At 39.5% G+C, this 60,948-nt stretch overlaps 1 protein-coding gene across 1 annotated transcript; it reads right to left on the bottom strand.

The window, feature by feature from the left end:
- Positions 1 to 8,041: 8,041 nt before the first annotated feature.
- CRB1 (crumbs cell polarity complex component 1) lies at positions 8,042 to 58,511 on the bottom strand. The gene is given in 18 exon segments (XM_074316680.1): positions 8,042 to 8,233; positions 8,235 to 8,298; positions 11,053 to 11,178; positions 13,590 to 13,949; positions 13,951 to 14,096; positions 14,098 to 14,155; positions 14,157 to 14,496; positions 15,627 to 15,654; positions 15,656 to 15,794; positions 17,279 to 17,836; positions 22,581 to 23,211; positions 23,214 to 23,289; positions 23,291 to 23,529; positions 48,252 to 48,434; positions 52,354 to 52,475; positions 53,451 to 53,646; positions 58,054 to 58,193; positions 58,195 to 58,511. Coding segments are annotated over 18 exon segments (3,900 nt in total). The 5' UTR covers positions 58,497 to 58,511.
- Positions 58,512 to 60,948: the final 2,437 nt, after the last annotated feature.

Below are 60,948 nucleotides of genomic sequence, written 5' to 3'. Positions count from 1 at the left end.
TTCATTCCTTCCTTCATGAAATTCTGCGCATCTGCTCTGCTGGGCACGGTCACCAGCCGTGGCTCACAGGAGGAAGCCCTAAGACTAAGGCTTGTGTAGGGTCACCTGTGGGCCAAGGTGCACGCACCCCACAGCCTGGAGGCTTGTACAGCAGCCTCTGAGCCGATACCCTTGGAGAAGGCCCGCGACCTCTCTCTGACTGTGTGCTTGTCAGTAAGTCGGGACAATGATATTACCTAAATGTGGGGGCTTTTGTGAACTGTACATAAGACATCATGTGTGACGACCTCAGCCTGGCTGAGCGTGAGCTCTCCACAGACACTAACCGTCATTAGCGTGCTTGTCAGCACATGTATGACGGAGGCGTGTTGAGGGCGGTGTGGGCACCTGCAGAGGCCTCATACTGACTGGGTGAGGGAGAAGGGCACGGGAGGCTTCATGGGCAAGTTTTCAGAACATGTGTTTGACCAGCAACGAAGAATAAAATGACGATTTAAGGCCCAAATAGCAACGAGCAATGTAGCCTTTAAAATGTCTTGTTTTTTCTTTTTTCTTTTTTTTTTTTTAATACTTACAACAGTGGTCGGCTCTTACTGACTTTAGAGGCGATAGATTGAAAGGACATGGGTTTTAACAATTCAACCATCCTTGAGAGTAAGTTACACTCTGCTCCCAGTCACTAATATTTTGAGGGGCCCAGCTCACTCTGATAGAATGTAATGCTTTTCTAAAAGTAAAGAGGGGTTTGATGTACCCTGGAGGGCTGCTCCCCGAGTGTCCTGTGCGTCCATAGGATCATGTACAGGTGACAGGCAGCTTGTTTTCGTATGGATCGAAGCGTCCTCCGGGATTGGTTCAGGAAAGAGCCAATTTCTACCAAATTCCACTGCAACGTGAATGATAGAGTTTCTGTGCATTGGGGTCTTGGATGGCAATGGTCCCCAAACACAGTGTGGGGCTCACTTCTCCTTAGACACTATCGTCACCAAAGTCCTTACGAATGACCAATCCTTGCCTTTTCAATCTGCGAATTTGGTCAGGAAAACACGTTAACTTTCTGTACTGAATATAGTGGTACCTCAGTTTCCCTTTATAATATAGTTTTACTGACACCCACAGGCAAGGCACTGAGCCAAGCTTGGTGAGCAATGGTGAGAAATGGATAAATCAAAGAAATATTAGGGAAAGTGGGTGGAAGTAATAAATGTTCAAAGCTATGTGTAGAACTAAATTAAACCCAGCTAGACAATGAACTAATCCCAAATGTACTTTCCAAATGACCAAGTACAATTCACTGTAAATGGCCTATTTATTTTTGGATGAGCTACATTTAACTTATGTGATTATATGCTTTAACTTATTTGCTTCCTTCTTGTATACAATTAGTCTCCAATAGATTTCTGTAGTTTACATGAATAATCCGTGATTCAGTAATTTCAATTGTGAGAAACAGATAATAGCCATGGTTTATGTCTTTTAGAAAGAATTCTTTTTATTTTTTATGAAGGTTCAGATATTAAGTTCCCTACAGTGTACTTTGTTTTCTACATGTCATTCCATTTGCTCCCACAAAAATGATCCACAATGGATTCAATGAGTTGTAGCCTCATTTCCTAAAAGTATCAGTCACTCAGGAAGAAAATCCATATTCTATAAAAATCTATACACTCCATTCTTCTCCAGAATTTCAAAAAATGGGAGAAATTAAATTCATGTCATGTTAAACTAGACAACAGCATGACATTCAATTGCATGCTAGCAGTTTTCAGTTTGGTTGACCACAACTCTATCTTTACTAGCAGGGACTGACGCCAAAAGTGCTTTTGAGTAAAAAAAACAAACAAAAAAAAGACACCAGGGAAATAACTCAAGGAAATTGTAATGAACAAAATGCAAGCAACTTCTTGGTTTGCTTTGAGTCATTTGGTCAACGCATTGGTTTGTTCCTAATTTCTGAAATGATCTGTGATAGACTTCAACTTCATTTGGAAGAGAAGGAAGTGTGTCAAGTGACACACAAAGAATTCTCCAGGGGGCGGGGCTGGTAACTAGGATTTATCTCAGTTTGCCCAGTTTAGGCTGTTGTCCCAGCATAACTACTTACAGTGCTCCCTTCACTCTCAAAATATTGCCATTGGACAATAAATAATATGGTCATTCTTCTCATAACCGACATACGTCATTATAGGCACATTTCAAATATCCTCCTGATTTACAAAATTGGAGAAGCTCTGTGGGTGGAGGCAAACATGGAAGTCACCCAGTTGTCTCACCCAAGTTCTTTATCCTCTGTGTATATCGTAGTCGCTCAACCATGCTCGGCTCAGAGCCTTGCCTAGAGCAGAACTTCAATAAATGGTCAGAGAAATGGATAAATAAATTAATTTAAATACCAGTTTCCACTAAATCCAATCTTGTAGCAAGGCAATGATCACTTCAGGGAGATTTTGAAAGATGATGAGATTAAGTTGACAGGTACCGTGTTTCCCCCAAAATAAGACCTACTCGGACAATCAGCTCTAATGTGTCTTTTGGAGCAAAACTTAATATAAGATCCGGTATTACATTACATTACATTATAAAAGACCCAGTCTTATATTATAGTAAAATAAGACCAGGTCTTATATTAATTTTTGCTCCAAAAGATGCATTAGAGCTGATTGTCTGGCTAGGTCTTATTTTTGGGGAAATAGGACAACTACAAAGCTGTTTGATTTGATTAACTAGTCAAGTCAGTGACAAACTCCGCCTTGGTTATTTCTCACAGTTGTCTGTGGGTCAGCCAAATTCAGAAACACCTGCAACCCAGGAGCCCCCCTCCCCCCCCATTGCTTGTTTCCCTTCTATTTTAGACACAAGAGGAAAAGGGTTCTGAAGGTGAAAGTCTACGTTACGTGATTTCTGTGAAGCCGGTGGCAATGACCTCACATTAAAAAAATGAAGAGCATTAATTATACTCGGTGAAGCAGAATTCTTAATAATATGTGAAACGATGAAAGGAAAACAGATTTGTGAACTGATTCAGACCTGATTTCAGGGACTGCATCACATTTGAAAACTGTTTCTTATGTCAGTGCTATATTTACTCCTCCCTGAATGCTAATTAGTGGAAACTCAGTGATAAGTGACAGCGCTTTTTAAAACTGTGATTTAAAGAGACTGTCATTCTGGGTGCCTCTTTCCTGAAGGGAAAATTGAGAGAAGACAGAGTTTGCCACGCGGAGGATGATTCCTGTGCCACTGGACAGTGCCCTGTCCTTCACAGGGGCCTGAAGATGTGGGCCGCTGGGTGTCAGCCCTGCCATCAGCCTCTGGAATTCAGAGCGACCCTCAGAAACAATTATGACTCTGTCATTCACAAATGACTCCACATCTTTGCTGCGTTTACTTTTATTTTATGCTTTACTCTCTCGGTTTAATGAACTCCATACGTTTATGAGTATGAAGGCGAGTTCCCCATCACCTGCTAGACTCACTATGTCTCAAAGAACGCTTCCCACCCTGGGATTCTGAAACTTTCTGAACAGACTAGTCAGGCCATCTGGTAATCAACACGTATGTTCAGACTCTTCATTTAGCCGAAGAGTAACTTTGTTAGTAGACGTGTCTGCCCGCTTCTCCAATCCCCTATGTTCTGTGACCCTCGTCACCTCCCTTGATGTCATCTCTGCAGTGTCACCTCCTTGTAGAGATGTGGCAACCAACCATAGGCATCAAAGTTTCAGGGCAGAATTGGAAGAGTTCCTGTTTGGTTTTCCAAACCATTCTTGATGATGGCTAGCATTTACATTTTACAATGCAATATATTTCTGACATCATTATTTGACCATAAAATTTAAGAAAGAAAAGCACCACTCATAGAAACTTTCTCAACTGCTCCATTCTTTTATGTATTTATTTTTTAATGGCAATTGCCTTGATTCAATTGCAGACCTTGCCTGGAACTGACTGGAGTGAGGCCGACCTGAAGATTTGCTCAGGAAAGCGTGGGTCTGCGTGTGAAGCAGTGACAAGCATCTAGGTCCAGCCCGTCCTTGCTCTGGGAGATGAAGACGCCTCTCAGAGGGTAAGTGGGCCAGAGGTGATGGTGTTCGGCTTTCAGTTTCGAAGGCAGCAGCATAATACATTATTGTATGTAAAAATACATTGTTAAGGAAATTACTCCTTCTCAAAAGCTTCTTCCCTATAACATGGCCCAATGTGTTACTAAAAACACCCAGAGGTGTCCTTTCCAATCCTCACTTTCTCCAACTATCAGGTGAGCTTGGTCAGTTATCCAGCCTTCCGGGTCACATTTTCCTCAGCTTACAAATGCAAATGTCATTTACAAACCTAGCCTACAATTCTGCTATCATGGTAGCAGAGGCAATGATCTCAAGAATTTCTATAGATACAGGGTACATTAGTGGTGCTTCTTCATTTAATCATAGATGCTTAAGGGCGTCACGTCCATGCATCTCTCAATCCGTGACAAACATTTTTTTCAATACTCATGACATATGATGACGTAGAGTCCATCTGAATGTTTTCATGGGCAGTTCACCTAGGTGCAAATTAGTGCATTACATTATTAAATAGTTCTAATGTTCACTTGTTTTCCTTTCTGCTGACTTGACATCTTTGTCTTATGTCTGCTCTCTGTATTAACATAGAACAAATCTACTTTTTCATTTTTGTGATAACCCTGCAAACATGGGAAGGCAGTTTCGTGCTTTCCTTAAGTCTTCTCTGTCTAGAGAAAACAATCATCCCCTTATCGTCGTATTGTCTCCACAACACCTTTCTCTAGGCCCCGGGAGCCATCGATGTTGTCCTTGGAATGTGGTGCCCAGAAGTAAAATCTGCTTGGCAGGTGCTTGGTTCCACCCTGGCACTGACCCAGGAACTGTCCTGTTCACTTACATCCTCTGTGAGACCCTCACCTCATGGTGAGTCAGCCCCATCTAATTTATCATTGTATTCCCAGTACCTAGTAAGGGGCAGGGCACATAGTAGGGATTCATTTAGCATTTGCAGAATAAATAAGAAAAAGTGAAGTACAAAAGTAAAATAGTCCATATTAGTAATAATTTTGGTAGTTGAAAAACAGGTTTCTTTCCTTCACTGGTTTCCTACCTAAATCACTAAACTCAAATTTTATGTATCACCATTTCCAGAAAAATCTCCATTTTAATTCTGCAAACTTAAAGTTGAATAACTTTTATTTAAAAACCTAGAAATGGCAAAAGAATCTTTAAACACAATTTAGTGGAGAATTTAGAAGGTGAGAGATTCAGGTGGCCCTCAGGTTGACAAAGTCATGTATTTAAAAAATGGTTTATCACAGCCCCTGGCCCAGAGTACGATCTCAGTAGTGTCAATGGAATTTGTCTCTATGCTGCCAAAGCACTCAATTCCCCAAATCTCTGTATTTTCTCTACTGTCCTAGTCTATAAAAACCACTCTCTAGGTATATTTGCACAGGGAAGAGACACAGCCAATAACAGAGACATAGTTTAGTTCACATGTTAAATCTTAAAAATAGACAAAATGATTTTTTAAATTCAACTAAATACGGGATATGTTTTAGAAGCTCGGTCTAGAGGCGTTTGTGTGAATTTCTGTCATTTAGGTAGATGGCCCTTCTTGGGGTCAGGTTGAAGTATGGCTAGCTTAGGCTGAGGCAATGTAAACCTCAGGAAGAACACGTAGGCACAGCGTCAATTCTAGAATGCCATCTAGAGGAATGTTTGCCAGAGAGGGAAAGGGCAGGGGGCTTGCACCTTGGTGGCCACAGGTGTTTACTTGTAGTGTCACATCTGGGGAGAGGGCACAATTCAGGAAGATGACCACTGGTGCTTCTGAGTTCATGATGTGATGTGTGTGTGTGTGTGTGTGTGTGTGTGTGTGTGTGAGAGAGAGAGAGAGAGAGAGAGAGAGAGAGAATGGCTGGCTTGCAGATGTCTTACCATGCAAGACAGTCAGGGCAAATGAAGACAGTTATCAGAGGATGAGAAGTCTACAGATACAGAAACAAAGTTTTTATTTTTCTGTGCAAATGTGTAAAAGCCATAGTCACACACAATGCAGTTGGAAATACAGAAGAATAAAGACAAAGGGACAGCATTTTTGTTTTGAGCCAGACATTTGGAAAACAGAAAAGCAATCGACCATGACAGTGACAACAGAGGCATCAGCACTTTACAGAGAAAGAGACTGTGAGTGACTCTTCTATGTCCTAGGAAGGGAACATACCACATGTGGAATGGCCTGTGAATGTATAATTACAGGTATGTCCAAAAGGGAGTCACTGTGGAAACTCTACATGTGCTCTTTGGCTAGAGTCCAGTTTGCGCCTACTTTAAATATTTGAGAATGCACATGTTGGTGGGAAGGTTTTCCCCACGTCTCTGTCACAAAATCTGACTGTGGAACAGCACATCTGAGATCGCAGTATGGCACATGCTGCCAGAGTGTGAGGCAAGTGGGGGAATGTAAAGGAAAGACGCCAAAATTAGTCGCTCCCAGTTGGAAATGACTGCCAGGATGCCACAGGATATGAATCCACTGCATAAAATCATCTAGTACTCTTGGAAAGTAAAATGGAATATATTTCCTTTGCTTTTATAGGACACTATTTTGTCCTTTGGGTTTGAATGTTATCTTTAGGTTTGCCTTGGTCATTTCCAAAGAAAAACAACTTTGTTAAAAACAGTTGGGACTAAATGAGGATTGGATATCACCCAATAAATAAATTACTCTCACATTTTCAAACCACGACAGATCCTAAGGATATAAACACATTTACAAAATGATATTTGGCAGGCTATTGTTATTGGAGTTGCTTTCTAAAATAATTTAGAGGAACAAATTATTTTCCCTTCAAATGAACAGAAATAATGTCTTCTTTAGAAGGCTATATCCATACAACGATATTTAGCATAAATGATAACATGCCCGTGGAAGCAATAGAAATATGAGCAAATAAAGTTACTTTCTAGTTATTATTTTATATATACTCCTAAAGCTATGCAAGAGTTTATTAATTTTTGCATTTTTTATTTGTAGATCCATCATTTCAGGTATTTATTTATTTAAAAATTTTATAATGCCAAATATATTTCGATTATAATAGAGTTGCTTTTTTTCAGAAAGATAGTTCAAGAGGATAAATTTACTTGCAAATTTTAGAAAAATATGCCTCCAAGAAATTCATGTTTTATAATGTATCTCTTGGTGTGTCCATATACAGTAGCACTTATTTGTATCAACTATGCATTGAGAAGCAATTGAATTTAGTCCATTTGATGGAAATGTCAATAAGCTCATAAATTTATAAGCAATTAACATAAGTTATTCTTTTTGTATGGAAAGTATTACAGGAAAAAAACGGAAAAAGGGTTTATCAGGCATTTTATGGGAGGAGAGAAGGTTTTATGAGATCACAAATTATACTGATGAGGCGTAATTTGAGTATTGATACCAATTATATCAGAAAATTATCTTTTGCACTTTTAGAGACTTCATTTCACGTCATTCCCTGCTTTCTCTTTATGTATTTTTTTAACTTACTAGAGAACTGGCAACATTTCCTATGAAAGGCTATGTATTAAAAAATGGGTGGATATATGAACAGTTTAATCTGTAATTTTCAAATTGTCATGAGATGAATAAATGGGAATCAAAGAACATGAATGACTTAGAATTAAGGTGAATAAGGGCAACTCACATTATAAACAACGCAGGGAAATGGAGTGGGGAGAAAATGGTTTCTTATTGCAATGGTCATTCTAACATGGAAGTGTGAAGTACGATAGTAACTTTCTACAAAATGCAGTCAGTAATGAGATGTTTCTGTTATAGTAAGAAAAACATTTAAAACTAGAATAGGTAAATATTGGATATACTTATAAAGTCTTTGTGATATGCTTAAAATCGTCCTTGAATTTATTATAGTTTTCAAGCTTTTGTTTTTTGTTCTTTTTTTTTTAGAGGTCTGAAATGAGTGAAGGCCTATCCTGAAATTCAATGGCTTTTAGGTTTGGGGATGTTCCAATGGAAGTTAAAAAGCTTCCTGCTGGCCCCACTCTACCACTGGCCCATCGTTCAGATGCAGAATGAGGTAAGAGAGAAGCCGGAAGAGGTTCTGGCAGAGGCTGAGAGAGACAGGGGAAGACAGGCCGCTTAGGTCTGCCTCACAGTACTCACTGATGCCGGGAATTTCACCAACGCACTGGAATCCATCGAGCAGGTAGGTCCTTGCACAGGCCGCTGTTGAAGGATGGATCCGAGACACACTCATCAATGTCCCTTTCACACGCTGAAAATAAACAGAAACAGTGGAAACCCCACTCCCTGTTGAATAGATTGGCTGTGAAATGGGGCAAGAAAAAAGTGGCCTCATTTACCCAGAATGATTTAAGTGTAACGTACCAATACCCATACAATTTATATATGCTTAATGGGGGAGATATTCCTTAAAATAACTTTAATGAATGTTGGTTTTAACGGAAATAATTTGCACGCACGCGTGCACACACATGGGAAAACAGGTGTAAATATGTAGAAGCCAAGAGAAAACTGAGCCATGAAGAAACCAGTTTCTCCCCCAACAGCTCAGTTTTTGGGGGGCACACAGGAGCCATGAGAGTGAGGCTGTGTTCTGCCACCCCGGAGTCTGGAGAGCTAACTTACCCTCAGGCTGTCAGGATTTGGATCCATTGGTGCCTTAAGCTAAGGGAAAACTCATTGAAAACAGAAAAGAAATATATATATATATATATATGGTCTATTCTGAGACAGATTGGTTTATTATTTTCCTTCAGACTCCCATTTTTTAACAGAAAACAAAAGTAGATAATTAGAAGGTTTCACTTGCTCACAAATCTGGTTTGTAGCTAAGCATCATTTGTAATGTTCAGGTAAAATGGCTTCCAAAGCTAAATTTTCAAAACAAGTGGTATAAATTCTAAGGCGATTTGAAAGTTTCCTCTTGCTTCTACAGAGCGGCTTACAATGTTGAAGTTTTATGTAAACATTTTTTTATGCCCCACCCCCCAAAAGGTAAGCCTTGCTTGCTGGGTCACTGCCTACTCACTAGGCCCAAAATGGCAGGGGCCGAGGTGGTGGGTGGGGCAGGGCTAACCCCAGGTATAAAAGAAGAAGAGATTTTTTCCCAGAAAAACAGTTGTTTAGCTTGTTGGATACTGAGTGTAGCGGAGACATTTTGTTTTCCTTTTCTGGCTTGGGCTTCTGGGCTGGAAGGAGATTTCTCTGATTAGATCTGAGCAAAATGTGACAACTGCAAGGGGCTTGAGAAGCACTCTCTGTGCTGGGGGCCCAGAGTGTTCAGACCATCCATCATTCACAACTTGCCAGGATGACACCATGAAGTTATAGGTTTAACAAGACAGAAGCGAAGGCAGTTTGTCAGAGGACAGCTTTTCAATATTTGTGGACCTTATGGAAGTCACATGGCTCTGGGTCTTGGGTGAGGACCCAGCATTCTCTAGTCTTCCTGTAGCTCCTCTTTCCCCATTTCTTATCCACATCTTTTTGAACTAAACAGTGCACACACATAGACACATTCATCAGAAACATTTTGGAGCTTTCATTAGAGGTTAATTAACAGATGAAAATTTGAAATAAATAAATCCATTAGCATGCAGTAAATTAACTAATGATGATGGTTAAGGACTTTGAAAGCAGAGTCTACTGACTGTGTATTCACTACTTTAGAGAAATTTATCCAGATGGAAAGACTCCTGGAGGAGCAAGGAAAACTCTGAGCTTCGTTTTTCTCCAGAGTTTCAAATCAATAATTTTTTAATGACAGATATATGTTTCTTTTAACAAATAAATGTTGGGGGAAAGGGAAGTGTTTATTGTAAATAGGGACAATGTGTGAGTGGCAGAGAGAAATAATACAAGGCTTTAGATGTGTTGTGTGCACTGTGCCATTAAGCAGAAATGGAGACCGAGGTAGGAAGTCACCAGCACGTAAATACGGAGGTGTCTGAAATTTAGGACAAGGAAATATTTGCAATATTTTGTTGATATATGGAACTGAAAGGACACTGAATGGTCCTGGGTTAATAATTGGCCGCGTGATGAAAACTGGTGCCGTGGAAAGAGCACATGACTACAGATACATCCTTCTGTGCATACACTTGATTGGACTGTCCAGGCCACTTCGAGACGACCACAGGAAGTAAGGACTAGACTCGACATTGAATGTTAAAGGGTAAAATGCAGGTGTATGGATATCCTAGATTTCCTGCTGTTCTGTAAAAATGGCCAAAGAGCTGCACCTCTGATACCGAAAGAATCTGGTAAAACAGAATATTCAAATTAATCCACACTGTCACACAGTACAAATACACCCATTATTTTATTAACTACCCTTTCAGGATAAATTAATTCAGGCCCAATCTCTCTGTGAAATGTGTTTGACTTTAATTTCTCTAATTTGTTCACTGTAGGAAGTTTGATCAGAGATCCGTATATCTGACTGTGATGGTATATGAGATGGAAGAGCACTTTCCCATTTTCTTTCCATTGTTCCAAGCAAAGATTGATTCATGCATGTAGCTAGCATGTCCAGTAGATGGTCAGAGTCTCTGAAGGCAGTGCCGCCTGACTGCAGCATACATCTGGACTCACATCGGACCTGTCACTTGACCTCTCAGCCTCAGGTTACACAAATGCAAAACGGAAATAATGACAAGTGAAGATAACAAGTGTAGCATGCATGGTATGCTGTTCAAAAAATGGTTAGGCATTGATCATCCATTTACATAGTATCTATGTCATATAGAGACCCGGTCTGTACTCATTTTGGGGACATTGCTCCCTAAAAGCTACGGAGTATGCAGCCTTTCGACCCTTGACCTCACCTTCAGCCTGATAAATGCATCTCAAATTTGCCTGCGTTTTTAGCAGGTCACAGATTGTCTGAAGGCACGGACAACTCCTTATCAACAATGACTGCATTTGGTGAAGAATTGTTGAAGGCTTTCTTTGGGAAACGTAGAATCACATGGAACTCTCTTGTAAAGCTCTAATGAGATTCACCATTCCCCAGTGAAGCCTGGCCGGCACATGCATTGGAGTTCACCCTGGAACTGGGCGCAGTCTCCTCTGTTGTAACAAGTGAGATTTGTCTTATTCCAACAAACTGTTGGGGGTAATCTGGTGTCTCTGAAAAGATAAAAATAACAGCCACAGCTGTTCATCTTGTTCCTCTCATTCAAGAACACTTTTTGAGAAAGTTCATAGATATGGTCAGTGCCAAACTAATTAAGCGCTCAGGCTGGCTGAACTACAGATGCTAATTGTGCTGCCTTATGCAAGAGTCACTTTCTCAGTAAAGCGCTAGAGGGCGCTGTGACAAAGCATGGCTGTATATCTTCCATCTCTGCATAGTTTTCATTGGTGAGATAAGATCTACACCATAGGTGACAGTAAAGTCAGGGTTGAAAGACGTGTACTGGAGCTAGATGGTTGCTTCTTTGCTGATAAACCAACACGGACTGCAGGAAGACTGCATATCTTTTAAAGGCCAGGAGGGCAAGGACAGAGCTCTGGCACCCAAACACTCATGTGATTTCTCTGTTGGCTTTGGATCTGAACTCCGGTTGCCTTGCCAACGCTTGCTAACAATTTATAGCTTTGTAGCATGCCAGCTAAATGCTGTCTAGGAGGCTTGTGTGCAGCACTCAGTGGTAACTACTTGTGAATTCAGACCATGGCTCTTTTGTATAACAACAAAGCTGTATATGTTAAAGGATCCTTAAAAACTGCAAGGCAGAGCACATTGTTAGAAGCTAAGCAGAACTTTATTGCAAGAGAAACCCAGTGGTCTGAAGGGACTGATTAAAAAGGTTTGAAGGGTGGTGCCCAGGTCCTTTGATCCACTGTGCATGTGCATGGTATCTGATGCCTAATTAATATTCAGGAAATAGAAGATGAATTGAATTTTGTCCTGTTGTGTGTGCTACAGCTAATATGGAGAAATTAGCCTACATGATGGTGAGTGTGTCTTTTCTCATAAGAGCTAATCAATTCCACTTTAAAAAGAAAATATGAGGACTTTTCAAAAGAGCCAAAAAAAAGTTAACTATTTTGAAAGAGGTCAATTACCAATACAAATATGAAGCTTTGTATACATCTTATGTTTAAGAGGCAAATTTTGAATCTCGTTAGAAGATATTTTTGAGAGCTTTAATCTTTGAGAACTTGACTTTGATGAATTAGTCAGAAAAAAATACTGGAGAAGTAGTGACTGGGGTGTATATGTTTATTTTACTTATCCAAAGTCACAGTGGCAATACTATTAATTTTGATCCTGAATGTCTTTTGCTTTTAGACAGGTAGTTTACCAGTTGGCAAATGAGTTGGTTAACTCGTGAGCAGTGACATCTTGCTGGAATGTCAACACTTAGACCCTAACACGTACCTTGTCTTCACATGCTCTGAACAGCAATAAATGTTATGGAGATAATACATCTTCTCATAGCTATGGCTGCATGTTACGTCTGCCAGGAGATTCATCAAATCAAGGTACAACCTCTGAATCAGTGTAATGTCTACAAGTTGCCAACGACTCCAGGTGTTCTGTCCAAAATATGAGTATATTATTACTTGTTAATAATACCCTCTCACCTCCCATAATGACTCAATTGTTTAGTGAATTTAAAAGCAGCACAAGTTATAAGAATTCAATAATGAATTCTACTTATGTGGAAATATTGAAGTAATGTGACTTAATAAGAAAATATTCATTTTTATTTCTGTTTATATAACATGAAATGGAGGTGATTACTTCTTCTGTAGTTTGAGAAAAAATACTGCTTCTGCTGTTTTAGAAAAAATGTTGTGGAATACTTTGAAATGGGCGATAATACAATAATTAGATATTTATGGCATAAATATATACTATATATATAATTATATACCTATTATATCTATTACATTTATTCATATATAGATAATATATATTGAATAAATGTATAGATATAATAGGTATATAATAGATATAATAGGTATATACATATATATTATACATATATATTATATATATATGATAAGATTGTCCTCTGAGCCGGTTTTTCTATCTTGTTCCCTCATTAATTAATGAGTTCGATAAAACCATCAAAACATGTTTATTTATTTGTCTGAGAGTTACGATTTCTCTTTGAAATGATACTTTACCAGTCTTTTCAGGGTTTTACAATATTTACCTACCTGAAATAACCCAGGGCACTGTTTTAGGGATAGGAGTCATGCTTCCTCCAACAATACTAACATTCAGCGTTTGCATTTATCATCTATTTGTTTCCTGAGGCCTCAGGCTGTCAGACTCTGGGGCTGTAGGTCCTGAGACATACTCTAATGAAGGCGACTAAGAAAACATTTTGCTTAAAATCTGGTCAAAACACCGCCAACTTCCTTCTAGAACATTCCAGCAGGTGGGATCCTGTCTGTACGTGACCAATGTGAGTCCTGTTCAGCATGGCCTATATGTTACCTGAGGAGACAGCTTTCCAGTTTGGCAAGGAGAATGCTGAGCTTAGCTCTAAAACCAACCTTTATACGCACGTTATGCTCACCTGCAAAATTTTCCTGTGAAATTTCCAAAACAGAGGCAAGAATAGCCCCTGGTGTCACTGATGCAGGTGGCCCCATTTGCACACTGGTGACTTTGGCAATTGTCTATACCCACGTCACCGTTGACACCAGTGTGCCCAGGCTCGCACCTGCAGTGTTAGGCGGCAGCTCTGTCAGAGAAGTTGCCATGGTTATAGAGGTTTGAAAAGCATTCGTCAACATTGAGTTCGCCATGTGGCCCTGCCCATCCCATGGGACAGGAGCAGTGATAAAAGCTGTAGATGTTTTCACAGTTTCCTCCATGCGGACAGGGGTTGGAGTTACAGGCATCTAACTGCAAAGAGCCAGGAACTCCGGAATTCAGAGATTTTGAAAAACTGCTCTTCCTGAGGTTTGTTCATGAAACCATGAACATTTTCAATGTAAGAGAGAGAAATGCCACCGGTTTCTATTGTGCTCACACACCCTGGCAGGCCCCGCATGTTGTCAGCTGCTCAGTCACCCATGTGGAATGTCTGTCTTCTTCATCCAGAAGCCGAGGCTTCCAGTGGCCACTGCACTGGTCAGAAGGGGTTTGGTTGTGCACTTCCATCTGCCACGTGGAGGCCCGGGCCAGTGGGTCTGCCATGGAAAGAGTCACATGGTGCCACATGCCCTCATCCACTGACTGCATACTTGTCAGACTCAGCTTATGGAAACTGTTGCCGCTTTGCAGTTGGAATAACAATCTGGAATCTCGAATGCTAATGTTAAGAACCTCAGGCTCCTTCTCTGCGTACAGTATGGTCACGTTAGCATCCCGCGTCCTGACACCGAAGGTGATGATATTGGTGAGTTCTCTGCTGGTTTTCCTATTGCTCCTGAATAATGTCGCACTGCTTTGTCCATTAAAAATGGCATTAGCAGCACCTACCGTGTTTCCCCGAAAATAACACCTAACAGGAAATAAGCCCTAGCATGATTTTTCAGGATGACATCCCCTGAACATAAGCCCAAATGCATCTTTTGGAGCAAAAATTAATATAAGCCCCGGTCTTATTTTCAGGAAAACATGGTAAGAGAGAGAGCAGTGCCAAGTGGCACCATCATTACTAAAGTCTGCAGTACTTTAGTAATACGAGCAGCCATCGTGTCACTGCCAAAATGCACTGAGTGCTGTGGGCTGGGCAATCTGCTCATTGCCTTTATGTGATTTCTGATACAGAAGTCCCAGATGCAGGCTTAGTGTTATCACCATCATCCCCATTTTATAAAGGAAATGGAGACTCCAGTAGTTAAGTAATTTTCTCTGGTCGTGTGGCTAACAGATAATCAAGCCAGAATGCCAGACCTAGATGGTCCGGTATCAAAACCCATCCCATACATTTCTTCTCCATCAATATCCGAATACACGCCCCTGTTGATTTTGCATTTGCTCCTACAAATAAAGCACTGATTATCCATTTCAGACATAAAGAAACTGAGCACGGAGAAATCACACATGGAGCTATGGTGACACAGTAAATTGACAGTGGACCTGGTTTCTGATGAAGCTGACCAGTAGGCAGTTAAAAGTCAGTTGTACTCATGTGTGCATGCACACACACACACACACACACACACACACACACTTTCTCTACCTATAAAGCAAATATTTCATCCTTATTCTACAGAGGAAGCTGCAGACTACGGAGGGTGTGTGAGCTGCTGGTGCCCAGAGCTAACAAATGGCAGTGTGCTAACCCTTACTCTGTCTTTCCAATTAGGAGAAAAGAAAAGCCAAAGACCAGCTGGTTAATCCTTTTCTCAGAAATTGGCTTTAAATGATCAAGGATCAGGGTTCGGTGGTGCTATGACCTCCATCTCTCCCCAGAAACCCATGAGGCCCAGCTGGGCTATTAAACTACCCCCATTCGGTGTATGTTCCTGCTCACGTCAGAGGAAACAGCCACAGGGTTCTTTCCTGAACCGGTTTTATCTGTATTCTTCCTCTGGGTTGCCTCCTGGAACAACAGATGCCCAGCTTCATTGGATGGATGATAAGCTTGAACTCCACCTGCGTTCAAATCCTTGAGGCACCAACTGGCACTTGGGCCGTGGGAGCACAAGGTCTGGGCTCACAGCACTGCACTTCCTCTCAGGTGTTCCCAGCTGTGTTCCCAGGGCAGGAGCAAGACACGTTACCCCACAGGGAGTGGCAAATACCTCCGTTGTGACACAGCCTGGACGGAGCAGAAAAGGAACCAAAGGCATTGAAAAGCCGGTAGCGAAGTGTGGAAACAGTGAAGGAAAGCCCGGTGTCTCTGATGTTTAGAAGCTAATTTCCTAGGTATTGACAGTTTGAAGTGTGTATATCTACAGGTTAACAAATAGAATAAAACTGCTACCGTTGGCAACTTTTTTTTTTTAAGAGAAAGGGGTAGAGAGAGAACTAGAAGTAGATATGCAGTGAGAGAGAAAGAGAAAATGGACAAAATTGATCTCCGACAGCACAAGGGGATTATGAAAGGTTTACTAGTATTCTCCGTAATTTACAAATTACCAGACACTTTCAGTTACACTCATGACCATCTGAAGTAGAGATTTTTACTTCTGTTTTCCCCAATGAGGAAACTGCGGGCCATCTTGTTGCCCCGAAAAGCTACCAGAAAGTCACGTAGTGAAGCTTGGTACCTACTTCCTGCGGGTCCCAGTACAGCAACCGCCATCAGCCCTCCTCGGCTGTTCTGCCTCTGAATCAGACGTAATATTATTATTTCAGTTCTCACAAGGTTTCTCACAAAGTATCCCAAATGAAAGTGTTTAAAAAGGAATTCTGGCGAGCTCAGACTATATTTATCTGGGTTCCACCATTAGTGTGATTTAGGCTAGTTATATAACCTTTCTAACCTTCAGTTTCCTGATCTGTGAGTGATGGAAATGGGGACAGTTACCATGCCTCGTGCAGCAGCCCTTTAATAGAATGAAATGAATAGATGCCTGTGGAACAGTGCCTGGCACCCTGGCCACACACCTATATAATGTTCTATCTGTGTAATGATCCGTCTTTGTAGATTTAAAATCAAGCCCAGTGCATGGCAGGACAGTCAGAGCTCCATAAATGTCCCACAGGTATAAATGTATTTCCTTCTTTTCCTTTCAAAGGTCATGCAGAGCCAACAAATGGAAGTATTTAAGTAGCTTTTCAGAGAGCATACAAAATATATACGGTAAAGCGTGGGCTCTGAGAAATTCTGTTTCAGAGAATTTCAAATCCAACTACCAGAAGGAAGTTACCTCCCAGATTTCTTTCTTTCTTGTTGACTTACTAGAAGTTCAAAACAATGGTAGCTGGGCGCTTAATATAAAGTTACCGGTATCTTCCAACACAGAGTTGATTCTGTTAAAACTCTGAGCTACCACTAATAAATGTGGAGTTAACATGCAATTATTCTTAAATTAATTGGGTTATTATGGGTGTAGGACAAGCGTGTCAGTGGTGTTATCTAAGTTGATTAAATAGACCATGATGCCAGTAGGGCCAAGCCCATGTTTTTACGGCGCAATATAAATCCCACCGTCTTGCTGGGAAAATATTGATGAAGGATAAAAAGATGGCTGGAGTGCCAACAGCGTCATCTTCACATACAGAGAAGGTGATCGTAAATTATCTATTTACTAAAATAAATCTCTGCCATCCACTACGGACACAGCTGGGATGAGTAATCCTACTTCGCACATGTCGTCTCCAGAATAGCCTTGGGTCACATTGACAGGAATTGGATGGTGGGATGCAGTGCTCGTTGAGTTTGGGAAGAAGTCCAGGTTTTGGTTGTTTAATCGTATATCTTGGATACAGCCTTTGAAGAATCCACCGTAAACGTCAGTCTTTTGCCTGTCAGGCAGGCCACCAATGTAGAGGACATTGCCTCTTTGGATTTTCCATGTACCGGTAGGAGCAGAAATCAATCCTAGGGTTTGTGAAGACTGGTACAGTTCAGTTTTATCCAGCTTGATTTTCAAAGCTATGAAGTGGACTTTTCCATCGCTAAGGACAAAGTTTGCCTCTAATTTGGAAGAAGATGGACTGAGCCTCGCCAGCCTGCCACACTCTAGGCAGACGCGGAGGTTCTGGGTGCTGTTTCCCAAAGCTGGAAATAAGCCTGACGGCCGACATGTTCACACAAACAGGGAGAGGGTGATGTTCTCTCCATAACTCTTGTAAAGGTGAAAAACAGCATATCCAGCAGAGTCATCTTGGCCAAATCTGCCTGCCACATACTCTTCAATGTCAAAACAGAAGAGGAGATACAAAGAAGAAACACATCTTCAGATTCACAGGTAAGAAGGGACAGAAGATGAAATATAGACCCATATATAGACATACATATTTTTTAAAGTTCAGAAAGGCTTATTCAATAGAATGAAAATTTGGCCTGATTTTCTATATGTCTGAGTTTACTTTATTCTGCAAATAGCTACATTTTGGTTTCTAGTTTCTAGTTGAGGCTCACTGATCATAAAAGAGAAAGAGGAGCTCTCTGCACTGATAAACTTGGGGACCTCTCGTTGACGGCCCTAAAACGTGGGACTTAGGGTGGATTATCAGTTACTACGGCAGTCCAACTTGGTCGAAGAAATTTGGTGGTGGGTGAGAGCTCTTCCTGCAACATCCGTAAACACACTGTTTAGGCAGCGCCCTTCTTTGCTATTTGGGAGCATGCTCAAGCAAATGTCATTAAACCTAGTTATTCCTTACAAAATACAGAAATTGGAAATTATGTACAAAGCCTCTTTTGAGACGGTACTCCTAATAATAATGAGAGGCAAGGCAGTTGAACAACTGGAGAGGAGGAGCCTTCCTTCTGTGGGTCTGGTGGGGAAAAGGAGAGGCATGGGGTCGGAGAACTAGGGTGCAGCTGGGTACTGCACTCGCCCAGCATTCCCTGTGGTCAGAGAAATGAGGAATGCCATGTTATTGATGTGTGTCACCTCAAGAAAACTCTTGAGAAGTATAGAAACAAACTCTGACCTTCAAGGGCATGGATGATAGAGTAAGAAAAGAGTTCTTACACTCCTACAGCTTATGTTCCAGTTGATGAAGGATAGACCAGGCGCAGGTAAAGAAGTATTCCAGGTGGTGATAGGTTCTTTGGTATAAAATGAGTCACATAGAGAAAAGGAATAGGGAAAGCTGGGGGTAGGAGTGGAGTTGTAATCTTAAATGGAGTCATCAGGGAAGGACTCTGAGGCGGTAATATTTGAGCAAAACCCCAAAGAAGGTGGAGCTACTGTAGAAATTCAAGAGAGAAATGGTGGTGGCTTGGATCAGTGGTGATGGTGAAGATGGTGAGAAGTGCTCAGATTTTGCAACCTAGAAATTACTGATGAACCTGACAAAAGCATTGTCTTAAAGAGATTGCTGTCTTCAAGTTTTCACTCTGAAATCATAACCAGAAACAAGAGCACATTGCATCATGTTTAAATGTCATCATGGTCCAACTGAAGTTTGGGCAAATGGAAGACATATTTTAGTTCAGCTGAACTACAGTAAAACTTGCTTAAGCAACTATGTGTACAGGAGGGCTTCCTGCACAAAAGGCGCCATTTTCAAAACTCTGACTTGATTGTTTAGAGGAACACTGCATTCTGAGTCTTCATTTGGAGGCCACCTGCTCCAGGGAGCTTTCAGAGTGCACTGTGAGATACAATAACCCACTTGAAGAGGACAGCATCGCTGAGTACACGGCAGCACTTTTACTTGAGATAAAACGCTTCAGAAGAGAATGCAGCTTGTGAAGCTGCTGAGGTGTGAGAATATGCACAGAATCACCAACGTCAGGGCTGGAGGGGGTCCCTGCCGGTCATCCTTGAAAGCGTCACTCTGCAGAGCCCTATTAAAATACAGGCAGAACACAGAGCTGTCTGCATTTTTCTCAGGAGCTCAGCTCTCCAGCAATCCCATTTGTTTTCAGAAATCACAAGCAAGTAGTTAGAGTGGTGATTTGCTACGTGATTTGAAGAGACACCTGAAGCCACAGACTTGGCTGTGGACATGGGATGATTGTCGGGGGCAGGGATGATTGTCATCCGAGTTACTGATATGTCATGAAGAGGGAGGACAAATATTATTAAGCATAACTTGGACATGTTTTAATGGTCGATGAACTACAAGATGAAATTTATGAGAAATAAATGAGAGCCGTTCAGATCTAAATGTACGAGTACCTCATTGGTTTAGGCAGAAGAAACAGGGCATTAGCCACATGAGTGAGAACAACTCAGAGTGAGCCAGCCAATCACGGAGTGTGGCTGTTGAAAGGTCAGCGTAACATTAGGCTGAAAAATAGAAGAACATTATCTAGGATGACGGCAGTTACAGTCCTGTGTCACTCTGCGTCCTCAGGCACATCTAGGAACCAGGTCAGCAAATTTATTCCAAAGTGAGCAAGCAGAGAGGAAGTGTCTGCAAACTACATCATGGAAAACATTAGCAGAAACTGGGCATGTGTAGCAGGATTGTAGTGATGGCTTGGATGGTACTTTTATTTAAATATGTAAGTGTTCTCAAGAAGGGATATGAGGTTTATATTAGCATGTCTTCAAGTGTTACAATGCTGCCAATGAATGAAAGCTATAGGTAATCATATTTTACGTCAGTATGAGGAAACAACTGTTGGAGAATTCCTGACAAGATGGAGTGAGTGAGTTCTCCATTCCTGAAGGTGTGTAAGCAGAGGTTTGGGCCACTACACTTGGCAGGCACAATGGTATAAAAAAAAAAATCAGTCATGGAGTGGGCCTCTTTTCTATCTAAGAAACTGTAATTGTGAGAGGAGAAGATTCTCAAAGTCTAGATGTATGACTGAAGATAAAAATGATATAATCATCTACAAATCAAATATTATCCAGAAGGCAAGAGGTCAGCGACACATTCTTTCTGAACATTATTTTGGAAGCTCCATATTCTTAGACACAGTAAACACAAAGTGGGCTGAGATACCCTGACGGACAGTCCTAGGAACTGAGCTTTGAGAAACACTCTCTTTTTGAGCTTTGAGAAACGTCTCTTCCCTCTTGCATGCACAATGTGCAATGACAGAAAGATGCCATGTTTTCATTAGGGCTCGTAAGCATCTTTTATAATGGGGATAAACACCCAGCAAACATTCCTCATAGATAACAGCAAATACAGAATATTTTCATCTTATGCCTAAGAGGCGATATGAAAAATGTAATTTTCCTTAACCTTGTACTGAGGACTTTCAGAAAGAGAAGCTCTGACAGAACTCCCTCCCTACAGACGTATCTTTTGAAGCCGAGGGTTTTCATGAGGGTTAAACTGTTGTTTCCAGTGCTATAGAGGGGAAAGAAACTGGGGGACGTGGGGGTGGGTAACCAATTCGAAAACTTGGTTTAAACCTTCATGAGATTCCAAGTTGGAAAAAAATAAACTAAAGGAAACCAGAAACCCACTGGAGTGGCATCTTTTGACTCTAATTACCAGGACAGTCAGCACCACCATGGTCAGTATTAACTTTGTGGGTCACTGCCTTTGGAAGCCAGTCAAAATGAGTCAACATCTGTTTGTTATTTTGAATATGTAGTAAAAGTATTGCCTTGGGTCAATTACATTTTTCTTCAAAAAGTGAACATTGCCTCAACGTAATTTCCCCTTTTCTCCTTTAAAAAGAAATCACCAAACAACTTGCCACTCCATGTAAAATATTACAGAGAGCGGGTAGATGCCATATCTCATTGTCACACAGGTCCCTGATTTGTAATGAATATTGTGGTCAGTGGAGAGACCCGAGAATCGTTTCTAATAATTCTTAGCCACTCGGACATGGAATTGGCTATAGGCTAAGACTGGTTTTAATTTTACTTCTTACAAAGCAGAGAAGACTATTTACCAGATGTTGTCCTACTTCAGGTTCCTCTAAAATCTTGGAGTAAATTACAGCGGGACTTCAAAGCCGTCTGTCGCAATTACCTCTCAGACATTTTCAATCCGTGATAATAATAATAAAAAGGAACAGGTATGTATTGATCACTATCAACAGCAATCTTTGGGACGATGTTGGAAGTTAAGGGTTTTGAAATACATTTCAAGCTGGGATTGGCTAGGGAAATGAGATCAATTAGTTTATGGCATCTACCAAGTTTCACTGTTGTTGTTACTTCCCATGTTTTCTTTTTTTCTTTCCTTTTTGTTCTCTTAAGACACCTAGGTTCAAGATCCGTTTTCTCCAATGCAACCCTGGAAAATATACCTTTGAATAAACTGGTGGTTTATAACAATGCTAAAGTTAAGCCTGGTTTTGGAGCAAGTGAGAATTTCATAGATACCATGTTTCCCTGAAAATAAGACCTAGCCAGACCATCAGCTCTAACGCGTCTTTTGGAGCAAAAATTAATACGACTCAGTATTATATTATATTATATTATATTATATTATATTATATTATATTATATTATGTTATACCGGGTCTTACATTATATTAAAACAAGACCAGTCTTATATTAAGTTTTGCTCCAAAAGACGGTGGTCCAGCTAGGTCTTATTTTCGGAGAGCTGATGGTCCGGCTAGGTCTTTTTTTTGGGGAAACATGGTAGGAGAGCAAGGAAGTAAACCTTTACTAAACATCTACTGTGCCGTAGATATTGTGCTAGTAGTTTCCATGACTAGTTTCTAAATAATCCAAAAGATTATTTCTCTTTCAAATAAGATTTCCAATACATTTCTGATACATGCAAATGGTGAAATTGTAATAACATTTTGTAAATACCAAGATCAAAACCCGTTTGGAGAGGAGCTATCGGCTTATTTTTTTTCTTCTCTGAGTGAAACCCTGGTATCCTATGAATCCACTCGACATTGATTAGTGCCCATCACTAGCCTCTTGGTCTCTGCCATCAGTAGGCAGCCACTGCAGATGTCCTGAGGGGTCATCTGTCTGGTAACAGGCAGAGGCAGGCTGGCCGGTTTGGTGGCTGGTCTGGGGCACAGTGCCCTGGACACCCAGCCCTCGCTCAGCTCCCGCCTCCATAGGGCCTGTGGTGGTCACGCCAGTAGCTGAGCCACAGGTTGGTGCCGCATCCTCGGTTGTGACAAGGGTGGCCTTCGCACCAGTCCTTTCGCACACAGCCTGCCCTGACGTTGAACGATGAGCCAGATAAGATGTTCTCCGGGGTAATGAGAGTCACATCAACGTGAAGGTCTTGGAGGCAGCCTACGAAGGAAGTTGTGGGTGGTAGGTTATAGATGTTGAGCGGGGCAGCACTGCTGTTGGCCGTTTCCACAGGTAAACCACCCAGAAAGGAGTTTTGTAAGCACATACTGATCGCTGCTGATCTCGAATGGAGAAGGGCTGTCGTGACGCACGGGTCCATACAGGCGTCATCCAGTAAAATGAGGGTCGCGTTCTGTGCAAACATGACCTCCACTGAATGCCACGCTCCGTCACTGGTGTTGTGGGAAATAGACAGCAGCGCCTTTGACGTACTATGGACTTGAATTCCTAAGTGAATGTGGCCACCTAGAAACTCCAGCATTATAAAAGCATCCTTGTGACCTCGGAAAAGGAGAAGTGCCCTTGGCTGAACAGCCCGAGACCTGAGGGCTACATTACAGACTGAGCCCGTGGCTGTTACTGAGCCACTGGTACCCACAGGAAGCCACTGCTTTCAAAAGACAGTGTGGTAACAGTTTCCCACACTGACCCAGAGTAGCCAGATGGAACTGAAGCAACTGAATCCATGCTGGCCATTTTGGACGTGAGGAATGCATAGTCCATGATTTCGACACTGGTGATGGGTACAACCCAGGAGAATCTCAGAACAGTCCCTTCCTCCATAGAATGTTCCAGACCGATTATCAAATGGGCAATGGCAAGTATAATTCCCAGGCAAGTTCTCAAAAGTGCCACCATTTTGGCAAGGGCTTGAAAAGCATTTATCCATGTCTTTTCCACAGTGGATTCCTGTTGCACAATAAAGAGTAAGTTGAAATTACATATATTCAGGTAAGAAATAATAATTTTCATGTATAATCCTGTGGAAGTACAGAACTAACTCAGGTTTAGGACTGTAATGAAATAAAATGCGACTAGTTATTGAGGAAGCCAATGTCTATTCTATCATTCTCCGTGTATTGTGTAGAGAAATGCAGTCATGGCAGACTTCAAATTCTTCTAGAAATAGATTACTTGCCCAATATAGTGGTTGCCTCAGACTACCATTGTTAGACATATGTGTGACACTGAATATTGTAAAAATGACAAAAGAAAAAGATTGCTCTTGGCAGCAATGCTATTAGGTTGGTGCAAAAGTAATAGCGGTTTTTGCAATTGTGTTTAACCTTTTAAACCACAATTACTTTTGCACCAACCTAATACACATTGTTTACCTGGGGATTCTATTCTCGGATATTGTTTATCTGGTCCTGGGCTGCGGATTTCACTCTATCCTACTTGGGAGCACTGATTTTGCCATCTACCTTATTTGTAGCTCTCCATAATCCCTAAAACCAATGTTTTTCTAGACATACATAGTCTAGACAACACTCACCGTGGAGGGCTTCTCGGGGGAATGGAAGATCCCATTTCCTCTTCTCCATGATCCCGGATAAACCATGAAATCTACCCCATAACAAGCTCTGGCTTATAGTTTCTTCACTTTCTTTTACTCTTTGTCCTGATTCCAAGTCAAAGAAAGATATCTAATTATAGAATTATTCAAATCCATTTGATCAAAGTAACAAGAAGGAATATAACACTTTTTAAGAGTGACGGTTATCATTTTTCCAGTGAAGTTCTAGTGAACAGATAGTGTTACAAAAATGGGCATGTGTAGAGCACTTTGTGATTCCCCCCACCTTCAACCACATCATGTGTCTGTTCAAGACAGATATTCTTAGTTCTCTTTCACAAAAGAAATCGAGGCTTAGAAAATTTGAAGTCTAAACTCCAGAGCACATCTACAATCTGGTTTCTAGGTTCTTAAAAATCCAATCTGACACTCTGTGTTTCACTTGATACTTTAGTGCCTTCTTGTTCATTGTTATTATAAGGTATGTCTCATTTTGCCATTTAGCTCTATGCCTAAATTGATGTGTTTTATAATTTAACCAAAAGGCTCTTCTATTGATAATGATAGATCTGAATCTCAGCGGGGCTGTGAGCAGGTCCATTCACTTGTGTGTCTGTTTCTTCATCTACAAAATGGGCTTAATAATATTAGTAGGATAATTGACCCTTGGACAACATGGGTTTGAACTGTGTGGGTCCACTCATATGCAAACATTTTCCAGTAAATATATTAGAAACATTTTTGGAGGATTGCGACAATTTGAAAAATTGTCTCTTCAGACTGGGCTGGTTTGGGAAGGCTTTCTAAGATTTAATATAGATTTTCAAGTATGGATCAGATTGACAAAGAGGAATGTGAAAACAACTGAATTCCTAAAAACTCATCAGTGGAAAAGCATAAGACATTTAGAGATGAACGTGAGTTTGTCAGTCTGGTTGGCATGGAGGATTTATGTAGGAAAATCAAGTAAAACAGATTCAACAGAGCCAAATTGGAGAATGTCTAGGAATTTACAGTGTTTAATGATTTGTTTAATGTTTATTATTTGCTTGTTTATTTGTTTATTTTCTGAAGGCAGTGGAGAAAAATGGAAGACCAACATGTTTTTCAAACAGATCAATGTCACAGGGATACGTAACAGAGAGAAGTGAGCAGAGACCAGGGACAGGACGACCAGCTAGACAGGTATTAAAATTGTCCACGCCTAAGACTATTAGGATCTGACATAGGACATTTATGTCCTTAGAAGTACAGTACCCTGTCATTTCTTCTTGGTCAGCAAATACGTGCCAATGATAGTACTTTCTTTACTATTGCTTACTGTACTTTGTCTCATAATTTCTAAAGGTTACACATTTATATTTCACAAAATAATTAACAATAACTTGATTATGTATTTCCTTTAAACAGAAAAGCTAGTTTTAAATTTTATCATCATGGAAAAAGAAGAGAGAAAGCCTGAATTAAGGTCAATAATCTGAAGAAAAGAAACAGAATTAGAGATTAAAAGTAGAATGGTAAGCAGTAATTTATGCTTGTTTAAAATCAGCTCTATTGACGTCTCCAAAGGAAACAAAATTCAGACATATTTATTTGACGAACCCAGGGAAACTAAAAGTGGGGAAAAAATTGAAACTTTTTTTATTGGCTATTTGACTGGCTCTGGCAAAAACAAGACCTGTTGTCCATGGAGATGAAAGGATTAGTTAGTGTGTATGGGGTTACCGGTGTCACTCAGCCATCTTTATTGGGTATTTTAGTTGACAATGAATTGGTTATTTATATCGAAGTATTTAGTATGAAGTGGATTAGTTGAAGCTTACTGTCATCTTGTTTATGTGAGGTCAACTTATTTAATTTACTAAAAACTATCACTTCATTTTATTTTTCTAACATTCTTTTAGTTTAGTGTCTGATTCCATAATAAGATTATATTTCAAAAATAATCGTGATATGGAAAAGTGCTACTATCTGGTATATCCCATGTTTTCATCAGAATAAATTATATTAATGGATAAAAAGGACATAGACTTTATGTTTAACATAAATGTCATTGGGTTTCAAATGACTTTTGCTATAATTCTTACTTTATTTAAAGTCATAATTAATGAAATATCTAATAGAAAATTATTTCCACAAAACATACACAAATAAGTTTTGTCTTTCTCTATTTTAATTGACTTTATTGTTTTAGTTTAGTAAATAGATATCCAAGGAAAAAAATTAAAGACCAAGGGCTCAATGCATAAGTATTTCCTTTCCTCATTACTTTGAGTAACTTTCTCTTACTCAAAAGTTCTAATTTTCATTTGACGGTAATATCGATTATAGCATTAACATTAGTTGCTAAATAAACATCTTTAAAACTCTAACAAGGTGACCAATTAACTTATACAAGTAATAAGAAAAGAGGGAGTTACCTGAGAGTATTGCCATTAAAATGGGAAAACCACGTGTCCTGGCTCCAAACATTTTTCTATAAAAATATACCCATCCAAACACCCACTAGGCCGACAGAGTGAGTCCCTGCTGATTTGGTACCATCTCCAAAAGTGTGGGCTGGCTCTTCAGTGTCACCTCTTCCTCCCAGGTAGAGGGTGAGGACTTAGTTTTGACTTATTTACCCCCAAGCTGGACCAGCAGGGCTTACTGTGCGACCCGCCTGTGCCACTTACCACGCAGACTTATTATACTGTTAGATCCTCTCCCCATTTACCATGTGGCACCTCCCCTTTCTGAGTCACACTAGTGAGTGACCCCACTCAGCACATTGACACTACTGCCATGGAAACATGAGTTTGGGAAGAACCTAAATACCGATCGGTATTTTACGTAACTTCCATGATGGAGAATAAGAGCTTGGTTCTATTTTCTTCACAATGATGGAAAAATGCTGCTTTTCATTTTAATTTTTTTCTGTTTTGCTTTGGAACAGTAGTTAAGAAATTCATAACTTCAAATCTATTGACAATCTATGCAGGGGGTGGAAACGAAAAATTAAGAAAATCATAGGGGCTTTCATTAGACTTAACCTGGATTGGGGCAAGAGTATCTGTGTGACACTCTCAGACTTACAGTCCACCCTCTGTCAGAGAATAACTACCCTCTGTTAGTCTTAAATACAGTGGTGTTTGATTGTATACACCAGGACCATTGGAATCGGTGATGTGTGGGACGTGCTAAGTGTACCTGGACCCTTTTTCACAGTTTCAGAGAGGGGGACCTGAGGACCTGTAGAGGTTCGCCTGGACAGCCCAGGCCGAGCGGTTGCTAGGACCCCAGAAGTACCACAGGGCAAAATAGGAGCAAATCTTAAGGCCTCATTGCAAAACAGCATAGGACATGACATAGCTTATACTAATAACAAAAGTCATCGATTAAATACAAAATTGCATGCAACATTTTATGGCTTCTTCAATGCATTTCTTCCAGTAAAGCAAGCAAATGTATAAGAGAACTCACAGGGGCTTTCATTAGACTTAACCTGAAATATTTTCATGCCAAATGAAACATTTTCATGCAAAATGATGAAAACAATTTACCACAAGAATTATAAAAATATGTTATCTTAAGTGCTCTTTTGTGTGGGCCACTCCCAACCTCAATGGTAGCAGGAAAATGTGGTGTTCCTATTGGTGATTTACTTTGTTTATTAAGGTTTTATATGGGAATAGCATAATGCATGGGATTATCTCTCCAGTTTTTATTCCTTTGTCCTATTTTATTATTACACCATTTTAAAGTTATGATTCAAGAGACACATACACATACTGTGTAGACCTCACATTTGTTCAGAACCATGCGGTAGCTCAAATAAAAAATTCGGAACCTAGAAGAAGATTCGATTCAGTCTATTGTGTGAAAAGTAGTCTGAGATCTTCAAACGAAAGACAAAATAGCTAAAAAAAGGCTTTGCATTTCAGTTCTACATTTCACTTGATTTTGCACTTCAGAAGTGACCCTTTGAAGCTCAGTGGATCTAGGTAAGTGATTTTTACTTATTTTATGGACTAACAATGAGAAAATACAGCATTGCACAGGCTCACTCTTGTTGTCTTTACTTTGAAAAGTAATTTCAGAGAAACTCAATCCAGTTCAGCCAGAACTATCGTAATTGGCTTTGATCAGTAAATCATCAGAAATGGCTCTGCTCTTGCTTAGTCCTTTCCCCCTCTTCTTGTCAACGTGAGTGATTAAACACAGAGTTATGGTGAATTACGAAAATCGGCTTGGTATTGGCCTGGATGTGTCGCTATGCCATGGAATGTCTGCCTTCTCTCTGCCATGGTAAGAACTGGCTTTGCATTCTTCAGCAGTGCTGATGGCCGTTTCTCAGAAATTTCCCAATATTTTGGTTCTGCACAGCCACAAAAATAATGTCAAGGTAAATTACTGCCCTGGTAAGACCTGATGTTCAGGTCTATACGCTCTTTCCAATCTGGCTTTTATTTATTCCCCCAGAATTATGTTTCATTGCCCACTACATAAATGGTCTGGATGAAACATTTTAGTAGAAGAAAAATTCAAGCCCGTACAAAGCTCTCTCCCTCTCCCCACGTATTCAAAAGTCCCAGCTTCCTTTCGGGGGTCCACTTAGCCGGTCTCTACCCCATGGAACGCCTTCCCTGAGAACTCTCTCATGCAGTGTCCTGCAGCACCACAGGCTCGTCTGTAGGGGGCCCGTCTAGACTACAGTTAGGCGCCACTTAACACAGGGACAGGTCTGAAAAATGCGTCATTGGGCGATGTCGTCATAGTGTGATCACCATAGAGGCACGGACACAAACCTAATGGTTTGGTCTATCCCACACCTAGGCGATAGGTTACAGCCTGGTGCGCCTGGGCTGCAAACCTACACAGCATTTACTGTGCTGAGTACTGTAGGCAACTGTAACATTGGTCAGTACTTGTGCATCTAAACCTAGAAAAGGTACTGTAAGAACATGGTAAAAAATGATGACAATTGGAACACCTACACAGGATCCTTGGCATGAATGGAGCCCGCAGGACTGGTGAGTCGGCGAGTGAGTGGTGAGTGGATGTGAAGACCTGGGACACAGCTGTCCACCACTGGCCACTTTATAAACCCTGTACACCAGCCTCACCACAAACACATGGTGCGTTTAGCTGCAACATTTCGACAGCTAGGACGTCACTAGGTGATAGGAATTTTTCAGCTCCATTATAATCTTATGGGAATACTGCATCTGTGTAGTCTGTCGTTGACCAAAATGTCATTTTTTGGCAAATGACTGTACCTCTAACTGCATTATAAGACTTGAAAGTGTGAAGGCCTCTTTCTAGCTTTACTTTCTAGTATACTTATACAATACAGTAGAGTTTACTGTATACTGTAAACTGTACTATACAGAAGTTGTTGTATATACACTTATATACAGTATATATATATGTTGTGTATACAGTAGTGTAGTTGGTGAAGTGTGTCCAATACTGTCATAAGTTTCCAAAGTTAAAACAAACATGCATTCACACATACAAGAAGAGTTGCAGTGGAAGACAGCTCTAGTTTTTATGCAAGAGTTCTGGCCCTGACATTCATACATATCTAAAGTATCCATGAACGAAAATCACAAATCTATCAATCTCTTGAAAATATATGAAATATTTTGTGATTTTTCATTATCATATTTGTTCTGGGAGAGAATTTACATTAGTGACTCTTTAGTAGCATAAGAAATGCTCAGTGAGGATGTGTGTTGAAAAATTACAGATTCCTGAGATATATCTCGAGAACTTTTGATTCTGTAAATCCGGATGAGGTCCGGATATCTGCATTTTTACAAGCATCCCAAGTAATTCTGATAATGGTTCACCTCAAAATGGTCTAAAATCTCAACAGGTTTTCAAAGGGATATTTTATCCAAAAAAAGCCCAAGAGACTCTGAAGGAAAGAAAACTCTCCTAGATATAAATTTTATCTACCCATTTAAAATGCATAATTTTGGGGAGCCTGATTTTGGGTTGACATTTTAAACTGTCCCTAACCAATGACAATGGCATTCAGAACAAACAAATAAGTTGATGGAGGTTTCTTGTTAACAATCTGGAACTACTCCAGCAAAATATTTCTTTGAAATTACTATTGGGCAAAACGTGAAGTCTCCACTATACCATGGATCGTACCATATGCTTCTTACTAACTGATTAAATCTCATTCTGTCCTTCATAAAATAAACAGAATATATTAAGTATGCAACAAGGAATTTCCCTCCATATCTTGTCTTTGCTCTAGTTGCCTTAGGAACTAACCAAGGCACAAACACCGAGATATGACTTGTAAATGCCCATCTCGTTTGAGCTCACCCTAATATTTGTGCTCTTCTGCCATAAAATGGGATTTCTGTGAGTGGTTTACACTCCCTCCCGGATAGAAATGGACAAATAGAGACTGACAGCTCGTCCTGTCACTGACCAGAAATAGTGTTCCTGCATTGAAAGTGATTCTAATAACACAGAAATCAAGAAAGATTCTTTAAAAGGGAATAGCAAAAAAGCAAATTGAAGGTTAATGTTACTAGAATTTTTAATAAATTATAACATAATTATATGAATTAATATATAACTATAATTTATTTTCTTAGTGTAAAATAAGCACTTTTATAATAGGTATGATATACATATATATACATATATGTATATCATACCTATTATATATACATATATACGTATATATGTGTATATGTGTATATATGTATATATACATATACATAATACCACCCAAAATTTCATAAATTTTATGGGAATTTTCTAAATGGATGCCTAAACACTGTTTATATATAGTAAGATTTTAAAATTGATCTTGAGACCATTCTTGTAGTTTTGAAAGAAAAAATATTTCAACAGAAGCACCTTTTATTACTATATACTCACCTATCTGTATTCTGTTTTCCCAATGCTTATTTAAAAACGTTTTGTAGAGTAAGCAGTTTGGAAAAAAAGAAAAGAACAGACCAATGTGACTTAATCTTCCTAAAAATTCCATTCTTGCGAATGGAGGTCGAGTTTATAAAGTTCTGTGATTGGAATAATATGTCATAGCCCAAACATTTTAAATTCCAGTGGGTGAAACATGATCTATAGCAATAGTCTGAACTATTTGGGCAACACTTTCTCAGTAGGAGTTTGGTTACTTAAATCCTTTAAATCCTTAGACCTTTTTTAGTAAAATAATAGTATTTTTTTCCCTATTGGTTTCACCTCTTAAATAATGAATTTTTATCCTTTGAATAAATGACCACTTTTAAAGCAATTAGTCGTGCTGAGGGTACCTGGTACATTCGTCTAGATTTACAAAGGAAAATTGAAAACAGCCCAGCTGTTTCACTGCAGACATTAGCTACTGAGCAAGTCTGGCCACCGGTTCTCTGGTGGAGCTGCAGCTAGGCTCCTTGCTCTTTACTTGTGGGGTTTTCACCTAGCACATCGAAGAGGTTGGGGTCCTAACGCTATTAACTTAGCAGCAGCAAACCTAGAGTTAAGAAACATAGTTTATATTGGTTCCCATGACTACTTCTAGAAAGGACGATAAAACATTGAGGAAGTAATGCTCTTGTTGTCTTGTCTTCATTCCTATGTCTCTTCTGCATGTGCTTTTGCATTTTAATCTATTTTCTAATCTGTGTTTTAACTCTAGGAAGACAAGTTCGCTTAATTTGATGTACAGCCCTCATTACATTTATTTTGTAATAGAGATACTCGATTTAATTATCCAGTGTATGTTTGGATGCTAGTACACAGTATATGCGTTTATAGATGCATATTATTTTCCCCAGGGCACAGTATCTTCTTCTTGGGTGTTATTTCACCAGGTGCCAAGTTCAAAGGCTACCTGCATTTGTAACCTGATTCCCTACTGGGCTTCTCTGGTGGCAGCCCCCGAAAATGAAATTCCCAAAGCTGCAGTTGCACGTTGTCATTTCCAGTAGGACTTAATTTCCTGGAGAGGGCAACTTCCCTGGTCCACTGAAGATCTGTCCAATTTCTGTCCAGTTGCACATCTTATACTTGATCCATAGTATTTTTTTAAGTTATATTTTATTACAAGCGTCTTGTCGTCATATTGATTCATTTAAGTGAGGCTTTAGAGCACCGTTGTTTTATGTTCCACGTTTTATGAAGCAGTAGTTTCAGGAAACAATTCATCCCATTTCCCTGTTCCCTTTCATTCTTGGGTCCTATCTTGGCATTCCACAATATTGCTAGCAGAGTTTGGAAAATGAAAATCCAGTAGTAACACCAGAAGAAATAATTATTATACCTACGAGTAGCTCACATTGCAACTATCATTGAGAAATGTATTTGTTTTCATTTGGACTATTTTCCAAAATAATTAAATACACACTTTCAAGTTGCCTCATTTTTACATTGTGCTAAGTACATCATTTGGAATATTTTCTATGTAATCTCTTTCTTTACTTCTCAGAGCGTGTTCAAGTGGAAAGGGTTGAAATATGGAAATTATGCAAGCAAATTATTTGAGCTGTCTTTGCAGCGTCAGTCCCTACCCAGCCCAACCCTTATGCTGGCTCTCTAGTTATCATCTTGTTAACCTGCCAATTTCTCACCAGCTACGCAATCCGAGACCTTAGCTAGAGCAAGATATAAGCAGCTATTTCCCTCACTTGCAAATGGGAAAATTCTATACATGTAATATACGTTAAAATATAAAAATCAAAAATATATTTAATGTGAAATTTAAATTAAAAGGCATATCTCTACATAATTGTATGTATGTAGTTTGGGGGTTTTGTATTGTCAGAGAGATAAATTAGAACTGTGGCAGAGAGGAAGAGCAGACAGCCGTCAGGTGGGAGCCACAGCATCCGGCACCTCTAGCTGCATGTGATGGGGAGCAACCGGGCTTCTTGAGTTGCTGTCCCTGGGATTCGGGTACCACAGGAGGCCGGATCCTGTACCAGCCTTGAAAGCCCGCCCCTGCCCTCATCCCTAATTGCTCATAGCTCCTTGAATACATTCCTTATTATAAAATGTGCCTTTGCCCCAGGATGTCTACATCTCAGCCACGAAGTCTGTAAGCAGGTTCCCCAACACACACAGTCCTGGACCCTCTTGGATGCTGACTTGATCTATCCAAGACTTGAACTTGGCCTGTCGCCCTGGTATGTGTTACTGTGGGAGGCTCTACTGCTTCCTTCCTGACATTTTTCTTGATTCTTCTTTGTTCCACCCGCAATGTGACTCACCGACACCTCTTAGAAAGCCTTTCGTTATGGCAATACACTTCAGGGAACTGGTTCCGTTCAACGGCAATATACAAGAAGTCAGACGCTTGGATGTGAAACACCCCAGAGTGGAATTTGTTATAAAGTTTCAGGCTGCAACTCTCAGAAACCAAGATGCCTCGAGTCTGTGGCGTTATAGATGATGCTCACCTTGCCTGTTAACAGCGGAACTACAAGGCAACTCCAAACATTCGTTTCCATTTGAACTTCTTCTGATGTAATCATCTTCCATTACAGTGACAACTTCACAGCAGAAACTTGGTTTGCTTTTTTTATACTCTTCGAAATGATAGCATTAAACAACCCTTCTGAAGGGATCGGAAGAAACCACATGAAATTTATGAGACTCTGTCCAGCTGTAGACCCTTTGCCCTTCCATCAAAGTTGGGCGAAATTAGCCTGTGGGATCAATAGTTATTATAGGAGGTGGGCAGGCCAACCAGGCAGATGATTGTATAAGGCTTCTTTCCTGAGGATACCACACTAAAAACAAATTTGTTTTCACTCCAACAGCGTCCTCAGGGAATTGCCGAGTGTGAGCTGTTTGATGAATCCCACTTTTGAGAGAGATTGGGTTGTTTCTAACGGGCTGTGAAAGGGCTGTGTTTCTAGCCCCCAGGTGGATTCTCTTCCTTGTTCTAATTGCAGTCAGCATGTAATGCCCTGCACTGTGGACTGTGGCACTGTTTGTCTTCCACTCTTGCCTGCGGAAGTAGTTTCTGGGGAAAGGATTGCAACAATTCCTAGGAATTAGAAACAATTTTTGCTCCAAAATGTATAGACTCTGCAATGGATAAGTGACTATGTTTGCATAACCTTATTGTTACGTAAGCCCTGCCACCCTATAGAAAGGCCTCGAACTAGAAAATGTGATAGTTTTTTAGCAGGAAGTGTATTTATCTAAGAAGACATTGGATCACTGAGAATTAAGGAAAGACTCTCTTGCGTTGTCTTTTTCGTGAGAAAAGAAAGGCGGGGGGATTAAATATTTTGATTAGACTTTTTCCTTTCCCCCCAGCTTTACTGAGATATAAATGACATAATTTTGTGTGAATTTAAGGTCTACAAGATGACGTGTATAGTATTGTGAAATGATTACAACAGAGGGCCAGTTACATCCAGCACTTCATATATTTCCTTCTGAGTGTGTGGTCAGAACTTCTAAAACCTACTCTCTTAGCAAGTATGCAACACAGTCTAGTTAACTATTGTCACCATGCGGTACATGGCATTCTAAGAACTTACTAATCTTGTAACTGAAAGTTTGTATCCTTAACCACCCACCGTCACTCAATCCAGGAGAATTAAAGGTTGCCTAAAAATTCTAATAGTAATACTCTTACTACTAATAATAGCAGTGTATTTATAATAGTATATAATATTATTGTAATTAATATTAATAGACTATATCAATATTAATGTCAGTATGTTATTGACATTAGAAGATGTTGATATTGATGTTATATACAGAATATAGATTATTACTATCACAAGTAACCTATTGAAGTTGGCACCTTGAAGGGTGGGGCGATATGAGGAAAAAGGCTGAAAAAGGAGGGAAACCTGAACACTTGTTTTCTCTTTCCCAATTCTGTGACCTATAACATAGACATACGCGTTCCTGACAGAATATCACAGAGAATAACAAACAGCAGTTTTAAGAAATGCCTGGGTTATCTATTTACATTAAAAAACAACAACAAAAAACCAAAACATTGTTTTGCGAAAAACAATCCTCAACTGCTTTTGTTTAAATTACAATTTTGGACTCAATAACACCATTTTAACAAATGATAATGTACAATTGTACAACTCATTCAACTAATTAACCGTAGCAGTTTGTCTCAGGGCTCCAAGTTGCGATACAGAAAAGAAAAACCACACAAGGTTTGCCACGGCAGCATTTGAGAGAAAAATTCCCTTTTTTAGAAACAAGTTACCTGAATTAATGAGCTTAGCTGAGGCGCTGACTAAATCAGATCCTTTCCTCCCTGGAAACTCATCAGATGAGAAAATCCTTCAAAGGTTTCTGCTTGCCCTCTGAAGATCAGAGCAAGTCCCGTTTATTAAAAGTCTCTCCACCTTTAATGAAGGAGATTAGTTATACTGTGACTTTGTTCTATCCGGGAGCTTTGGCCAAGAGGAAAGATCAGTGACAGGACAGGTGGCACACAGGTCTGTGTGAGCGTGACTTCTGCGTGGGGACAAAGGGGCAGCAGAAAAATCACTGTGCCCAGACCTGTCCTCATTACCAGGCCTGCTCAACAATTAGTGTGAAATGCTTGGGGGAGTAATTGAGGTAGAACTGCTGTGTGCTGGCCAACAGTATTCTTATGGCCATTTCACTGTCGCTGTGGTGGACTTCACAGGAAGCTACTAAGGCCTGATGGGGGACGGATGAATGTTAAGTAACTTCAAGCAAAGATGACCCATACAGAATATAGAAAGTGCATTGAAGACACTGGGCCCATCTCAAGATGATGTGCTCTACACTTAGAATGAAGGCAAGAGTCATAAGCGGAACTGCCTACAAACACACACCCAGTGACCATCTGAAGTGGCCCTATGTTTCAGTTCCAGCTGCTGCAGCCAGGTTGTCAGGTGGGAATGTGGGTCCAGGCTTGTGGCTCTCTGTTCAGGTAGCAGCACGGCCCCCCTGGGGGTGTTTAGAGCCTGGGGGTTGGGGTTCACATCCCAATTGTGCCACCTGCTAGCTGTGTGACCCTGGAAAATTATTCGAGTCCATTAAAAAGTTCTTAGGACTCTCCACTGATTTGAAGGTTCAATAGTCATCATTCAGGATTATATATTTCCTTATATATTCTTCTTCTGTTTACGAAAAAAGGACTTTTGGTAGTGCACACTAAAAGCCCAAGTTTCAATTAAACTGGTAGTCCATAAAACAAAATTTAAAAAATGCAAAAGGCATTGTAATAGTGTGAGAATATACGAAGAAGAGAATAAATGTTCCAGAAAACCAAAGCTCAGGAAAAACTGAATGGTGAGCTTCCCGGCAGCCAAGACAGAAGGAGAAATGCCATGAGTGTGTTGAGGTCGCACTGTCCAGCAAAGGGAGACGTGTATCACGTTGTCCAAGAAGTTCTCTTCACTTTGGACTCTCAACTTTCTAAACAGGGTCTTTGTACAAAGGACATTTGACAGAATAACAAGAAGCAGCTCAATAGAGAAAGAATTTCTATGCAGCAGCCCCTTCATGCAGCTCTCAGGGCCAACTCTGGGCATGCTCACTCCTTACTCTTGCAGAGGTCTTGCAAGAGGCAGCTGAGCAGAAAGGGTAGCTGGTCTAGATGCATCGTATTCAAGGTTGTTTGACAAAATAGAGATGAAGCTTAGAAAATCTCGAGGCAAAAATTTGGTATAATCCCTATTTTAGCTTTCCTAAATATCAACAGTTTCAGTTGGCTTTATATGGAAACTCTGTAGCTATAGAGACACCTGAAGTGTTCACTAAAAGAAGATGCATTTACTCCACAAGCCAAGGATGATGTGTGTGGGTTGGGGTTCAGGGGTAAGCAGGCGAGAGTGGGGGAATAGCCTGGGTGGGGTAGGCGGGCAAGAAGTCTGAAAATGTAACCTTGGGCCCATTCAAGTCGTTGAATGAGTCTTAACACAGATCCAGAATTCTGCACCCAAAATAGTGGAAAAATAACCTCAGTCTAGATTGTTCAAGGTAGTTCCAATTTTCTACTTCTGTGACAGAAGAACGTCACTCTAACTCCTGTAGGATGGTGGGTTTGGGGCAGGTCTGCCTGCTGAGAGGTTAGTGAAGTTTAAAAGAGCAGCAAAATGTACCCTGAAAATGAGTTCTACATATGCAATTGTATTGTCTTTCTCCTTCCCTAGAATGTAAGTTACACAAAGGCAGAAATTGCTGTCTGTTTAATATTTTCAGGGCATGTGACAGTGTTTGGCACAAAGTCCACTCTTAATGCTTGCAGAGCGCGTGGTCAGAATTGTGTGTTACTGTACATCCAGATACATACATGCATAATTTTTTTTTCAATGCCAATGTTGGTTTTGGCATATTTTCTGTTTTGTAGCTTCTGCTGAATATAATTGATAAACAGGTTCATTAGATACTTGAAACAGACTGCTTTATACACAGATGGTATATTCTTTAGAAAATGTCATACCATCTTAAAATAATCATTGTAGCATCTGAGAGTTACTTTCTTCCTTGAAATGTCTACATAGCATTAAAAGAAGTAAGACTTTTTTCACTGAATTCATGAATCCATTCATTCGTCGTTCATTTATCCCATACTTTATTGGTTGTCAGGACTGTGCCAGGTGTGGTCTGTGGGATCAGAAAAAAAGTGATGAGCCCGCAGGACTTGTCCTCTGTAGGGACACGTGATGGTGGAAAATACTGAGGTATTCTCTGTACCAGGACCTCTTCTAGGCACTGTGTGTATAGTACCTCATTTGTTCCTTGCAAACACTCTGTAAAGTAGGTTACTGTTGTTCGCCATATTTTGTAAATGAGGAAATGGACACAAGAGAATAATGTCCCTTTACACCAAGGAAGTCTGGCTCCACAGCCCATACTTCCGAACACTGTCACCATTTCATTTCACTCAGCTTAATAAACAAATGCCCAGCTCAGAGCTAGGCACACTGGACAGACCTGAAAATTACATATCGAGTGAAACCTCTGATGGCCTAACGGACGAGAGGCCGTTTGGAAAGCATCAAACACATCTGCAGGGAACAATTTACTCCCTAAAGCCCATAAATTTTTTGACTCCCTCACATTAAAGAGTACAGAACATTTTTAAGTTCAACTATCTCAGTGGTTGGTATGCGTTCTACTTTCCCAATCAGTGTGTAAATTTCTCAAATTTTTCATGGGAGTTAAGTGGCCGTGGAAAGTTTTTTATAGTGAGACAGGAACAATCCTCATTATCACTACTGTGATGAGTTATGCTGCCATCTGACACATTGGAGGCTGTGTGTATAACCTCTGTGTCTTTAATCATTTTCTATAGGGTGCTTGGTGTGACCAAATCAATTTTCTACATTACAGCTACAGAATTTATTGCAAAGGACAAAAAATAATTGTTTGTTGAGGAAGCACTTTTAGTCACACATACACAAATTAAATTGATGTATGAATTCTCCATGGAGAAAGCCTTTGTAAGATATCACTGTTAAAGCCCTACAGAAAATAATTACTTATTCTGTGCAACTGAATGTAGACTGCTCCATTTGTTTATTTTCTCGGTGTGTTTGAAATATGGAGTAAATAGGTGTTATGCAGACAATCGGAAAAGACTCAAGTATAGCCATAGTCTAATCTCCTCTTGTTTCTCTATTATAATATATTCCTTAAAAATCACTGAAAAATTCTCTTCTCCAATATGCATTGCCTGCATAGGCTATAATGTTAAAAAGGGGGATAATTAGAGAAAACCAGAATGAAGCACCCATTTAATGGAAGCCAGTGGCAGGTCCTAGTGAGGAGATGCTTAAATGAAGAGCTGTTATTAATTAATGATCTTTCAGGATCTAGGAGTAATACTCAAACAGGAATGGTTGTCAGAGGACGTATCGGGACCACGAAAGGACATATATCCTTCACTAGAAACAGGGAGGAGCTGAGGAACCTTTCCCCTCTTCCTACTGCTTTTGGGGCATAAATTTCATCCTAACAACCCTCACCCCACAAGGACAGTTCAGCAGGGAGAGGTGCCAGGTACACCGCTAGGCTGGCTCCTGGGCCGTGTGCGTCCTGCTGGGCTGCTTTGTGGAACGTGGCACGGTGATGTGTTCAGAGAGGATGGATCAAAGCTCCCAAGAGCCAACTGCGAGAATTCAAAGGCAAAAATGGCTTCAGATGATCTGGAAAGTATCTGGGTATAAAATTTCCCAGTGTTTTAATTTCTTGTAGCATTTTACCTTTGGGGGCTTTGCAGAATTTAACCAGGGTTGAAGTTAAGCGCTCAGCTGGGTACCAGCCTCTATCATTTTTCCTAATGAATGCACAATGAGAAATTGGATTATCTTCCTTGGATTTTCTTACTTACTTGCCTAAGCTGCTCAAATCTTCTCACTGGGACAAATTCACTGAGCGGCCTTCCTGCTTCTGTGGGGGAATAAAAGATACAGGGATGCCTTAACTGCAGACAAATCTAGTTCCCTCAGTGAAAGACCACAGCTGGATGGCTGCTCCAAGCAATATAAGTGGGTTAAGACAAGAAATATAGGCCCTTATTAAAATTTCAAGGGCAGCGGAGACAGGCAAGATATAATGAATGGGATTGGAGTTTGGCCAGGTCAATGGTGTTAAAACTCACTCAGAGAAATAGATAAATTCGAGGCCCTGGCCTTTGCTTAACCTCCTATCCAAAAAATGATTCTTCTTTGCCAAAACTTTTGATGCTATTCCAGAATATCTGCTTAATAGGTGACTCAAAAGGAATGCTGCCTTCAATTTAATCATCTTGGGCTCTGCAGAACCCAGGTGTTAAGTAGAAAATTAGATAGTTTTTATCTTTATTTGCCTTTTTTTGTTTATTATTGAAATTTTTTCAAATTATTGAAATTAATTGCATATTAAAACATTTAAGTCAGAAAATGAAATTGTCACATATGAAAGAATATTTCTCATTACAAAAAAGTGCATTAAAGATTGAAATCTTAATTTTATTGTTGAATTCGGGTGCGCAGTTACACATGAGTTTTATAATCATCTAGGCAACATCTTTGTGTTAAAATAAAATTGTTAGCTTTAATAAGAAGAGACATGACAATTTCACTGTTTGCCAAAATTCACCCGTAAATCTTGCATCTTAAAAAAATTATTCTAACCTTCTGCCCCAGACTTTATTGATAGTATTTTTACTTACAATAAAATATGCTACGAATTTGAAAACAAAAAATTCTGTCCCACTATTCTTTTAATGTCCATACTGAAAGAACTTCAAAAACCATTTTTAAAGATCTAAATACCGTCTTCACTGATAATTGGAAAATAGAATTTAATTATGCACATTTGTAATTGCCTGGACACTACCACTGGGACATGGATCTTCAGTTTATTTTTATTTTTTTTAAGAATATATTCTTAGAGTTGAAAAGAATGAAAGATGTCATCCCATTCAACCTACCACTCAACGCAGCAGCCCATGATCTCATCTCCTGTGCATGGACCATTCCTATCATGTAGACCTTTGCTTCTTCACAGGGATGCCTGTCCCATTTGCAGTTAGCTTTAATTATTTGAAAGTCACTCCTTTTATTGGGCTGAATTTGTCTCTGTTACTGCCTACACTGACTCTAGTTGCCTCCTTCAAAACAAAAGTAGCATACATTCAATCATTATCTTCACCTGGGTACTTGATGCATAAGTGTGTTCCCTTTGTAACAAATTTGAGCTCTAAGTGTTTGACGTGCATGCTTTTCTGCTTGTTTGTTATACTTCAGTAAATGTTTTTTAAGAAAAGAAAGCAAAAAAAGGAAGAGGGACCACCAGATCTAGATTCCTGTGGTTTTTCAGTAGAAGGTAAACTGTAATTTTTGAGAGGGATGCTTTTAAAGAAAACCATTAAAGAAAGAAAGAAACATAGTTTGAGCAGTAGAGAGTATCTGTGACATCTGTGAAATGTTTCATTCAGACCTTTCTTGTTGTCATCAGGCCACCATGAGAAGTGTTGAAAATGGGCCTGAAATTTACGTAGCTGCATCTCAGAGGCATCAAAAGTGAGTCTGTTTCCTTTTTTGTCAGGAAGAGTTGACAGAGTGTTGGATTGGGAAATCCCTCATAAAAAATTTTAATGAATTTATTAAGAACCATTGTAGTTGAGAGACAGAGGGAGACGAGAGAGAGAGAGAAGGAGAGAGAGAGAATGGAGAAAGATGGGAGTAAATCAGGCTAATCTATATCTACAAAACAGCTATACATAATAACTGCCTGGAAAAAAAGTCAAATAATAAACAGACCTTGATCTAAACTGTGCATCCAATTAAACAAAAACCGAGTTCTCTGTGGAGAGCATGCAATTTTGCTTGGCTGGATTTTAAAAGTCTTCAACAGTTGGCTAGCATCTGTACCACACTCGGAAAGTATCGAAAGTTTCAGTGTACCAAGAATGGCCTACCCTTCTCCTATCTTTTTATTTTTTTTAAAAAACACTATGGGAGGTAAAGCAGGGACATCAAAATAGAAAAAAACAACCAAAAAATATAGTTACATGTCAACAAAACCTTGTGGCCCTACCTTGAGAAGCTAACTCCACAAGGGCAGTGCTACTACAACATTTGTCACAACGCAGTGAAATGAAAACACTTGAACTCAAAGATAATGTCAGAGGGAACCAGGCAGAGAGGGCAACATTGCCTTAGGCTGTGGAGTGGTTTCTTAGACACACACGATTGGAAACCCCCTGCCAATACCTCATACAGATTTGGCACGATCCATAAAAAAAAAAAAAAAAAAGAAAGGAAGAAAGAAATCATGAGATCATAAAAAAGGGTTCAATCTAACTATAAAGGATTTCTATTTTAACAAAAAGATTTCTCACAAAAACACAAATTCTTATACTGCATTTCAGTTTTTCTTGGTAAATCTTAAAATCCTTGATAAGAACAAAGTTGGAACAGGGAAATTGTAGATGAATTGAATGCATGATTACAGAAAGAGAGAAATGAATAAGACTTTACATTTTTACCCTCACAAACTGGGTGAATATGTTGTTAGCGTTATTGAGATGGGGAAGGAGAAGTATTTTTGTTATTATTGTTGCTTTGTTTTGTTGTCATTTGTTTGCATTATTGTGTTTTTTTTTTTTTCTTTTCTTTTTTTGGAATGCATGAAGGTAGAAAATAAAAAGGTTTGTTTGAGATATGTTATGTTTGAAAATCATTTTTAGTCTTCTAAATGGAAAAGTTAACGGAAGTTCAGGAGAGGATGGAGTTGGAGATACAAATGCTGATGTCATAAACACATATACAGAGGGTGTCAAAAAAATGTAGACACATTTTAAGAAAGGAAAAAACTATTAAAATTACGCTGATGGTAACCACTTTGAGCACCTCTTATAATTGCAGACGTCAAACGTGACTTGTATTCATCTTTTGTTATCGGTATATATTGAATATTACAATTTTAATAGTTTTTTCCTTTCTTAAAGTGTGTATACATTTTTTTTGGCACCCTCTGTATATACAATTTAAAGTCAAGAGAATACATGAGATTTCCTCAAGAGTTAGTGCATATAGAAAAGAGAAGATGTCCAAGGACTGAATCCTAGGGAAGGCCAGCATTCAGAGATGAAGAAACAGAGGGGAAAAAAGTTTTGTAAGTGCATCTAATATCTGTTTAAGTTACTTAGAATCTAGACTCTCAAACTTGATACTGTAATTAAGGAAAAAAGGCATCTCTCAGAACCATGAGCCTAAAACAGAAAGTCAGCAAATGAATAGATTCTCCTACACTCTTCTTAGGAGCTACTGAATATCGCATATACTTCATGGCTTCATTAGCCCGACGCTCCTATGTTTCGTGTTTGGCCCTCTCTGACTATTTTCATTAGATTTAGGTCAAAGGACAAGATTTAATTTTTAAGGAAAAGTGAACGCTTCATTTGTAGCCACCTTGTGCTTGAGGCTGGTGAACCTGAAAATGGAGCCCGTGTGTGTGCAGTCCCTTTGCCAGGTGGCTCTCATCCGGGCTTTTCTTGTTAAGAATCCTGCTATTTCTGTCTGAGGTTTGAAGCCTGGACCCCCTGCGGCACTACTCAGTTCTTTCCCTCCTCGGAGCAGATGGGTGAAGGAATAAACCCAGCGTCAGAGGCAACAGTGTAGCGTTCCAGAGCCCCGGGAGATGCTGATTTTAGCTGGAATAAATGCTAATTGGAGTTGGTGAGTGAACGTTAGAACTGAAAATTGGACTTGGCTTGTGAGACAGTTGGGAAACTTGTGAAAGGTATTATCACTACCATATTTTGATAAACAGAAACAAATTGTTAACATGAAAAACATTAGTCAATTGTTTCCAATTTAGCTTGGTTGGTTAGAACAGGATGCTTCAAGGGTAAGCACACAGGTCATGAGGTCATTTCTTAATTTTTAGAAGGAACATGGTCATTTGTGTTAAAAAATGCTAACTTATCAAGTTGTTGGGATTCTTATAATTTCCACTAAATTCTGTCTGGCATAAATAGCATAAACTGGTCCTTCTTACTGATTTGTCTGACTACCTTACTGATGACCTTTTTATGGCTTCACTGTGGCATCTTGTGTTTTTCTGCATCTTTTCCTTCACGTTCTTTCAATTTCCTCTGGGAAGAGACCATGATGTATTTTCATCATTATAGCCCTAAAACTGAGTCCAGTGCCCCAAACTGGACAGCTAAAACATAATAGAAAGAAGCAGCCAACATTCCTTCCAGTAACGGTCAAGGATGGTTGTACAAAATAAAGATAATTTACTGATTTTGGAATGAACTCAGCAGTGTTATTCAACTACAGGCCATCTCCTAGTACAGATTTATTTAGCTTACCATTAAAGTTATGTGACTATGTGGGCTTAAGTAAGCACGTAAACCTTTCGATTGAATGTTTATGCACCATTCTCGTTTCACATTGAGTGTGGCAGCAGTGGGTACAAAGTTGTCAATGGCGGTACATGAAGATATTTTGCCAAAGAAAAATTTTATGATTTTGAGGAATTAGACAATAGTAACCATTATTGCGTCTAAACACGAGTTTCCAAGGGTCAGTTCCAATCATTAAAATACCTAAATGGATATTCAGACTTTTCTCAATTATCACATTAAATGAGACTTTGGTTTCTCTGGGCCAAGATACCTGCTTTGCCTTCTGGAAATCCCAGAAGAAACCCTCGTGAAAGCTAGCCCTCCCTCCCAGAAGCTGGGTTCCTCTCAACAGCATTTTCTGCCTCCTGCGCTTATGTTTTCACCATTTCTCATTTTCCACAACTTAAGCTCTCTTATTTCTGTCTTCTTGAGCATTGTTTTCTGATTCTCAGTTAATTTCTACTGTGGTCTGTTTCACTTTTGATTATAAAAAGTTAGAAAAATTAAGCTCCATATATGACCATTTTCAATATGGAAGGTAACTGTACCCATCTTAAAGAGTAATGAACACATCCTGAGTTATAATAAAAAACAGGGAGTAATTCATAGCTATGTTTGCCAACCCTAATGGTTTCTTTGACTAGAGCTCTGTCATTAAATGTGTTATAAAAGATTATTATTTTTATCATGATGGAAATTTTATTTTAATCTAACAAGTGATAACTGGTAAAAAGTAAAATGTGTCATTTCTATCATCATCAGAGACCGGTGGGAGTCCTTATGGCACCAGATAAAAAAATACCAAAATAACACTACAAAGACTCTGAAAATTAACTGGACACTGGACCTACATCCTACAAAAGTAGGCCAGAAGATGTTTGCCAAACCTAAATGGGTGATTGCCTGCTAAAATTAAAATAAATAAATAATAAATAAATAAATAAATAAATAAAATTCACGTAAGACTCAGAGTCTCCTAACATAATATCCAAAATATTCAGATACAAGTTAAAATCACCCACCATAGCAAGAAGCAGGAAAAACACAACGTGAATGATAAAAGAAAATGAAATGATGTCAACACTTGAGTTGAATCAGATGGTGGAATTATCTAAAAAGGCTTTTAAAGTAACCATCATAAAAGTGATTTCATAAACATTTACAAATTCTCTTGATGTGAATGAAAAAAATAGAAAATATCAGGAAACAAACAGATGTTGTAAAAAATAATAAAATGGAAATCACAGAGGTGAAAAATACGATAGGAGAAATAGCAATTACCTGGGTGGGCTCAATAATAGAGAGGAAATAAAAGAGGATAAAATCAGTGAATCTGAGGACAGATCAATGCAATTTACCCAATCTAAGCAACAGAGAGAAAATAGACTCGGGAAAAAAAAATGAACAGAGCCTCAGGCACCTGTGAAAAAATAAATAGCCAACGAGTCATAATTTGTATTATAAAAGTCTCAGGAGTGGAAAAAGAAAGCAGGGCTGCACAACTATTAAAGAAAAATTAGATAAAGACTTTCGAAATTTGGCAAAAGTCATTAATCCACAGATGAATGACTGAAAAGCTGAATGAAGCCCAAATAGGGAAAAAATAAAATAAAATAAATTGACACCAAGACACATAATAAATAAACATCTGAAAACTAAAGACAAAGTTGAAGGTACTATCACTCTCCTATTTTCTCTCTGCAAACAGCCAGCAAAATGATGCATTAGCTACACGGAACACCAATGCAATGACAGCAGATTTCTCATTTAAAACCATGGAGTATAGAAGGAAGTGGGATGGAGTTTTTCAGATGCTGCAAGCAAAGAACTGTCTGTCATGAATTCTACATTCAACAAACCATCCTTTAGGAAAGAATGGACAATAAAGACTTGCTCAGAAAAAGAACCATGCTGGTACCCCGACTGCCAGCCTCCAGAACTGTGAGACATAAATTTCTGTTCTTTATTAACACAACAACAACAACAATCTAGAAGAAATAAGAACAAAATAAACCCAAAGCAAACAAAAAGAAGGATATAGTAATGAACAGAAGTCAATGAAATTAAAAACAGAAAACAATAGGAAAATCAATGAAATAAAAAGCTGGTCCTTCAAAAAAGCAATCAGTGAAATTGATAAACCTGTAAAAAATAAAAAGAGAGATGATAAAATCATTCATTTATCCCACACTTTATTGGTTACCAAGTCTGCACCAAGCGTGGTCTGAGGGATTGGAAATAAAATGATGAGCCCACAGTCCCCAGTGGGGACGCGTGATGGTGGAAAATGCTGAGATTTTCCTGTACCAAGACCCCTTCTAGGCAATGTGCATGTATTTTCTCATTGGAAAATTCTTCCAAAATATTTAAAGAAGAATCAGCACTAATTTTAAATAACCTCTGCTGGAAATAACAGTGTCCCTGTTTGCAGATCACAGAATTGTCTATGGAGAAAAAGCCCATGGAACTGACAAAAAGGAAACTCCTAGATGAATTCAACAAAGTATCAGGATGCAACATCAGTACACACAAATCAATCACATTTTTATATACCAGCAATGAATATATAGGAACTGAAATGAAAAATACAGTACTATTTACAATCCCTCCAAAGAAAACAAAGCCGCATTTTGAAGATGAAAAAAATAAATAAAGTGAGGAGCCTGTGATCCTGAATCGGCATTTGGAGGACAATTGATCATGATAACCCATTTTTGGGATTCACATGGGTGAAAAAAATCAACTATTTCATTACACCATGAAGATTTGGGGCAGCCAGGACTTCTAAACTCATATAGTCATTCTTGGCACATCTTTAGAAATCAAGTCCAACACACTTTTATGGAACATTCCACTGCCTCTCCTGTTGGGATTTGCAGATTCGTTGTTCAACCAAATCCTTTTATCTGATGAGGCAATATTAGCAATGGCCTGGGACTTCAATAGAATCTCCTCTTTATGACCCTAAATTTAATACTAAAATAAAATTATAATCCCCCCAAACCTTGTTCCAAGAAGGATTTAAAAGTAGCTGACAAAAGTACATACGCTCTACCAAGATCAAATAATTTAGAAAGAAATTTTAAAAAGAGGCAACCATAAGAAACAGAAAGAGGAAATTTAAATAATCCCAGGGGTGAGGTAAATACATAAATATGTTTCAGAAAAAGCTATAGGCTATTAGAACCCAGCCTTACCTACAGATTTCTAGCAGCCTATATGACTGGAAAATATGATGTATTCCAAGATTTATTTTAGGCTCTTTATCATTTATAAAGATTTATTTGCATGCATTTTATTAAGGGAAAAAGCATGCAAGCTAGAAGTTTTTCAGGAAAAATACTACTTATCCTGACATGGATACTGGAGAGGCCTTTCTCCTGTGTCCTCAAAAAGGGGACAGTGGAAGGAAATACCATCTTCTAAGAGCAATCTTACGGCAAACATTACCATGAATCAAAGATCATTAAACTTCAAAACTGATACATTGAAAAAGGGAGTACTGTCAACAGACCCTCATTTTTTTCTAATTTCTCATTTACTTTCCTCAGAAATCCCCAATGACAACTGAAATATTTTTCTCAGGTGTCACTTAATCTATTGAGAAAGAAATAAAATAGAAATCTGGACTGTAATTAGTTTTTTCTGTGCCATCTAGGCAATTGTAAGTAAATTCCTATTCATGACCAAATATGAGTACAGTCTCCAAACTTCTGAAAGTTTTCACAACATAGAAGCAGACAGAAACACAAACAATCATTGGAAGTGAGGAAGCCCTGAAAATTTCCTCTGGGCTTTAGAGTAACAATGCTGTAGAAAATGAGTCATTTAAGTTTGATATACTGGGACAATTTTAGCTACAGGATAGTTGAGGAAGATTACTTGAAAGTAGATGATTGTTCTCAGTGTAAATATAAATAAGTACATTAACTTTTTAAAAGCAAATGTGAGTAACAAAAATCTAACACCACTATAAAAATTAGTAACATAAAAATTCCAACATTTTCTAGAAAGTTTATAAGATGAAGAATTTGAGTTGGGCCCCAACTGCCAGTATAACATATAAAAATCTCTCCCCCTTCATATACCTCTTCTAGTCCTATTTGTAACATTTTCCTCGTGATTTCAGGAATTATGGTTTGTGAAACAAGACTTTCCATACCCACAAGGGGGACCCTTTGCACCATAGCAACCAAGTTTATACAGCACAGATTTACTGCTAATACACCATTTGGTTAAATGCCTGATCTACCATAAAATGCTAGAAAGTCCTGTCCACCTCCTGGGCCTCACCTGTGAATCCGGGTGGACAGAGGCACATGTAGCCGGAAGCTGCGGGGATGCTGAGTGAGGAAGGCGGCCCAGCCAGGTGGCCATGTTGTTTGTCTGAGGACAACTCCACACACTCCCCACCAGACTGGCAGGGGTCACTCATGCATTTATTGATGTCGGTCTCACACTGGGCACCTGTGTATCCTGCAGGATACACGTTCAGAGGGGCTGTGGAGTCAACACTCCGCAACACTGGAACGGATGCCAGAAAGAAGGGGGGCCACCGTCCAGGCACCACGTGACAAGAGGCAGCGCCACCCTCAAGAAGCCAGAAGGGGAAGTTCGTAGGAGGAGGGTCCGTGGACATAGATAGCAGGAGCAGTGGACTCACTTGTATTGATATATCGACTGACATTTTCTTTAAATATGTGATTAATAGGACTTGAAATAAAATGGGACTTCAGGATAAGCTGGGGTTAACCTGAACATTTTAACTGCAGGTTAAAATGACTGAATGAGATTCAAATAGTATTCATCAACCATTTAGATTATAATCCTAGTTTAGCAAATGAACTAGAGAATTGACTATTAATAAGCAAATAATGAGAATATGATACGATTGCTCATTCTGTAATTTTAATAAAAACCTGAATAGGGTCATACTTTAAATTATAACAACAACATAAATTCTGGGGCTCACCAGTACAATGCATTTGTCACATATGACCTTTGGGGTCTTTCTCAAGCATCTGAAGAAGAAACTTACAGTTGAAAAAGGAAACTAAAAACACATGTGAGACCAAGATCCCACAATCCTTTGTGGTGACCCTCCCACCGGGAATCCTCAGTCTCTTAAATCTAAGCATCTACTTTTTAAATACTTTGAATTCATACTTAAGAATAGATAAGTACAAATACTCAACAATGGTTTCACAACCAGTTTTTATAAACTGGCATTTGTTGCGCTCCAGAGGACTTACGGAAGACAGCTCCAGCTATTTTCAATTTTTCTTCTCAGTCTCAAGACTCACACACCGACCTGGTGAGGAAGTCATTTAGAACCTTCTAAATCCTTTTTTGCTCTCTGGTTCATGCATTATCTTATTTGCTCCATTCTGATTTATAGTCTTGCCGGTCCAGTCCCCACCGCTGAGGCCTGTGGGGATTTTGTTTGCTGTTCCCTTTAGCCAAGTGTATAAATAGACCCCTTCAGGCAAGGCTCTATTCAATAGTTTTGACAAGTTTTTCTGTAAAACTCTGTACAAAGAAACAATATGATACTGAATCAAGTCCCCAGGGTCCTTACTTTTTTTTTTTTTTTAAACAAATCCAATCTTATCTGGGGAACAGGAACTTTTTAAGATAAGCATTTAAAGTGACTGACACATCTTGTAATTAATTACTTTGGAAATGAGGACCCTATGCAATTATCACAGTGGGTACTTGCTATGTGTTTAATGGCAGTGGTCTCATGATCGAAAGCGATGCTGTTTTCTTCGACATGGAATAGCTTGCAGCATCAAAGCTTCTCTTTATATACAACAGTGAGCAGAGGGACAAAGACATTCTGAATTTTCTGTCTAGGCCAAATCACCATCCATCCAGTCCCCCAAGAAAGAAAGTCGGAAGCAGGAGTGTACTAAATCTGTGCCCCTATCTTTATGCCCACGTCATGTCCGTGTCCTAAATGAGCCTCGTGGCTGCCCATTCCCTGAGCGGCACCCTGGCTACGCTCATCTGGCAAATAGATTTCTCTCTTGTTCAAACTAGTGAGAACTCTTTCTTTCGATTCCTGCCTTTAGGTTTATTCCTCTCAATCATCTTCCTCTAAAGCGCCCGAGAGTTCTTTTTCAATGAACAAGTCCAATGTGTCACCTCCCTGTCCCATAGTTGGCAGGGCAGACAAGCAGCATTGTGAGCTGGCTTCTGTTTTATCTGCTCCCAGCCCATCTCTCTGCCACCAGCCCTGCAGAGTCCAGCACATTTGAACAATCACTCAGAGTTCCACGACTGCATGTTCTTTCCCGCGTGTGCTTGCTGCCCTTTCTTCCTTCTTCTTTTCCTTCCTCTCATCTTTCCTTGAATAAATGATAGACTACTACCATGTTTCCCTGAAAATAAGACCGGGTCTTATATTAGTTTTTGCACCAAAAGACACACTAGGGCTTATGTTCAGGGGATGTCATCCTGAAAAATCACGCTAGGGTTTATTTTCTGGTTAGGTCTTATTTTCGGGTAAACATGGTATGTATTAGCCACAGGGTCTAGTCTCCAAATAGGAGCTTTACATCTATTACTGGATTTGGCTTCAAAGCAACTCTATGAGGTGGACATATTATCATCACTTGAGCTTTATAGATGAGGAAACTGAGGCTCAGAGTAGTTAAGTAATTTGTCTAAAGTCACACAGCTTTCTGAGTGTGTTTCTGGGATATGCTTAGTAATCTTTCCAGTTTTCCAAAATGGTGCCTCCTCTGTCAAATCATCCCTGTACTTCTTCTCCCCTCATTTCCTTCTATAGAATGTATTACAGCTTTTTATTGTGCTAGACGCATTCCCCTGCTTTCTCCCTACTACAACTTACGCTCCTTGGAAGAAGGGGCCGTGTCTTTTTGGTCCCCAGATCCCTGGTATATACTAGCTGGCCCTGGAATCCATGTGGCTTGCATGCCTGAATCCATGAATGAATGGAACACATCCTGGTTTGTCTTTTTTAGGCAGGTCTTCTTAACCGCCTGACTCCACGACAAGCCATCTCTCCCGTAATTCCCTGTGATAGAACGTACTCTGTAGCAGTCGGGGCCTGTTTTGAGGACCTAAGATATGCCAGGCTCTATTTTTGTAATTTTACTCCCACAACAATACTACTGCAAGTTGTTTTTCTATCCCTCACTTGCAGATGAAGAACTTAAGAACTAAGAGGTGACTCACCCCAATTAGAGGCTGTCCTGTCCAGGGTGTTGGTTGAATGTTGAGTGTTGGTTGGTGACCTGGATGTGGAACGACACGTTTGGGAAATTTTTCAGTATTTGAGCCAATGACCAAAGGATCACAGACATGCCCTATTAATTATCTGAAGTGGGAAGACACGTAACGTACACGGATTTCTGAGCCTCAGAAGAAACATCCACTTCCTTGTTCATGTCCGTTTGTTTTTTTTACGTACAAAATATTTTTAACCAAAGTATGTTAAATATCCCTTGAACATGGAGATAGTGGACTGATCCCGGTCTCCAGGTTTCCTCCTCGACCACAGGATTCTCCTTTCTTTAGACAATAAAATGAATGGGGAGATGGAGATGGTGATCAGTAAGCTTATAACAACTCGATACTGAATAATCACAAGATTTTATCATTTTTTTTCCAGTGGACCAAGAAAGAAGAGAGGTGAAATGCTCTTTCATTCCTATCACTGCAATCCCAGGGAGAATTAGGTTAAAATTAGGTCAAGCAGGCTGTTTCCAAAATTCACATCAATATTAAGAGATGGCCTGATGACTCAAAATGTGACAGACTGTTTTCTGTTGATTCTGGTGTCACCGCTACATTCACGTTGAATTACCCTTGATGTGTAATTTTTAGTTCTGGCTTATGAATGTTTAACTTGTATTCTCCTTTACATGATAAATGCTTAGGGGGATATTCCTATTTCTGGAACATCATTCTCCATCCTCTGTGGGACCATCACAATCATGTTGACCGACTTCATGAATTATAATCCATGCTCCTAGGATTTCAATACTGTTTCATGGGTTTCGATGTATTCTAGGTGTCAAAGAAAACATGTTAGAGGAAAAGGAAACTTCTTCTAGTGAGTTTTTCTCCATGACGATCATTCTGAAATTGATTCTTCCATTGATTTTTTTTCCTTCTCTATTCCTTTTAGAAGGTTCTGGTGCTTGGGTAGCTTGGTAACCTACTTTAGACAATGCATAGTGTAGCAGCAGGTATGTGTGAGCACTGAAGAATACAATTAAATTACACAATGATAACTAGAAGAATGAGTTGGTTTCAAACCTTTAACAATAAGAATTTTTACTTTCAATTTGCTGTAAGTGATTTGTTTCTATTCTAAGCCAAAAAAAATTTTTTTTTAAATAGTGGACGATATTTTGTCACTTACCAGGCAAGTGACAAGTGTGACTGTCAGCACTGTCCTCACATGTAGCATTGTTGTGACAGGGTTTTGACCAACATAGAGGCAACAAGGTTTCACAGTGTGTCCCTGTGCAGTTACGGCTGTATCTGGAGAGTAAAATGAAATGATCGCATCAACTCCTGGTCGTATTGAGAGCAAATATCTTTATTCTGTCTCTTCACCTGTCCATCAACCTGAGACCTGTGGAATGTTTTTACTATTTATCTCAAAAAATGCTGGGAAATTATCTTTATAAGCCTGAAATCATTTATGTGTTTGCACATGAATACCTGTTGATCTTCTTCAATACAGCTTTTGTATTTTAATTTTTCCTGCAGAATTATTTGGAAATCATGATTGTTTACTTCAGTTTCCTCATCCATAAATTGAAAATATGTCACCGGGTTATCGTGGTAATTGAATGTGCATAGAAAGAATAGACACAGGATGTCAAGCATCAGAAATACTGAATAAATTACTAAATAATAATAAATAGAGTTGTTAATATTTGTGAAGGCAGTGGAGAATGACTTATACCATCATTTCATTGTTTTATATGGAAAGCCCATAATAAGGTCCCTTATGAAAAATGAAACAATAAATTATGAAAAAGCAGGAAAAGCCCTCATTATGTGAATGATGACTTATGTTCTCTTGCTTTAAATTAATTTAATAACACTGTTTATGTAAAATTCCTAAAGGATTTATTTTTCACCACTTGATTTCTATGCTTGTTAAATAAATACAACCTTATAATCACATGTAGAACAACCTCTAGATTTGCTTTTGCACCTACCCTATCAACAACAGGCTTATTTCATGGAATTGAAAAGCTCGCAATTGTCTGTAATGTTAACAGTTCCAAACTGTTACAACAGTGACTTGGAAAATCTTCACTCTTTGGACTGATGACCAATGAAGAATGCATTTTTGAGTAAAATATGAATGTTACAACTTTTTGTCAAAATATAAAGCAATCTGAAAATTTGAAATTAAGGAAGTGAGATCTCCAAACTCACCTGCAATACTAGTTCCGGCCAATGAGTTCTAAGCCAGTCACCCAAACACAGGTGAAAACGTGCCTGTTGCCTCCATCCACGCGCAGTCCCCTGTGGAGGCACGGCTCGCTGGTATACTCATCAATGTTGACTTCGCCATGTTCCCCTATGATCCCAGGGGTGCAGTCACAGAAATACACCCTCAGAGCGTCCTGACACATTGCACCATTTAGGCAGGGCTGGGACCAGCATTCATCAACTTCCAACTCACAGTTTACACCTTTTCAAAAAGTCAACACAGAAGAAAAGTTTTAGCAAAGTGTTAATATGCTAGCTACTTGGCAATGCTTTGTTTGCCAAAGCTCTTGTCAAGTGTTATGTTACCAAAAATAATTTCCTCCTTGATTGTAATGATAGTAACTTTTTGGCACGGGTGTGAGGGGTGGCACAGAGCAGCTGTGACAAACAGCCATTGCATACAACAGCTTGTAGCTTTTAAGTCCGTGGAAACAAGTCATTTTTAGGACAAAGTTATTGGTAACTGTACTTTGGTTGGAAGCCTAAAAGGGACTGGTCAGTGTTGTTCAGTTATTTTTAAGCAGTTTAGTTATGCGTCATATAGAGCAGGGGGGAAAAAAAAAAGCAAAAAAAAAAAAGCTCAGACTACAAAGCAAATGGCCTGGGTTGGGATCTTGGCCTTTTATTAACTGTATGACTTTGGGTGAGTTCCTTAACCTTTCCATATCTCTGTTTCCAATAGATGCAATAACCTCATAGGGTTATTACTATAAATACAACCTGTCCTAAAGTGCTTATCACAGTACCTGGTCCATACAAAGTATTTGCTAAAGAACAAAAACAATACTTGTTCTTTCTATAAACATTTCTTGTACAGATATGGTGTGCACTTATTTCCCTAAGCTAAGCGCTAAAAGATTTTACATAGGCATTTGTAAGTCCACATCTTCTGTAGTGTTGTAAAATACTACTTCAGTTTGTGACTTAAATTTAATGTAATTAGTGGTATTATTAGAAGCTTCTTCATTTTAAGATATTGTTACATTTTAAAATTCTATATCTACCCCCCAAAAAATAGTAGATGAAGATTATTTACTGAGCAAAATAAGTTTAAGATTTATAAAAGTAGTCACACTGAGATAACAAACTACCCTGCTGAATCTGTCAAAATATTATCTGATACACCACAATCAAATTTGCATATAGTTTGTAAAAGATACAAAAGAGGGACTGTCTACATTTAACCATCTTTATTTCTGTGCCTATAATCCAAAATAATCAATTATGTATTAAAATGATATTGAGGGATTTTCATCAGTTGTTAGTAGTTTGATTGATTTTGCCCCATTTCCTGATAGAAAATGCAGTAGGATAGTGTACCTTCACCTGCCATTTACAACTGTGACTAGATGCTACAAACACCTAAGTTAAAAGGGACGTCAGCATATGAAATTTGATTCTTCTTTGAGAAGAAAAAGAAGAATTAAAAATTAAGTTTTATATCAGTGAAAATGGTATGTTGTAGAATAGTATTTGCTTGCCAGGTACATGGCTTGCCATCTGAGGCCTGGCTATTTCTAACCCTGTCTGTGAAGAATTTCCATCAGTGACATTATGGGAAAGAGCCCTGAAATGGCTGATGGAAGACATACATGATCATTCTAGTTCTCTCTCTGAAATGGCTTTTCAGTATTGTTTTAACATCTTTATTTCTGCCATGTAAAATAATACAATAATAGATTCCTCTTTCACTTTTCCAGGAAGGAATGAAAAACAGAAATGATAAATACTTTAAAATTATTTTATATAATTATTTTTTAACATACATAGCAACTAAAACTATAACCTGTTAGGACTCAGTACTTGTGAGGTACAAAATTACCTTCCCTAGAATGATACTGGTCAATCATGACTTTAAGGAGAGTGACCTATGCTCACCCAGGAATGTTTGGTCAACATGGATTTCCATAGTGCTCTCTGGGCAGTTCCCATAGTGTTTGTGGGTAGATTCCCATAGTGCTCTGTGGATAGATTCCCACAGTGCTCTCTGGGTAGATTCCCACAGTGCTCTCTGGGTAGATTCTCACAGAGCTCTCTGGGTAGATTCTCACAGTGCTCTCTGGGTAGATTCCCACAGTGCTCTCTGGGTAGATTCCCACAGTGCTCTCTGGGTAGATTTCCACAGTGCTCTCTGGGTAGTTCCCACAGTGCTCTCTGGGTAGATTCTCACAGTGCTCTCTGGGTAGATTCTCACAGTGCTCTCTGGGTAGTTCTCATAGTGCTCTCTGGGTAAATTCCCATAGTGCTCTCTGGGCACCTCCCATAGTGGTGTATGGGTAGATTCTCACAGTGCTCTCTGGGTAGATTCCCACAGTGCTCTCTGGGTAGATTCCCACAGTGCTCTCTGGGTAGATTCTCACAGTGCTCTCTGGGTAGATTCCCACAGTGCTCTCTGGGTAGATTCCCACAGTGCTCTCTGGGTAGATTCCCACAGTGCTCTCTGGGTAGATTCCCACAGTGCTCTCTGGGTAGATTCCCACAGTGCTCTCTGGGTAGTTCCCACAGTGCTCTCTGGGTAGATTCTCATAGTGCTCTCTGGGTAGATTCTCACAGTGCTCTCTGGGTAGATTCCCACAGTGCTCTCTGGGTAGATTCCCACAGTGCTCTCTGGGTAGATTCTCACAGTGCTCTCTGGGTAGATTCCCACAGTGCTCTCTGGGTAGATTCCCACAGTGCTCTCTGGGTAGATTTCCACAGTGCTCTCTGGGTAGATTCCCACAGTGCTCTCTGGGTAGATTCCCACAGTGCTCTCTGGGTAGATTCCCACAGTGCTCTCTGGGTAGATTCCCACAGTGCTCTCTGTGTCGATTCCCACAGTGCTCTCTGGGTAGATTCCCACAGTGCTCTCTGGGTAGATTCCTACAGTGCTCTCTGGGTAGATTCTCACAGTGCTCTCTGGGCACCTCCCATAGTGCTCTCTGGGTAAATTCCCATAGTGCTCTCTGGGCACCTCCCATAGTGCTCTCTGGGTAGTTCTCACAGTGCTCTCTGGGTAGTTCTCATAGTGCTCTCTGGGTAGATTCTCATAGTGCTCTCTGGGCACTTCCCATAGTGCTGTCTGAACGGAGCCACTGGCACTTATTAAACACCTACCATATGCAGGGGTAGAGGGAGGTAATTTCATATGCCTTCTTCTGTTTCATCCTAATCCATGTAAGGTACACTGACTTGCCTGTGCACATGAAAATGTTTCTGCTATTCCTGTGTTCTCCTGTCCACCTTGTCAACCCACTTTTCCATGGTGCCTTTACCTATATGACATTGGATTACGTCCTTTGGTACTTTAGTCATCTATATTTTCTGGAAAGTGTTAACATAGAAAGCCAAATCAGTGGTTTCAAACAGTAACACTTTTCTAAATTTTATTTTTTAATTTAAATAAAATCCATACTCGGAGGTCTATACCCAGATTGCTTCCTAATGCTTAAGACAGACGTTATAAACCATTATTTAAGTACTGAAGCTCCATTTATATGTTCAACTATTTTGGCTTCAAAGTGACCTTGATATATGGTATAAGCCCAGATGCAATTTCAAGCAACGATTTACTTTGGGGAGATTTATTTGTATTACTCTTAATATTATTTAACATCATTCTTATGGTAGCTCGTTGCTACTGATAGAGACAAAAACGATTTGGTCTGTGTGGGCATGATGCCAAACTAGCTGAGTGAAAAGTGATAAGTACAGTCAGTCATCCAGATGTTTTTGTATTTCCAGATGCTTGGCTTCACAGATAAAACATCTGGGTAACTGACTATAACTTTCATATTTTATTTGGATGTTTATTGCTACTTGCTTATAGCCATTAAATATATACAATTAATTGACTTTCAAAAAGTACCAGAACTGTGTGGTGCATTCTGTGTGGAAACATTCATTTTATGGCGCCGTATCCTTATAACTATATGTAGCTAAAAACAGCAACAGTAAACTGAAAGCTGTTACAGTGAACAGCTTCTGTGGCTGATTCTGTAAGAAATAGAAACATCTTAACTGTAAAATCCTGTCACAAAAATTCTTCCAGGGACTAAACTAATATTAAAATATATATAAAGTTTCATTCAGACTAACCCATTTCAGAGTGTGCGAGATGCTATGTTTGAAAAGCACGCTACTTTCATTTGCTATTTCCAAGAGATTAAACAAGAAGTGACCTCTTTCTTAATAAAATCAGAACTTATCTCACGTGCCGTGCTCCATCAGTCTGGCTGTCATTGCTGTTCACACCAGCTCTAGAAGCCCTCAGCATGTACCCAACCAATCCAGGGATACATGCCTTTCCAGCAGGCTGCAATGTTGGGCTCTGGGCAGTAGAGGTCACACTTGAGCTGGGACCGTGAATGGCCCTGACCTGGAAATCTGGGTCCCAGAGAACCCACTGCCTCCAGACTGAATCTGAGTTTTAAATAATGTAGGGCTCCATTTGGAGCAACAACGGTGACAGTACACAAACCTTTAAACTCAGTGGATTTGTAGTGGTTTAGGAAGCTTTCTATCGTGTGATTAATTTTCCTAAGCAATTGGATGGGCGATAAAACGTCACCTCTTCTGTTACATTAAAGAAACAGAAAGTGAATTACATTATCTGGGATTCAAATCTAATTACACTTTCCAGAATAATCTCGGGGACAAAGACAAGTGTATCTTCCGACCTTGTGGAGGCACGTAGCCTCATTTCTGCAAGGATCTGAGACACATTCATCCACTTCCAAGCCACAGTGCCTGGCTTGATATCCAGGGACACATGCAGGAGCAGCCATTGTGTCCATCCTGGCACACTGCCCCCTTGTGGCAAGGGCCGGAAGCACACTCGTCGTGGTCCAGCTCACAGAATCTTCCAGCATATCCAGCAGGGCAGATGCACACAGGATGCACAGGGGCCTTGGGACAAGTCCCCCGGTGCTGGCAGGAGCCACAGGAGCTGCTGGCAGTTTCACAGGTCGCCCCGTGATACCCAGGGGGAAATTGGCACAGAAAGTTCCTTTCTTCTGGGGTGTTCACACAAGTGGCATTTCCTTGACAGGGGTTGGGAAATCAAGGATCTGTCATGGTCTCACAATCTTTGTCCAAATTCATGGCTGTGTTTAAACAAGGGCAATTGTTGTCTTTTGCAAAACCATGGCATGTTGAATTGTTTGGGCAAGATTTGGAGAGGTGCCTGGAGTCATTTTTATTGCAAAGGGAATCTACAAGGGAATGAAAAATGTCGATAAAGCTTACAAATAAGTGATTGAAGATAAAATTACAGAAATCTTTTCCCACTCCTCGTGCCATGCCAAACAAACTCATTAGTGGGACACATACATCGCTGTGTGTGTTCTAACAATGAGTTTTGTCATTAGCGATGAGTTTTACAAATATTTTCTGCGGAATCTTTATGGCAGTCAACACTTTCCCTCCAGCACTTATGCACAGAAATTTTACATGTTATCAGGAGGGTTGATTTGAGAGCAAACCTTTTCTGTTCCCTGTGGGAAAACTTGGCTAATAATCATCCTTTTACTTGAGATGTTTTTCAGATGCTGGCTATCCTCTCACATCTTCAAATGCATGACTGGCTTCTAATTGTTCATGTCACTTCCTGATAAAAGCTTTCTCTGAATGCCTTTCCTACACTCTTACTGTTTTATTTCCTATGACACATATATCTCAAATGCCCTCATTGCTTTGTGTATATGTCTGTTTGTCTGTTTCCCATTTTGTTCATTAGAATGTGAGCTCCATGCAGGAAGGGAAGAGACCTTGTCTCTCGTTATTTCCTGGATCTGTAACGTCACCTGTCTCACAGCAGTTGTTTGATACGTACTTATTGGAAAGAAGGGGGCCAATGTCACAAGAAAAACAGGGACCATGTCGGGCAATCACGGGGCCAGGGAAAGTGTGCCAGGAAGAGCGTCATTGAAGGAAAGGTACTTGAGATAGGGTTTTAAATGAATGCAAGTGAAGGAAGGGTGTTATTTGAAGAAAGAACAAAAGCTTGAAAGGTATTGGCATTCTGTCACTAATAAAATCGCTGTAGGTAGATTTGTAATCTGGTCACACACACCCCATCACTTTGTTTACATGTACACTTGGAGTTGTTTTCAGTACTAGTTTTGGACAAGGTCAACTAGCAAGCACACCCTTTCACTAGGTCCCCTCTGTGGTGGATGGCGTCATTGGCACCATTTGCACCAGTGGCTGCCTGGGTTCCTGGGCATGTTTGAAGGCGGGATGCTAACAGGCCCTACTGGAAATATAGCCCGTGATCTCGGCCTATTAACTGATACATCAGCTGACTATACTAAACACACAAAGGCAATTGCTTGTCTGAAAGGAAATTATATTTTTCAAACAGAAAGGAACTACAATGTACGGCCTTATTAAAAACAACGAATTAAATAAAAGCAGACGGAAGTAAGGGTTATGATTATTCCAGTTAAAATGAAAAATATCTGCATATATTATCATATTGTACCTATACAATATGTGTACACTCAGTGGACAATAAAATAATTTTCATAGTGGTAATACCTTTAGAACAAGACTTAAGTGGACACACACGCAAAGCTGTCTAAGACTATTTGAAATTATAATTGGAATTTAGCTCCCAGGGAAGTGGCCATAGAGAATTTCATTTTGAGGTTTAATAGGAGACTTAGACACAGGGTGAGAAACCGCTGGAAGTGAAATGGAACTGACATTTTCAGACCAATTTATATAGTCTGCCAAATTGTTTCCTTGCAGTCAAGTTTGCCATCTACTGGATATTGTAAGAAGTTCTAGAACACTGGGTTTCGGACTTTCTTTTTTTTTCTTTTATTAAGTGCAGCAGAAATCCTTCAAGGAAAATGTCACGAGTAATCCCAGTACACAAAATTGGAATGTGGACCAGGTCAGCTTGAGGAAGGGAGGGGCCCATGCAGCCCGGTCACTCGGCTTCCTGCCCTTTCTGGGGACATCTCCAAGGAGCCCTACAGGTTGACAGTTGCAATTTGAAAACCTCTGTTCAAGAGAAAATGAAATATTTTGTATAGTTACTGTAAGCAATACTTTTATATTTGCTATTTTGGTATTTTAGTGCTAAAAATATATGTATACATTTTTAATATAAATATACATATAAATAAATTATATATATACATATATACATATACACACACATATATATGTATATATATATATATATATATATATATATATAGAGAGAGAGAGAGAGAGAGAGAGAAGCAAAAACTATTTTGACCAGTTTTAAAGATGAGTGCCCAAGTGTTAAATGTTATTTAGTGTGTGTGTGCATGTGTGTGTGTGTTTTCTAATAATTCCAGTTACTCGGAAAACAGCCATATTGATAATGTACTCATTTATAAGGGGAGGATATTTATTCAGAGCAACGAAACATGACAAGGTGATTTCGGGGAAGAGCATTTTCGGGGAACAGTTTCTCAATGACTATTATAAATAGTATTTCTTCCTCTGTCCTTGATGGTTTCAATGCACTAATCTATAAAATAGGTAGGTA

Source organism: Rhinolophus sinicus, linkage group LG12 (genome assembly GCF_036562045.2).
Source record: "Rhinolophus sinicus isolate RSC01 linkage group LG12, ASM3656204v1, whole genome shotgun sequence".
Taxonomy (NCBI): Eukaryota; Metazoa; Chordata; class Mammalia; order Chiroptera; family Rhinolophidae; genus Rhinolophus; species Rhinolophus sinicus.
This window is presented reverse-complemented; position numbering and strand designations above follow the sequence as displayed.